Source organism: Eurosta solidaginis, chromosome 3 (genome assembly GCF_040869045.1).
Source record: "Eurosta solidaginis isolate ZX-2024a chromosome 3, ASM4086904v1, whole genome shotgun sequence".
NCBI classification, from domain to species: Eukaryota; Metazoa; Arthropoda; class Insecta; order Diptera; family Tephritidae; genus Eurosta; species Eurosta solidaginis.
Genome location: NC_090321.1, coordinates 86,614,111 through 86,671,927, shown reverse-complemented (window position 1 = coordinate 86,671,927; position 57,817 = coordinate 86,614,111). Strand labels below are relative to the sequence as shown.

Sequence of the window (57,817 nt, the reverse complement as noted above, 5' to 3'; positions counted from 1 at the left end):
ATGTATTCCGGCCTTTTACAATATCAAAAATTAAATTGGAAAAAGTTGATGTTTCCATAAGCATGCATGCAAAATGGTCAACGGCAACAGTGCTTATCTGTAAACAATACACACACAAATATGTTATGTACATGTACACAGACGCACACATTGATTCCTACGGGCTTGAGAGTTCGGTCAAACGTGCTTCGTACGACAAACGTTCTTACGTACGGCACACGTCGGTGGGTAACTGCCACATAAGTCAACACACTTGTACTTGTACACTATGATCAGTAAACGCACGAAGACTGCGATTTATTTCGAACATTCAGTAGAATCTCACAACAAGCTAATATAAGTGTGTTAAATATGAGAGAGCAAATACGTAGATCATAGTTAGCTGTGAAATACATTTTCTCGCCGTGACGTCACGCTTTTGACAACATGCTTCATTGCTGACGCCATAGTGTACCTATACAAGTGTGCCAGCTAAGCGATAAACGTCAAAACTACCAACAGCCTCGCTCACCTGATGCAAATCTCAGGTCTAGAGTTGCATTTTTTGTACGCAAGGGTACTTCAAGCTGAGTTGCATTTGATAGTTTAATAAAACTTTGTAGTACTTACAGATATAATAGCCTGCAACAATGCGGAAACATACGGAAAGCAAAATTTATTTAAATTGGAGTCAAAATATAAAGTGCCACACGTGTAACATAGAAAATTTTCACTTTTAAGGCTGTTTACACAAATGCATAAGGGCAAAATTATATAAACGCTTTGGTCGCTTCAAGGAAAAGGTAACGTACGGCGTTTTATTGTTTTTCGTCTGGCGTTGTCAAAGCGTAGGCACGCAACCAAAGCATTTATATAAATTTTTCGATACTTCGCCCGACAGATGAATTAATGAATGCAACACAACCAAAGCGTCTGTGTAAATCCGCCTTAAATTTTGTAGCTGTGAAAGTCTCTTGCAAATAAAATGGTGCTGTAAGTGCAAGCAAATCAAACTCCTTTATTTTCTATGTATTTTTCTTATATTTTCTCCTATATTTTTTTCGAGGGAGCCAATAAGGTTTCAGTACTGCTGTAAATGTGTGAACTATATTTAAAAAAAACTAACGAAATACAAGAATAATAAAACGTAGTTCATTAAAAACAAACAAGCCAGTTTGTATTTCGATAGGGTTTTTTAACATTAGGCTGTTTTTATAAATTTTTTCTGACAAATGAAAATTTTTTTTTTAGTTTCAAAATTTTGCGCATAAAAACACAACTAAATTCAAAGTGTAAATTGTGTGTGCAAATGAGTTTTCAATAAGTGTACATTTTTCAGTTTTTCATAGTTAAGGAATTGACCTCCAGATTCTTGTGTTACACAAATATAGTGAACTTAGGTATAGAAATTCAAATTAAAAAGTTTTTTCACAATAATTTGAAAAACTCTACGTTGTCCCTTGTTAAAATGCTGTGGAACAGGAGCAACACTTTTGTGACTACATAAACCCTGTTTCAATCTTTTACGTCTCTGCACAGAACCCTAATTGACCGTTTCCAACAGAAACAGCAATGGCAACCCAGATTTTCCCGTTATGCTCACTTAAGCGAGCGCCTGTCAGAAAGAAGTCAACACACTCGTACTTATACACTATGATTATTTGGGTCGAGTGGAAAACTAAATAATATTACTATCTAATATCTTTTGGTTGAAGTTTTCATTGTAGACGCATGAAAAGCTCATTGTTTACAAGTGACGATTGGATGAAATTTCTTTTTGACGTTCGTTCTTAAGACATGTTTGTTGACATTTTACTTACAGTTTTTAGAAGGAATAAAATGTAAGCAAAAATGTGTCTAGGCGCGATCCGTAAGTCCCGCCAACATATAGCACTTCTAGAAGTTTTATATAACAAGTAAGGAAGGCTAAGTTCGGGTGTAACCGAACATTACATACTCAGCTGAGAGCTTTGGAGACAAAATGAGGGAAAATCACCATGTAGGAAAATCAACGTATGGGTAAACCTGGAAAGTGTTTGTATGACATGGGTATCAAAGGTATTAAAGAGTATTTTAAAAGGGAGTAGGCCATAGTTCTATAGGTGGACGCCATTTCGTGATATCGCCATAAAGGTGGACCAGGGGTGACTCTAGAATGTGTTTGTACGATATGGGTATGAAATGAATGGTGTTAATGAGTACTTTAAAAGGGAGTGGGCCTTATTTCTATAGGTGGACGCCTTTTCGAGATATCGCCATAAAGGTGGACCAGGGGTGACTCTAGAATGCGTTTGTACGATATGGGTATCAAATGAAAGGTGTTGATGAGTATTTTAAAAGGGAGTGGGCCTAAATTCTATAGGTGGATGCCTTTTCAAGATATCTATTTTACAGTTTTTTCTAAAGTTATATTTTGCGTCAATAAACCAATCCAATTACCGTGTTTCATCCCTTTTTTCGTATTTGGTATATAATTATGGCATTTTTTCATTTTTCATCATTTTCGATATCGAAAAAGTGGGCGTGGTCATAGTCGGATTTCGACCATTTTTTATACCAAGATAAAGTGAGTTCAGGTAAGTACGTGAACTAAGTTTAGTAGATATATCGATTTTTGCTCAAATTATTGTGTTAACGGCCGAGCGGAAGGACAGACGGTCGACTGCGTATAAAAACTGGGCGTGGCTTCAACCGATTTCGCCCATTTTCACAGAAAACAGTTATCGTCACAGAATCTATGCCCCTACCAAAATTCACAAGGATTGGTAAATTTTTGTTCAACTTATGGCATTAAAAGTATTCTAGACACATTAAATGAAAAAGGGCGGAGCCACGCCCATTTTGAAATTTTCTTTTATTTTTGTATTTTGTTGCACCATATCATTACTGGAGTTGAATGTTGACATAATTTACTTATATACTGTAAAGATATTCAATTTTTTGTTAAAATTTTACTTAAACTATTTTTTTTTAAAGTGGGCGTGTTCTTCATCCGAAATTTTTTTTCAATACTGATGATTTTGATATATGGAAGTCTATATCTATCTCGATTCCTTTATACCTGTACAACCAACCGTTATCCAATCAATGTTAATATACTCTGTGAGCTCTGCTCAACTGAGTATAAAAATGAAGTATGTACGTTGAGTCACTAGTGGTAGAGAGTGGTGTTTTTATTTTATTTTTTTTTTTTTTAATTAAAGGATCTTTAAAAAACAAAAATGCTTGATTTTTCTCAAAAACTTACATCATCATTGTCATTAATGGAGCTTAACCGCCATAGCGATTTTGGCCATTTTGTAACAAGTGAATTCAGCTATCCCTGTTTCGCGTTAACAGTCGCCTATTAGGAGCACCAAGCGAGGTTAAATCTTCCTCCAACTGCCTCTCCCAACTCAGCGGAGGTCTTCCCCTTTCTCTACTTCCAAACTGCGGTTACTTTTTCTTGGTAGGTACGTATTCGTCCATTCACATAACATGAGCCAGCTAGCGAAGCTTTCTGTTTTTATTCGCTGCACTATCGTCATATATGCGCAAAGCTCATACAGTTCATCATTATACCTCCTTCGATACTCGCTGTCGACATCACGGACAGGACTATAAATCTTCCGGAGAACTTTTCTCTCGAACACCCCAAGAGCCATCTCATCTTCTGTCAACACCGTCCATGATTCCGAGCCCTGATGTATGGCTGGTATGATGAGCGACTTGTAGAGCGAGATTTTTGTTCGTCGAGAGAGGAATTTACCTTTCAATTGCCTAAAGAAGCACTTGTTGACAAGAGTTATTCTCAGTTTGATTTCTTAGCCGAATTTGTGTTTGCTGTTATGCTGGTTCCCAAATAGGCGAAATCCTTCACAGTCTCGAATTTATAACCGTCAACAGTGACGTGACTGTAAAGGCCGCGATGACGGCAAGGCCACGTTGACTGTTAACTACGATCCTGTATATCTTTTCTAAAATAATAATAATAATATTTTTTCGAGCGAAATATCCGGGGAGATAGAGCCCACTTTTCTTCCAGAATGTGGTGTGCTGTTTTTCATCGTTCCCATTAATTTGTCATCCTACACGGTTTTGCCCGACTCCAAACGCATCTGATATGGCAGATAACTTTTCTGCCGAGAAACATTTCATGGCAGAGACACAATCGAAGGGTTTGCCAAGCCACCAAATTAATTTGAAAAAAGAAAAATATACTCCGAAAATTAAACTCTAACTCCGGCGTTGTCCGTTACTCGGGTAACAGTTCTAAATACTCCGGACACTGGTAGCGAAATATGAGAAAAATGTACTTAATAAATCGGAAAATTTCAAAAGCGCTACGTCATCAGACTTTTTTTGTTTCAAATTCGATTACAAATACAATTCCGAAATGCATGATCTGGGCTCATTTGTTTGTGGTCAATTTAATTAAGTTCTTTCGAAAACAAAAAATTTTTTTTTAATAAATTGTTTTTACCGGACACGTGTGAAATTCAGTTTTTCAAAATTCGATTTTCCTTTTTACTATATACTATAGCGTAGCATGCTTCGCCTACCACACCGAAAATCTTGGGTTCAAGTCCAGGGCAAAGCAACATTAAAAATTTAGAAACAAGTTTTCTCAATTATAAAACTTTTTCTAAGCGGGTCGCCCCTCGGCAGTGATTTTTAGAGTGTATTTCTGCCATGGAAAGTTTCTCAGTGAAAATTCATCTGCCTTGCAAATGTCGTGCGGAGTTGGCGTAAAACATGTAGGTCCAGTCCCTCCAATTTGTAGGAAACCTTAAGAGGAGCACTTATGGGGATTCAAGGGGTTGTGTAGCGCAATATATAGCTTCTCCAACCCAATTGTCAACCTCACCTTCGAGCGGCGAATCCCGTTTCACTAACAGACGAGGCTCTGGCGACCCCAAGCTCCTCATGGAACTTGGGGGTGGGGAGGGAGGGATGGCCTGAAGGTTTAATGTGGCCATATAAATCGTTCCCGAGATGGTCGGGCCAGCACCTTAATGGTGCTGTGTTACCGGAGCGTATCGGATCTGTATCCGACAAAGGACCATCACATCGATAACACTCCCCAAAGCCTTCGGGGAGTAACCTAATCGCTACAACAACAACGACAACAACAACAGGAGCACTTATGTTCATATACATAGTATATTTTCAGAAATGAATATTCTGCATTTTTTCAGCTAATTAATATGAAGGAATAAAAAAATATTTGCTATTTTTGGAATTTTTGAGTTATTTGATTTAAAAAATTGTTTTTTCTTTTTTGCTACACCAATTTTTTTTGTTTTTCAAGCTGATACTAGTTTTAAATCCTTTCTCCTTGGCAGATTGAGGTGTGATATATTTAAAATATATTGACATTGAAAATTTAGAACTGGATCCGCCACTAAAGTACATGTAACGAAATAAAAACTCAGTAAGATTATTCGAAATATAATGAATAATACCGTGTTTTGAAACATTCATGTAACAAAAAACGTTTCATTTTTTTATTGTAATTAAATGTAAAGGTGAGACATTTTAGGTTTTTTTTTAGACACTATTCACAAAAATTCTTTTTGACTAAAACATCAAACAATATAATGTATCAAGTAGTGCAGCAAATTCAATTAGGATGTTTATCCTTATTATAAGGCAAATGTATTTAAGATGATTGCAAATGATTCTTTATGATTTGCTTAGTATTTTTCGTATTATATTCTACTTTTTTAATACTAATATTACATACTAGCTCACTGAATTAATTTACATATTTACATACATAAATAAAAAAAAAAAAAAAAAGCAAATTTCTTAGCTAATACATACATATATGTATAGTACATACAAATTGTGTTACTACCACTTAGTTCTTATACACTTAGCTGAATGTTTTCAGAATTCATTGAAGTTATTTTAAAATTTTAGTTTTAAACTTTTTTCATTCTTTTCAAAGTTTAATTATTAGATATTGTAATTTCATTGAATTGGTTATAATTTACCATACAAATAAATATATGTACACTAACAGAAAAAGTATTGGCACCAGGCCTTTTTGCAGTTTTTACCTAGTTTTGCTTTAGCAAATTTTTTTATGAAAACATGCACTAATACATACATAATAACGAATAATTCGAATTCAAAACACAAATTTTTACTAATAATTTTTAAATTTTTCTGAGTGTGCAGTTTTGTAGATCATTGAATTTTAGTGCAATAAAGAGATAATTCTAAAAAAAATTTCCAATTTTTTTGCCAGCTGCGTTGAGAATTTTCTTCTTTATAAAAAAATTACGTTCAAAAGGAAGAAATTGCTCAAAAAATTTACTGAAGATTCATCTTTCGAAATCGAATATTCCGCGAATTTTGCGTACCTACATGTTTGTATTCTTGACCGTTTTTGTTTGCTTTAATCAAAAAATTTCGAAAATAATTTTGCTTAACTCTTCTGTTACGTTAAGAAAAACTTACACACGTGTTGTTAAGGTCACGAAATGACCAGCTCTATGTTTTCTATGTATATCGGCTTAAATGTTAAATGTTTAGATGCCCTTTTCAACATTTATAAATTTTATTGATTATTCTTAGGTTTATAGACAAAGTTTAGGTTTATTTTCATATATATGAACTCCTACAATACATGCTAAATTTTATGCTCAAGACTGTATTGCGTAATATTGTGGTCACATACGTATTTCTTGTTGCTATTTGTAATTCTTAACGGTAAAAATTTTGATAATTTCTGATGGATTGGTAAGATTTATTGTTTTATTTGGTTATATATCAGTATTCTTGCGATATGGTGGACGTGGTATATACATACGTAGGATGCCGGCCTACTATACCGAAGGTCTTTAGTTCAGCCAATGGAAGAATTAACGTCAACACACTTTCAAAAATTGGTATAGAAAATATATCTTGGCCTCCATAAATCTTTATGAAAAAATAGCCTCGTATCAATAATTGAAAAAACTTCGCCAAAATGTTCTAAAAGATCTATGGTATCACATTAATACAAAATGAATTACATTTGTACATTATTGTTACCCTTGCTATTCTTTTTTTGTATAAGCATCGACGTTTTTCCGTTCATGGACGCTTCTCGACATTTTTAATGTGACCGCAAAGCTGTCACGGTCTGTCCAGGTGAGTTGAACTATATATGACCCCAATAAGCGCTGACGATGCCTAATAAATAGGTCATATACATAGGTGTCAGATAATCAGAGTTTCTTAGAGTTAAAAATGACGCCGGAGAGTTCCAGTTAAGTATAATATGAGCTGTTTAAACGCCTTTTAAGCTTTATGTCGGACTCATATTTAGGCTCAAATGATATACGTTAATAGGCTCATATAGGACGACCATTGCAAGAAGGAAATACATTGGTTTCGGCCTCCCATATGATCACATACTAACTGTAAACTTTCCAGCTCTTTTTTGACTTAAAATGTTTACTGGGTAAACTTAAATTTTTGCAACGGCATGCATTATTGGCTAAATATTTTTGAAAAACGCTGTATTATAGATTAAAACTAATTCAACCGATAGCGTAATGGATAACTACCCACCAATAGAGGATAAATTGGGTACATTTTGGATTGAATTTGTGTGTTTGTTTCCCATATTTTCTAAAAGATTATTTTTACCCTTCTTTTGGGTAAATATTTGGGTATTTACCCATTTTTACCATACATAACCAATTTACCGGATATTTACCATTTGGGTATTTACCCCTTTCCCATCTCTATGCATAACATGTATGACGCACTCACTTCATAAAGCCAGAGTTTGTGCATTAAATAAACAAATAAGGCGCGGAACTTAGTAGTAACATCAAAATAAAATTGAAAAATCTATATAAAAAAATGTAAGACGCGATAACCTCCGAAGATGTGATACATTTATATTTGTAACAGGATTACCCTCGCGTAGGTCAGGTTGACAATTGGGTTTCGGAAGCTCTGAAGCTATAAGATTGGTATTACGCGTATCAACCCCTTTGAATCCCACATCCCTAGTGTCCATCTCATTATTTATTATTATTATTTCTTGAGTAACGACCCTGTATGGACACAGTCGGCTAAATACCTGGGATAAAAGTGACTGTATTTAAAAGTTTTTTGAATCCAAGTTTCAATTCTGTTGTGGTAAAGTGAACTTTTTCCTTTTGATGAAATTGTGACTAGGCGTGTACAAATAAACTTAATGCTGCTTATAACAACAATGCTAGATACGTATTTGGTCATGTTTCATATCACGCTGAGAGGTTGCTTAATACTCCTTTTGACAGTCTTTTAAAAGTTAGAACTCTATCCTTCACAAAATTATATAACTATACAAAGGAACCTGATTATTTATATCGGAGGCTTACTTTTCTTCATTCATCGAGATCAGCGCTTCTTCTCACGCACATAAGATACCGTTTGTTAACCTCTGGACGGACGTTCTTCGTTAGTCCTATACGCCTTTGGAGCTCTCTTCTCGCAAGATTAAGACAAATAGAAAATGCTCTGCACTTCAAGAATGGGCTAACCACTTTTTACAATAATTTGTAAGCAGTGCTGCTCACAATTTTTTATATGGAAGTGCAAATCACAATCAGACTGTTAAATTTGAATCATAAATTAATTAGATGCCTATTTTAACGGCCAATGATTATTTCAATTGTTTTCCGCAAAAAGCAATTACTAATTGATTACCATTAGAAAAATAATCAAAAGTAATCAAAATCAAATCAAAATGATTACTTTTGACTATGTTTGATTTTTTCAATTATTATTATAAGTTTTTTTTTTTTTTTGATTATTTTTTGTTTGTTTAATTTTTTTTGATTTTTTCCGCTTTGTTGAAAGAAAAATTCTCGTTTGTTGCATGCACCGGATAATTTCTACATACAAGTACATTTCAGGATGCAATAGTGAGCGCTTACAGAGGCGAATATATATGTACATGCAACATATAGGGCGAATATATAAAATAATGTGGGATCGAAAACGGCGGTTTTTCTTTTTGCCCAGACAATGTAAAAAAATGTTTGGTTTCATAGGTTGGCGTCCAAAAGCTTTCATTTAGCAAGGATCCTTTTTGGTTTCAGTCTTAAGTCTAGCCAATTTTGTTATATCCAAAATAAATATATCCCCTATTTTGGATTACGTTATGGCTATGTACTCATTAACATTGGTGGATGTAACGGTATATCGTGAGCGCTTATCTTGCCATATGGGTACATACATATCCACCTAAAAACTATCGTGTCTATAGATGTATCCGACGAATACCTTGCGTGGGAGTGCGTATTGTTTTACGACAAAACAATATGCTCAAACAATATGTGTGAGTAATACTACTTGGTTGATAGTTTCACTTCCAGCTGGAGCGATTCTCTAAGTTGTCATTCGTCATCATGATCAGTTGTCTAACCAAAAGTTGTTATAACCCAGATAAATTTAGTAATATATGTCCATGTACATTAGATTAAAACTTCTTTTTATTTCCTTATGATTACGTCTAGAATCTATAAAATTTTCGGTTTTGTATAGTGATGCATATTTTTATTACTAACAATGTAAATTCCAAACACATTTGTTTGCCTATCATACATCATTTTTTCGACATGGTTGAATATTTTCCAAGAATATATATAAGTATATACTCGTATACATTTTAAAAGTCTATAACAGCGGTCTACTGCTAATACGTGTCATAAAAGACTTGGCTTGACCTCAGCATTAATAACCCAAGACGGAAAACAAAAATTTTGAGTCGTTCAAAAGATACTAACGAAAAAAAAAATGCTTAATTATGATAGAGCTCTCTAAATGAGGCGAAGAACACTCACATAGTGGCGATGATATGAAACCAATACTACTAAAATAAAGCGAACAATATGATAAACTTTGATTACAAAACAATCAGTGCATAGTCATAACTTAATCCAAAATAGCGGATATATTAATTTTGGATACAAAACAAAATTTGCTTGACTTAAGGATGTATTATTTTATATAATGAGTGCATCAAATTAGGCCTGAGAATATGTTTAGATCAACGCTCATATACCATTCGCCCTATATGTTGCATGTACATATATATTCGCCTCGATAAGCGCTTAAGACTTACTATTGCATCCTAAAATGTACTTGTGTGTAGAAATTATCCCGTGCATGTAACAAACGAGAATTTTTCTTTCAACAAAGCGGAAAAATAAAAAAATTAGGAAAAAATCAAAAAAAAAATAAAAAGTATAAAATAATCAATTACTTTTGATTATTTTTGATTTTTGATAGTTTTTGATTATTTTCAATAATCGTAAAAAATCATGATTTTTCTTGATTATTTTTTTAATAAATTTAAAAGTAATAATTAAAAATAGAATATAATGGCAAGTAATCATTAAATGGCGTTTAAAGAAAATAGTCAATGGAACGGCTAATCATTACCATTAGTAATCATTATTTAACAGGTCTGATCAGTGATCGCAATACATGTGCAAAATTGTATGTGCACTGAAATTTTTTTGTATTTAAAAAAAAATTTTAATTGTTTGAAGTCGGGAAAAGTTGAAGATTTGGTTTTAAGTTACAAAAATTTGCTTAAAATATTACGTAAATAGTTATATCGTCATATATGTAATACTTCTATATTGCTACAAAAAGCTAAGTACATTCCCCAAAATCAGAGTGCCGATATATTGTTGCTGTTTACATGTTTTTGTTTTTGTATTCAAGAATCGAATGTACCAAAATTTAAGTTTTTCCTTGTCACACTTATGCTGCTACAATCACAAAAATTTTATAGGCTGTCTTGCTTTGATTTCGCATCCAAAACACATTGCGAGCATTTTCTATTAACAATATAGGAGTATTACATATACATATGTATATCGTCAACATTCTAGAGCCAATAAATTTAATCCTGAAAGTTGCGAAAAATTACATTGGCCTATAGCCTCAGTTTTTGTAGTAACATATTTTATATATATGGTCGGAATTTGGTTTTCAATAATCATACTAAAAGTGAATGTGGATATTTCCGCGAATGTTGCATTAGAAATTGAGTTTGATAACTTTCGAAATGCTTAATTAGAGGGTTCCGCGCGGTTTGTTTTAAATTTGTGTTCAAATTTACATATATTAGCAACAGAGATTACTGAGGTTCTGAAATACCACCTGAATTTAATAAAATCTTTAACAAGTAAATGATAGGCAGGGTTGCTTCCCACTTTCAGTCAAAAAATGTCTCATAACCACGAAAAATAATATACCGAAATAAAATACAAAATCACAGAAACTACGCTGTAAGAAAATCTCTAGTTCGAAACTAGTGCACTTCTACTGCATTCTGAACCACCAATAGTTCGCCATCTATCTCTTTTATGTGCTTTCAACATTGCGATGTTCTAGGTGATGGAAATTGTCCCCGCAACTTTATACAAATTTCCACTTTAGAACTAGTTCTTTAATGGCACTTTTTGGATAGTTACGAAATAGTTTAAAATTTTACAGCTGATATCTAGTTCTTTCTAATATTTCGTTGGCCCCGCACCGGAGCGAAATTCTACATGTTGCTTCTAGTATGATATTATCGCATTTTTCGATAGTTATAGTTAGTTAAATAAATAAATGAATGAATTAATAAATAAATACGAAATATAAAAATTCAAACTGTCGATTTTATAATTGCAAATATAGCTACTAATAAAATAGTACCTATTTGGCACTCTAGGTCTAGTTCTGAACCAGAATTTTGTATCATTAGTTACTGACTTCACTTGAGGGTAATTAACTAATATCATATGAAGTTAGAAGAGGCCCCTCTTCTTTTGGTACAGTTTTGCTTATATTCTTTGGTCATATGCCCCATATATTTCAGCTTTGCGGTCAGTTATCTATTTTAATTTTATTTATGAATCAATTTTGATTACACATTTTTTTCAGTGGTATCATATTTTTGAATAATTTTTAGTCGTCAAATTGTTAGTGTAAATTTTTTTCATCATACACAAGTGCCTGAACTTCATACGGGAGTCCTTTTTCTTGGCACTTTCATATGAAATTCGAGCATTTTCATATGATTCGAAACTATATGTGAGCATGATACAAATATTGATACAAATATTACAAGGTAAAACCGGTGAGAGGAAAATGACATCTAAAAAGATTTTAAAATTCTCACTGCGCTCTCATAAAAAACAAAATAAACAAAATGTTGTTTTAATTTGTTTCGTTTTATTCCAATAAACGTTTTCATATGAAATTTAAAATTTTTAATGCAGAACAGAATTGCAATAAGGGTCATGCTCGACCCTAACTCTTCCGGCCTCATCCTGCATTAAAGGAAAAACAAGTAATTAACGTTGTGGAAGGGTACCAAGAGAATAAACATATAAAGCAATTGGCTACGCAATCTTGTACTATGATTTGCCAATATGGGCTCCTGATCATGAAAACACGGTAGGGGGCGTTAGTATATTATGTTGAACTGCGTATTAATAGGCTGGGAAAACAGTTTCTACTAAATTGTTATAAGCCGACGCAACCCAGCAGAACTGATTGGGGTTACAAATTAGATGGGGTTACACTGAAATGACAATCCTTGGTCGGGAAAAATCCCGAGTCGCTCCGGTACATAGAACCGACTGCCTTGGGAAGGGGAGGAAAAAAAAGTACTGCTACAAGAACAACAACAACAACAGCAGAACTGCTTGATGCAACCTCGCCTCCAAAAAGATAGGTGGGCATCCCCGTAACCACTATCAGCTCCGGTTATTTGTAGCACTGCCGTATGATATCGAGGCATAGAGGCGACGAATTCTTTCAAAGAATCACGCTCGATGAACCCCATTATTTAAACCGTATTTCCAGACTGTGTGGAACAAGAAACCTCACTTCGAGAAAGATGAGGACACTATCCCTCTAGCGCCAAATCACAAGAAGTGGAAGACATTTCATGCCATATTCACCAGAGAAGTTAATGAAACCATTATCCATCCACAAAATAAACAAAAATACAATAAAATCAAACTGATTGTTTGGCATTCGAAAAAGTCAAACATACAAAAAATATTTTTCTGTTTCCTTTGGTTTGGCATTTCCCACAAAGTTTGAGAGAGTGAAATTTTTTTAATAATCAAAAAACCATTATGGCCACCAAGAAGAGTAAATGGTTTTACCTGGTAATATTTATACCATGTGTATTATTACATCATGAATAAAACCAAACTGATTGTTTGGCATTCGAAAAAGTCAAACATACAAAAAATATTTTTTTCTTTCCTTTGGTTTGGCATTTCCCATAAAGTTTGGGAGAGTGATTTTAAAATCTTTTTAAAAATCTAAAAAACAATTATGGTCGCCAAAAAGAGAGAAAGGTTTTACCTTCTAATAGTTTTATTCTGTATGGGAGTGCTATGAACATTTTTTTTTTATATTTGAAGTGTGAATTTGTATCTGTGCCCATGATTCAATTACTACAGGTTTGTTCTCCAATGATGGCAGAGCTTTGACACTCCCAAGTTTAAAAATCTGGACGAAGTAAGGAAAAAGGGGAATAATTCAATCCCCATCAGCGAAAATTTTAGTAGAAAAGTACCTATAGTAGTATATTAGTAGTGATAATAAATTTGTAAATGCCAACAGGTTTTGGGGAAATAATTAATTTTCTACTAAATATTTCGCGAATTGATATAGTTATGTTGGTTTGGTCATTCTTTCAGAATTTGTTTGAAGGACGCCGTGCGTCAGAATTTTATTCAAATACACACTATCTCAAAATTTGTTTCAAGAACTCCCTATCTGAACATAAGTTCCATACATTTTCTCATTTTGACATAAGAGGGAGTTAAAGAAAATCATTCTGAGAGTAGGCGTTCTTCAACCTAATTCGGATATAGAGCGTTTTTGTGACAAATCCTGAAATGGAGAATTTTTGAAAAGTATTTTGAGATAGGGCGATTTCGAATTGGCAGTCTGCATGGGGTGATACTCTACTCAGCAGCCGCAATGAACTGACAAAAACAAAAAAATTTAAGAAAATAGCGTACTGACTTAGAACTTTATATTACGGCTTTGACTTTGGCAGAAGGGTTAAGCTTTTGTGCGGTCCTGCTACATAGGGAGTATTTACCGTTTTATTCTTTTTAAGTATTCATGGAAGTTTTCCGAATAAACCGTTAATTTAGAGTATTGGAAACACGTTCGTTTAATACTACCTTACGAAATCCGTGTATTCCAAATAAGTATATATTCCAAGTATAAAACGACTCCACAAATTCTTAAATGCAGACGAATGTTCCGAACATACGGAATAAATAAGTTAACACGCTCAATGAATACATTTCGTTATGGCATCTCCATTATTTACTAATTACATTTTTATGTGAATCGATTTACTAGTCTAGTTTTTGACGTTGAACGATGAATTTTAAATTGGTTCAGGCTTCGTATATTGTTAGGTTGACGAAATTGCACGATTTCTTGGCATCCACACTTTTCATAAAATTACCTAGGTTTAGCCACACTAATTGATCATGGCATGGTTTATAAATTCATCATAAAATTTAAAAAAATTGTCTAAGGAATTATGCAGTTCAGTACTTATAGGGTATTTGTAAACTGATTTCTTGTTATTTCTACTACTAATATTTTTCGGAAAATCGCAAAGAAACAACACAGTTAACGGATGTCAATTCGATCTGGGAGCAAAATGGTTGAAATAGTCAAAAAATTTGTCAGCCGAGCAAACATCTTGTGATTGAATCATGATCTGTGCCTATGATTCAGGGCAAAACCAAAAACAAAAGTGCATAGGGGTTGAGCAGCCCTGTTTGTAAGCCAGATCTTTTTTCTGTATTCAAACTAATAAAAATGTATTATCTTGTTAAATGATTCGTTCTTATTCTTATTTTTGTTTCCGTTTGTCCTTCCCCATATACTTTACCAGCTAAATACTACTTGGTGAATGTCATAACCATATTTGTAGACGTATTATTTTTATTATTATTATAGTTTTATTTTAACTTTGTTAATTCTATTTTCATATTATTTTATTTTAAATTTATCTATTTACAATTTCTGACTAGCAATGTTAAATAATTTACCAAATTGTGCTAGGAAAATATTTAAATAAATAAATAGTTAATACTAAATGGTATTTTTTTTTTACTTAAGCGCATTTTCCATTCGCATATGCTAATTTTGACAAATTTTCTTCTGATGCATTGCCGAGTCTAATATTTGTGTATTGCAGGGATGGGACGCCACTGCTATTTCAAGCAAAAGCAAAGAGGAGTAGATTACTAAGAGGCGTCAGTTCGTACTTTTTACGAAATCAGTTGTAATGTACCAACTTGGCGGATATTAGAAAATAAGATTCTACACATTTTTCAGAAGTTTATACTAAAATATATTGCGATTGTTGGAAAGAGGATGGATGATAATTTAATTAAACAATCCCTTAAACAAGCCCAAACACCCCATGAAAATGTGTAGAAGCAATTTTAAACTACCCCGCAAGTGGCACATTACGCATGAATATCACAAAGAGCACAAACTGACGCCTCTTGTTAACCTACTCCTCTTTGGCAAAAGAAAGAGCACACAATGTGGATACCGCGCTTTGAGGCGTGGTTAATTTTCAAATTGAAGAAACGCGGCAAGCGTTAAGGTATTTCAGGCTAAAAAGTTCGAGTGAAATCATATTACGCCCGACAGAGCAAACATTTATTTATATTTAATGGACATCTTAATATGTGACCTGGAATCATGAAACGACCCTATAATATCGTTCTTCACTTTTCGAGTGATTCTTATAGGAAATTTAAATCTCTTTCCAATGGAATAACCCGCAGTTTCCTAACTTTCTTAGTTTTTTTCACAAATCGCATTTAAAGCAAATCCAACCACAAATACGATTTTTTGAAATATTTCGATGTATGCGCCATCTATCGGAGTTTTTTTCTCATTATTGCATTGTCATCGGGCTCTGAACTGTATTCCAAGTTTCAAGCTTGTAGCGTAGCTTTTCGGGAAGTTAATTAAATTTTAAGTACAAAATTCGTTCACAACGGCCAGACGCTACACAGAGTCAAGCTAAACAAAACTGTGCGTTTTCTCGAAAACTTGTTTTCGCACAATAGGGTCGTTTCATGATTCCAGGTCACATATATACCTTTGTATTTTTATTTTTTTTTTCTTAGTAAGCTTACGTCAAAGAAAATAGGGTGGACATTTTTTTTCTTTTAATATAGAAGGGATTAAAACAAGTTTTGTGTTACTTACAAACAATGATTAATTGTACCAGCATCCAATCTCGGACCGACATGTTTATTATGTAGGCTATATACGAGAAATCTATTTAAAACTTGTTTTCGCACAATAGGGTCGTTTCATGATTCCAGGTCACATATATACTTTGTATTTTTTTGTTTTTCTTAGTAAGCTTACGTCAAAGAAAATAGGGTGGACATTTTTTTACTTTTAATATAGAAGGGATTAAAACAAGTTTTGTGTTACTTACAATGATTAATTGTACCAGCATCCAATCTCGGACCGGCATGCTTATTATGTAGGCTATATACGAGAAATCTATTTTTAACTTATGACGCAGTGACTTGAAAATTTAGTTTGTTCCAATAGTCAGGAATAAAATTGATTTTGTTAAATGAAAATTATTTTGGTACACCACAACAAAAATAAACCGACCGTATTAACTGAAATATATACCATGAAACGCTCTCAGTGAAAACTCTGCCCTGCAGATTGTGATGTGTGCTATGTTTGAATCCTATGCAGGTTTAATAATTTTTACCTCCACTGTACATAAAAGGCATTCCTGTCATATAATTAGTTATATGTCATGGAAGGCGAACACATTTAGAGCATTACAGCAAAATAAGAACGAATTGCATACAATTTTAAAAGTGACGCCTGATTAACGTTTGCTTAGACTCGTCCATTTTGTTCGAAGTCGTGCCAAAGAACACATCTCAGTGTAAGAAGTTTCAATGAATAATATATTCTAAAGTGGAAAGTTTTTAAAGTGCACAAGTAAAATTTTTTTAAATTGTTTGCAAGCAAACAAACGCTATATATATTCCAAAAAGGAAGTACAAATAAGTTGGCGTTAAGTAATTTTCAGCCGAATATGGCCAACTCCCTTATGAGGGTGGTTCGCTGAAGAAGGTGCTCCAATTCAGCCAAATTTAGTGGCTTCACCTACCATATATGTACTTTTTCCTCACAATAACTCGTGTATTGTACAATACCTTCTTGGTACGTATATCTATATATTACTATATAAGGAACTCCCTGTGCAAAGTTCTAAATTGCGACCTATTTTCTCTATAGGATTATCTACAAGTTACCTCAGCTGAATACTTAGCTTTACAACTATACACATCTGCATCAGTTTAAACCATAGCAATACCTAACTTACAATACGGATTTCCGAAATTATTCACGTATTTGTTTACAGCTATATTGACTACCAATTTACAACCAGACATACAACATAAATCTCCGGCATTTCATCATACTTATATTTCTATATTTCTTCATTTTTATAAAATTACGTACATAGTATAAACGTAGATACATATGTATATGTACATATATCTATTTCTGTAAGAATTAATCTTTTTAAAATAATTGTTTTTATGTTCGTAATGTAAAAACGCCTTTGCGTAATTTTTTTTTGGAATAAGCTCAAAAAAATTTCGAGTTCGGCTCTTTAGTCTTTTTTTTTTGTTTGTTTTAAATTCTTGAATATTTTTGCCTAAAAAGTACATAAGTATATTCACAATTGTCATGGTGTAAAGCGGGAATATAGCGTATACATAACAAAATTCCACCAAATTTCCAGTGAGGACCTGCTGTTTGCGCAAACAACGTGGGATCATCAAGGGTTAATAAAGGTACGTACATAAGGGTTATAAGACTGGTTGTGGTGTATGTGTGTTGTGCAAAATACAAAATCTCTTTGCTGAGTTTTCATTGCTTCTATCGTATCGCTGATATTTGGCGTGCTTGTTTTTGTTGTCGTTTGTTCCTTTTGGTAAGTGAACTGATTGATTTTGCACATCCATACATATACTTCAATAAAATTGTTCGAAAGTGTTATAAACGGTTTTATTCTCGCTTGCTCTTCGGTAATTTTCCTGTATTTAATTTGCATGTGTAAGTTCGTTACACATATGTGTTCGAGTTCGTTAAATGTTTGAATTCGTTTTGCTTAAGTGTTAGTGCATTGAGAGAGAATATTAAACGATTCCTCTCACTGCAAACAATATACTTTGTTATGTAACGATAATGAATTTTAATTAAAATGAATAAAGTGTAAGTGGTATAAAACTATGTGATCTCAGGCGCTGATTCTTATATTAGGTTGGGACGGGAGAGATGGTGTACTCTCGTAGAATGGTTGGGAAGGGAGAGAGCGGAGACTGAATAACATCTGAGTCTCCATGATGCAGTTCCATTCTTGTCGTTCTGTTGTCGTCTTGTTTCGCTACAATTTACGTTCCCCGTAGGAAACAATTTTCCATGCGTCCGTCCGCTTATCTGGTATTTTGTGTTGTCTGGGATTATTGTCCGATGTGTAATTTGCTGTTGTTTATATTAGGATTTTATATTAAAAGAAAATCAAGTGCATGAAAATTATGTTTATGTATGTATGCAGTGTGAATAGTTTATACAAGTATCCACCCCAGCCGAAGAGCTTAGACCAGGTCCAACTAGCATGCACGCCCGTATAACATTGCACTGCCGCTGTAACATCTGGCGATCCGACATGGTACATTACATAAAAATGGCGCCCAACGTGGGGCCCTCGCTTTCGCGGGTACCCGAATAAAATTTTATCTGGTTATCAGTGTCAGGGGTGACAGAGTGTTGGAATTAGGTTAAAATGCGGAGGCCGTTTTCTTAACCACATTCAGTCATATTTTGACGAACAATTTCTCACTGGGGTGATTGACCTCATTTGCTTTTCTTTTGGAATAGAGTTAAAGTAATATGTTTGTTACACTCTACCATTGAATTGCTTCTGAATTTCAATCTCCTCAAACTGTTATACTTTTGTAAACATATGGTCGGCTTTGGATAAGTTGAGTGTTTGCAAATAATAGCAGTTAGCAAAGATCTGGCACACAATTGTTTTATTTTCATTCGCGAAGCAGACGAGAAGAAGGGAACACGGCGGCCACTGGAAGTCAGCGTGGGATCACATAGAAATTACCGAGATTTTTTTATTTGGATTAAATTTTTGCTGAAAGAATTCATATTTAGCAGTAAAAGCACTTATATATAATTTTAACTACAAATTTTAACAAATACTTTATAAATCGAAAATAATAAAGATATTCATAATTTAATCGGATTGTAGTAACAATAATACTTCAAAGATTTAACAAGGAAATAATTTTCGGTGAATGTGAGCTTTGTCGAAGAATCTTCGGTATTTTTTTTTTATCTTTAGTTTGATTAACAATTTTTTTTTGCGATTGTAACAAAATGCCTGTTCATCGCAGTGATGAAAATTTAGAAGTAGAGGATGTACAAGATTCATTGTGTACCATTTGCAATGAAACTTTGTTAGATTCTGACATGGTAATTACTTCTTGTCAGCACAGATTTCATGGAGAATGTATAGCAAGGTGGGTATATAGTAGCAATTCTTGTCCACTTTGTCGCAGACAAATTGATAGTAATTTTATGACCAATCACGGTGGACAAAATATATCTCTAGAACCCATATCAGAACCCATTTCTATGGGGGGACGAATCACTCATAGACGTTTAGCAGTGTCAGATACGGCTTCACTAGAACATGGTGAAGTAAATAACACAGGGGATTCGAGCATATCGCGTCGACAAAATCGTAATTCTCGCATTAACCGATTGAACCAAAATAGACTGACCCAACAGAATGATCTTGACCGTATAGAAGAAGTAGTAGAAACTGTAGTGCGTCGACAACAAGAATTAGTAACACGCGATATTCAAAATACCATTGAAAGGTTATTAACAAATTCTTTAGAAGGTAATTTTTCAGCGATGAACCTAAATCAGTCACGACCTCGCGATGATTTACCCAGTCAGGGCAGGACAGCTGTTAATTTACAAAATAGTAGGTTAGGACAATCTTCCGCTGATCCGACACCTTACTACACAGAAGCTACGCGTACGCGTTCTGCTCGATCGCAAAGCGCAGAAACGTTTTTATCAGCAGGTGGAATCGCTAAGATAATTTCAAATTGGAAATTAGTTTTTGATGGTTCTTCTCAGGGCATATCTGTTAGCGAATTTATTTATAGGGTGAACGCATTAACAACGTCATCATTACGTGGCGACTTTGATGCCCTTTGCCAAAACGCACATATTTTGTTTGAGGGTAAGGCCAAAAATTGGTTTTGGCGATACCATCGCGCTAATGGAGTATTTGAATGGTTTTCATTCTGTGATGCTCTGAAAAGAAACTTTAGGGATATTCGTACAGATTTTGACATTAAAGAAACTATTCGCAACAGGAAACAAAAACCGAATGAGCCTTTTGAAAAATTTCTAGAAGGTGTATTATGTCTGTGTGATTCACTAAGCACTCCGTTGTCTGAAAGAGAGCTCGTGGAAACTTTAATACAAAATCTCAAACCTGATGTGCGATTAGAATTATTACATTTCGACATTACATCTCTCAACGATTTACGTCGTGCTTGCCTAAGACGCGAAAATTTCTTTGACACTGTGCAAGGTGCACAAAAAGTTCCTTTTAAGCAATTTCGAGTTCCAGGCAGACAAATTTCGGAAGTCAAACACGTGGATATTAATGAGGAAGTTAACAACGCTTCCGATGAAATATCAGCAGTATCAGATTTAGCCAATAGGAAGTGTTGGAATTGTGACGAGGCGGGACACAATTACAAACAATGCATTAAGCCGCGGCGTGTGTTTTGTTATGGGTGCGGGTTAATAGCATTCTTTTTACCAACTTGTCCAAATTGTAACAAGTCGGGAAACGCGCTACGGGATGTTTGCAACGACAACCGCAAACATCCGAAACCTCTGCAAGCGCAGAGCCAGAATTAGTACAAGTTTTAAGACCACCAAATGTGACAAAGGATTTATTGGATTTACCACGAGTACATCCTATCAAACCTTTTCATGAACGTCTTAAGGAATATAAAACTAGGCGCGAACATATTTTTAAGCATACGCGTTCAGCAGTTAGAGCTAAAGAATTTTGGAAAGAGATAGGTGTTAAACGTAACCAATTATTATCGAGCATCATTTGTAAGCCAGGAGATGTTAGACCATATGCAGCTATTCGTATTATGAACTTCGACATGCTTGGGTTATTAGACTCGGGGGCTTCAATAAGTTGTATAGGGGGAAAATTAGCTGAGGAAATAATAAATAAGAAATATGAATTGGCATTTAAACCACTGAAAACTTTTGCACGAACCGCAGACGGTACAAGGCAAAATGTAGAAGGTGTTGTTGAGTTAATGACTACTTACAAGCAAGATACAAAACCCGTAGAATTCTATATCATATCCAGTTTGTCACAAGACGTATACTTAGGAGTAAATTTTTGGCAAACGTTCCAGCTAGCTCCTCATATAATAAGCGAAACTTTATTACCAACTGTTAATGAAAACCATCACGATCTGACAGTTGAACAACAACGTAAACTCAATGCGGCCATTAGTTGCTTTCCATCCTACGAGGAGAATGGTTTAGGTAAGACTACATTGCTTGAACATGAGATAGACGTAGGAACTGCTAAGCCAATCAAGCAAAGACATTTTCCTGTCTCACCAGCCATTGAAAAATTGATGGGAGTAGAAATTGAGCGCATGTTAAAACTAGGAGTAATTGAAGAGTCAAGCAGTGCTTGGTCATCGCCGGTAGTGCTTGTGAGAAAACCAGGAAAGGTTAGATTATGCTTGGACAGTCGTAAAGTTAACGAAATAACACGTAAAGACGCGTATCCATTACCTCATATAGACGGTATTTTGAGCCGGTTACCTCGTGCGGAATTTATTACTAGCTTGGATCTAAAAGACGCATTCTGGCAGATTCCACTAGAGGCCAAGTCGCGCGAAATGACAGCTTTTACAGTTCCCAATCGTCCTCTTTATCAATTTAAAGTGATGCCGTTTGGGTTGTGCAACGCTCCTCAAACGATGTGTCGCTTGATGGATAAGGTAATTCCATACAACCTGAAAGAACGGGTATTTGTGTATTTGGACGATCTTCTAATAGTCTCAGAAGATTTTGCATCGCATGTTGAGTTACTACAAGAAGTTGCATTATTGATACGTAAGGCAGGGCTTACTATAAATGTCGGCAAGAGTAAATTTTGTTTAAAAGAAGTAAAATATCTGGGATACCTTGTGGGTAATGGAACACTTAAAGTAGACCCATCAAAAGTTTCGGCTATAGTAGATTTTCCACAACCTCAATCAGTGCGACGCAAGCCAAAACGGAGTAGGAGCAGTACTCGCACAGTTAAATGAGAATGAAGACGAAGTTCCCATCGCTTATATGTCTCAAAAATTGAACAAGGCCCAGCGGAACTATTCTGTCACTGAGCAAGAATGTTTGGCAGCAGTTTTAGCTGTGAAGAAATTTCGGTCTTACGTGGAAGGACAAGAGTTCAAAATAATAACAGATCATGCGAGTTTACGATGGCTGATGAATCAATCAGATCTAAGCGGTCGTTTAGCACGATGGGCTCTCAAGCTGCAAGCGTTCAAGTTTAGGATTGAACACCGTAAAGGTACTAACAATGTAGTACCAGATGCTCTTTCGCGAGCGTTCGAAGTCAACATAGCCGATTTAAATGCAGACTATGTACCTATCATTGACCTTTCTTCCACAGCTTTTAGTGAGTCGAACTACGCAGATCTTCGGAACAAGATCTTGGTAAATAAAGATAAGTACCCTGATTTTGAAGTTCGGGAAAACTTCATATATCACCGTACGGAATACTACACAGGAGATGTAGAACAGCAAGAGTCGTCTTGGAAGCTCGTTGTACCTGAAAGCTTGAGAGATGATATTTTACGAGGTGCACACGACCACCCCACGAGCTCACATGGTGGCATAGCGAAGACCGTTGAGCGTGTTAGACGATTTTTCTTTTGGCCAGGGCTTTTGCGCTCTGTGCGTGATTACGTAGGAAAATGTGTCACGTGTAAGACTACAAAGCATCCGACAAAAACACTGAGACCTCTGATGGGAAAATTTGTATCGACGGAACGCATTTTCCAAAGACTTTTTATAGATTTGATCGGCCCTTTTCCGAGGTCCAAGAACGGAAATATAGGGATTTTGATAGTTCTTGACCAATTATCCAAATTTACTTTCCTTTGCCCCTTGAAAAAGTTCACAACGACACCTATTGTCAACTTTCTTAAGGAACATGTGTTTGACGTATTTGGCGTACCGGAAGTTCTGGTAAGCGATAATGGCAGCCAGTTCAAATCTGGTGAATTTGAAACCTTTTTGACAAAATGTGGCATTAAGCATGTGTGTACCGCTGCGTACTCTCCGCAAAGTAACAGTTCGGAGCGCGTCAATCGCTCCATAAATGCAGCACTTCGCGCCTACATCAAAGGTGATCAGCGTGAATGGGACCAGCACTTGAGTAGCATCAACTGCTCTTTGCGGAATTCCATTCATCAGTCGACATTAACAAACCCATATTTTGCTGTCTTTGGTCAACACATGATGACACACGGTAACAATTATGAGTTACTTCGTAATCTTGGTATGTTGGAAGAAGGCCGCGTACAAAGTATTGAACAAAGACATAATACCCTTTCATTAATTCGGGATACCGTGCGTACCAATATACAAAAATCTTACAAGACAAACGAGAGAATTTACAATTTACGGGCAAGACCAATTTCTTTCAAGGAGGGTCAGATGGTTTTGCGTAGAAACTTCTCACAGAGTAACCAAAGCAAGAACTTCAATAGCAAGTTAGCTCCTACGTTTCTCAAGGCGCGGGTTCGAAGTAAACAAGGTACGGCGTACTATGTATTGGAAGGCGAAGACGGAAAGTTACTCGGAACATTTCACTGTAAAGATATACAACCACTGTGAAACCACAGAATAAATCTTAACCTAGAAGTTCGTTGGGTTAGTTCGTACTATTACAGTTTTTTTTTACATATATAGCACTCATATTTTCAAATTCCAAACGGTAGACAAGCTTTTGGTTAGAATTTGTGTTTGTGATGTGTGCTATGTTTGAATCCTATGCAGGTTTAATAATTTTTACCTCCACTGTACATAAAAGGCATTCCTGTCATATAATTAGTTATATGTCATGGAAGGCGAACACATTTAGAGCATTACAGCAAAATAAGAACGAATTGCATACAATTTTAAAAGTGACGCCTGATTAACGTTTGCTTAGACTCGTCCATTTTGTTCGAAGTCGTGCCAAAGAACACATCTCAGTGTAAGAAGTTTCAATGAATAATATATTCTAAAGTGGAAAGTTTTTAAAGTGCACAAGTAAAATTTTTTTAAATTGTTTGCAAGCAAACAAACGCTATATATATTCCAAAAAGGAAGTACAAATAAGTTGGCGTTAAGTAATTTTCAGCCGAATATGGCCAACTCCCTTATGAGGGTGGTTCGCTGAAGAAGGTGCTCCAATTCAGCCAAATTTAGTGGCTTCACCTACCATATATGTACTTTTTCCTCACAATAACTCGTGTATTGTACAATACCTTCTTGGTACGTATATCTATATATTACTATATAAGGAACTCCCTGTGCAAAGTTCTAAATTGCGACCTATTTTCTCTATAGGATTATCTACAAGTTACCTCAGCTGAATACTTAGCTTTACAACTATACACATCTGCATCAGTTTAAACCATAGCAATACCTAACTTACAATACGGATTTCCGAAATTATTCACGTATTTGTTTACAGCTATATTGACTACCAATTTACAACCAGACATACAACATAAATCTCCGGCATTTCATCATACTTATATTTCTATATTTCTTCATTTTTATAAAATTACGTACATAGTATAAACGTAGATACATATGTATATGTACATATATCTATTTCTGTAAGAATTAATCTTTTTAAAATAATTGTTTTTATGTTCGTAATGTAAAAACGCCTTTGCGTAATTTTTTTTTGGAATAAGCTCAAAAAAATTTCGAGTTCGGCTCTTTAGTCTTTTTTTTTTGTTTGTTTTAAATTCTTGAATATTTTTGCCTAAAAAGTACATAAGTATATTCACAATTGTCATGGTGTAAAGCGGGAATATAGCGTATACATAACAAAATTCCACCAAATTTCCAGTGAGGACCTGCTGTTTGCGCAAACAACGTGGGATCATCAAGGGTTAATAAAGGTACGTACATAAGGGTTATAAGACTGGTTGTGGTGTATGTGTGTTGTGCAAAATACAAAATCTCTTTGCTGAGTTTTCATTGCTTCTATCGTATCGCTGATATTTGGCGTGCTTGTTTTTGTTGTCGTTTGTTCCTTTTGGTAAGTGAACTGATTGATTTTGCACATCCATACATATACTTCAATAAAATTGTTCGAAAGTGTTATAAACGGTTTTATTCTCGCTTGCTCTTCGGTAATTTTCCTGTATTTAATTTGCATGTGTAAGTTCGTTACACATATGTGTTCGAGTTCGTTAAATGTTTGAATTCGTTTTGCTTAAGTGTTAGTGCATTGAGAGAGAATATTAAACGATTCCTCTCACTGCAAACAATATACTTTGTTATGTAACGATAATGAATTTTAATTAAAATGAATAAAGTGTAAGTGGTATAAAACTATGTGATCTCAGGCGCTGATTCTTATATTAGGTTGGGACGGGAGAGATGGTGTACTCTCGTAGAATGGTTGGGAAGGGAGAGAGCGGAGACTGAATAACATCTGAGTCTCCATGATGCAGTTCCATTCTTGTCGTTCTGTTGTCGTCTTGTTTCGCTACAATTTACGTTCCCCGTAGGAAACAATTTTCCATGCGTCCGTCCGCTTATCTGGTATTTTGTGTTGTCTGGGATTATTGTCCGATGTGTAATTTGCTGTTGTTTATATTAGGATTTTATATTAAAAGAAAATCAAGTGCATGAAAATTATGTTTATGTATGTATGCAGTGTGAATAGTTTATACAAGTATCCACCCCAGCCGAAGAGCTTAGACCAGGTCCAACTAGCATGCACGCCCGTATAACATTGCACTGCCGCTGTAACATCTGGCGATCCGACATGGTACATTACAAGATGCCGTTCGGAGTCGTCATAAAACAAGTAGGTCCCATCCCGCCCATTTGTAAGAAAAGTTAAAAGGGGCACGACGCAAATTGGAAGAGCAGCTCGGCCTAAAATCTATTCGGAGGTTATCGCGCCTTACATTTATTTATTTATTACTTTAGCGAAGAAATAAAATATACGCTGGATGCACTCAAACACACTCACATTGTTTTACAAATTTAACAACTTCATAAAATCTTTGTACCATTAAGTAGTTTTTTTGGCTCACATGGTTGTTTTGGTAAACTGTATGTAGAAAAGAAACATGTCTGCATTATTGCCATGAGAAGTTGCTTCTCATTATTTAAATACTATTTACAGCTACAACAATTTGGATTTCTCTCATTCTCAAATTCTATAACACCAATACGACGTCGATATGGCTTATGACCAGGTAATTCTAAAGGTCTTTTCGATGGCATACACGGTAAGTGCATATTTAGGATTTTGACAGTGTACTTTGTACCTTGTTTTCTTTTTGTATAATCATCTTCATCTAAAGTATACAAAGATGATGCAAACGTTTCCTTACTTTGAATGTGTATAAGCTTCTTTTCAGATTCATTGTTGTGTTCCGTTTTCATATGCTGATAGAGTTTAGTCTGACTTAGATATTCACATTTACATTTAGTACATGCATGATTTATGTGCTTTGTATGCAATATTAAATGTGAATCTAATTGGTGCTGAAACATGAACTGTTCATTACATTTGTAACAAATATAGCGTCCACCATTTTGACGGTCCAAGTGATAGTCCAAGAAAACTCTGCAAGGAAATTAAAATCAAATTTAAAATGCAATTGGAATTGAAATGTAAACAAAATCTCACTAACTTGCTCGTGAAAACACTGCCGCATTTACGACAGTAAAACCAAGAGGCCTTAAAATGATGTACATAGTCATGTAGCATTAAGTTTAACAGCGAATCGGCAAAGAAGCCACAGTTTTCAACCAAGCATGTAAATTCTTGCGCTTTGACTTGGGTTTTTAACCTTTCTAACAGGATAAGGTCTGAAATTTTCAAATATTAAATTAATAAATTATATTTATTTTCAAACAATGCCTATTATATATATTTTGAGACCTAAAGACGCTAAAATAAAGTAGGCCGCACATATTTTATTTTACAAGAGAAAATGTTTCCTCCCTTAGCTCACATATTGAAAATATCTTTAGCAAAAATGAGGCGTTATGGCCTATAATTCATTATTCATAAGTTTAACCATTTCTTCTTCTTAATGAACTCTTTTTTTATTTCAAGACAATGGCCCTTCCATAAAACGTAAGTGACTCCTGGCATAAACATGTTTAAAAAAAATTATGGGAGGCTATAAAAAATAATGTCTGTGTGTAACCCTTTTACGTCCAATAAAATGTTTTTACGTGCGCAAACTTAGCACGGACCCCCCAGTTATATTTTGATTTAAAAAAGAACCAAACAGTTGAAAATAAGAGCAGTTGTAAGTACTGTCTAAAAATAAGTGTGTAATTATGTCATTCGTAATGACACTGTGTTAGTGTTGAAACGTGAACTTAAAAAATAGTAATATGCACAAAAAATGAGTAAAGGTAGAAAACTTTCTTCCATTTCATATAATTTCAATATATGAAAATGTACTATACATTTAGAAAATGTTTTAAATACTACAACACGAATGATATAGCACCGCAAATGTTTCACACACGTTAATCTCAAAACATATATTTCAAAGAAGTTTCCATTTCACACCGTCGTGGTGTGGTGGTAGCGTGCTCCGCCTACACACCGAAGGTCGGGGTTCATGTCCCGGGTAAAGTAACTTCGAAAATTTAGTAACAAGTTTTTTCTATTAGAAGAGATTTTTCTAAGTCCCAGAAGTGATTTGGCAAACACTCTGTGTGTATTCCTGTCATGAAAAGCTTTTCAGTGAAAATTCATCTGCCTCGCAGATGCCGTTCGTAGTAAGCCTAAATCATGTAGATCCTGTCCTACCAATTTGTGTAAAAAATTAAAAGGAGTACGGCCCAATTTGGAAGAGAAGCTGGGCCTAAATCTCATTGGCGGTAAATCGCGCCAAGATGTTATTTATTTTTTATTTCCGTTTTGCACGCAACTCCTCAATTGTAAATTTCAAAATTTATTTCATAATTTATTGGAGCTAGGAGTAATTTTTAGCAAGTTTTGACATAAAACGTACACTTTACTTTTAGAACTATGCAGAACTGGGCCCGTATTACGTGTTACGATCCATGATCGAAACTCATTTTTTAAATCACAATAGCTCTGAAATGGTGGATCAGATTAATGGCTTATGCGAGCTAGCGACAAATAGTACTCTTAGATCCATAACCTATTATAATTTTTAGAAATAGTTTCACAGTGGCATAGTTATCGCTTGAGTGAAAATGGGTTTCAGTCATTGATCGTAACACGTAATACGGGCCCTGGTTGTTGTTGTTGTTGTAGCAGTGCTTCGCCCCATCTAATAGGTGCGGCCGATCACAGATTGTCCGGGAGTCCAAGGAAACTTGCTGTTTCAACAGGGGTGGACCATAATGAGAGGGGTCTTAGAGGCGTTGGTTCCACATTACAATTAAAGAGATGGTTGGTGTCATGTGGGGACACATTGCAAGCGGGGCATATATTTTGCATGTCGGGGTCGATTCTGGATAGGTAAGAGTTTAACCTGTTCCCTAGGGACTGTGCGTTCCTCTTCCGCAAGTTTTGAGTACTGGATTCACCGGGCAATCCCATTAAATTTATTACGGGCCCTGGTCTCCCGTTTCATTAATAGCAAAAAGTCGTTTTGAGTGAAAAGTAGAGTTAGCAGCTTTATCGCCCCGTCGTCGATTTGCTGGTGTGAAAAAAAACAACTATTTCCGAATTACTTAAGATTTTTTAAGAATTACGAAATTATTTCCATTTTTCTCCATAATAGGCAATGGAGAAGTTTGCTGAAATTTTGCTCATACAATTTTCGGTATGTTAATACTGATATCCAGTCCCTGGTGACGGAATAAACGTGTCGCTACGACATTATTGACGGCTATCAATTCGAGATTGTGAAGATCTTGAAGAGAGGTAGAAACCGACATAAGCTGTTCCCTATTAATACTGCTACAACAACAACATCTAGGTGTAACCTAAAGTTTAAGCCCTACCGTAGTAAATGAATATGGATATAGGCCGTAGGTCATTGACAAAAGAAGCATTTTAATAGACACGGATTCTTCATTTACATATACATACCGTATTCTTTCCCAATGTTGGTTTGCTTTGCTGGAGTTTCATACACCTCATTAGTATAACGTTTTTCTAACCAATCATCAGTATAAATTCGCCGTCTTGCATCCATAGAATCCGCAACCGACACATCATCATCGTTATCATCATCATTACTGCTATCACTATAATTAGCTGATATATATTTGGAGACGCTGGTTAAAACTGTCATTCGGCGCTTAGATATCCTAGATAGCATTGCTTTTGTTGTTGTTGGTTTTGGAGTTTTGATCACCTGAGTTCGAACTCGACTTTGTGCACGTGTTATACGCCGTGTAAATATCGATCTTTCAGACTTCGCAACTGATTTGTTGTCACAATTCAATGCTGTTTCCTTTTGAAATCGCGCTTCTTCTTGTACCTCTAAACGGACTTGATTTTCTGCCAAACAAATAGTACGATGAAAATCATATTCGTATAAAGTTGTAAGGTCCTTTTTACACATATTGCATTTATATTGGCGCATATGTGTTATTCGATGTTTTCGCAATTCTGTTACATTATCCATAATTGCTGAACATTCGCTACAATGAAATTTACGCGTTCGTTTCTTTTGAGGCTCCTCAATTTGTGTGATGGGCATCGTGCAATGGTTACCTATGCCATTGGTTCGAATTCGTTTGGCATTAAATTGTTTGGTATTCTCTGCATTAGAGGCAGTTGTTGGTGGTAAACTGTGTGCAGATTTATGTCGGCAGCGCCTAACATGTTTATTGTAGTGGTCTTTGCGTATGTAACTATTACCGCAATATTGACACAACCTCTGTGTTTGTGGCCCTTTCTTGCTCTGATAGTTATTAATCTTTCCGCCAGATTCCGTTACTAAAACTGATTCAGGACGTTCACGTATAACTTGTAACATGGAATGACTTAAACCATTTTGAGAATGTGTAGAGTTCGAACATGATGATACCATAGAGCTTGAAATTGGCAAAAAATCTGTTTTATGTGATGACAATAAAGCTGTATTAATAGATTCTACATGTTGTATTCTTGGGTAGTCTCCTGTTATATCCGTTAGACTATAATTCTTATAATCCAATTGAATAATACTTTTATGTTCAACGGGAAACAGTGGAATTTCGGAGTTACTACCTTCAACACCCCTCATTCTAGCTGGTGAATAATTATTCACTTCAAAAACGCCATTCACTCTATTAGGCCTATGGTTCACATCGGAATTGATTTCAGTGAATTCTTCCTTTCCGAAACTTTTTTCTTCCGCATCTAGTCTTTCAGAAGATTGTTCTCCTCCATAATTATATTCGATTTTCGCATTGCTATGATTGTTTTTTATTGCATGACCATTACTAAAATCTTTCAATCGCAATTTACATTTATTTTGAAAATCTTTTACTGCTCTCGATTTGAATACACATGTTATACAAACAGACGATAGACAATTATCAAGATCCTAGAAAAATTATAAATTTAGGTATCTCTATTATATTTCGTTAGCTTAGTTCACAAAGAACCCCCAGCGGGTTATGGGGTTTAGAATATACCCGCGGCAGGCATGCTTATCGTAAGAGGCGACTAAAGTACCACATTTTCGGTACAATTGCGGCTGCATGCTCACCAAAATGTAGATCCTGATCGAACGTCACACCCAAGATTTTGGGGTGTAAGACAGTCGGTAGCGTACGTGGATGTTCAAAATTGTCGACATTTGGGTCGTCCATGTTGTAAATAAGGTCGCCGATGATTTAGTTGTTGTTGTTGTTGTAGCAGTGCTCCGCCCCATAAAATAGGTGCGACCGATTACAAATTGTCATCAATATCCTCTAACGGGAGTCCAAGGAAACTTGCTGTTTCAACAGGGGTGGACCGTTATGAGAGGGGCGTTAGAGGCGTTGGTTCCACATTACATTTTGTATGTCAGGGTTGATTCTGGATAGGTAAGAATTTAACCTGTTACAGTATCCAGATCGAAGTTGAGCTAGAGTGACTCGTGTTTCCCTCGGGAGTGTGCGTTCCTCTTCCGCAAGTTTTGGGTAGTGTTCTTAGAGTACTGGATTCAACGGGCAATTCCCGGCATAAAGGCCCGACGCCTATTTGTGAAGTTCACTGAGGACCTGCTTGTGTTTTTTGGCTTCATACGGCTGAGTTCTCAGGTGCCGTATTTCCTCAAAATGCTTACGGAGATGACTCCTTAAGCTCCTAGGCGGTGCTGGTCCATCAATCAGATGTCTGTTGGGATGCCCACATTTCTGGGTATTCAACAGGAACTGTTTGGTTAGCATCTCATTGCTCTCCCTGATGGGGAGTATTCTCGCCTCATTATGTAGATGGTGCTCTGGGGACATAAGAAGACAGCCCGTGGCGATTCTGAGAGCAGTATGATTTAGTCGGTGATAATGACAGGTTTCGCGAGGTGAAAAAACTGGGGAGATCAGGGAGGTAGCCGTTTATTTTGTTGCAAAGCTCTTCGATCTGTGGGCCTGGGCCTGTGGCCATTATTGTGCAGTCATCGGCATAGGGAACGATAGTAACTCCTTCTGGTGGCGAAGGTAGCTTTTATATGTAGAAGTTAAACAAAAGTGGGGATAGGACTTGTTTAATTCTTCTGGGTTTTGATGTTGCGTTTCTATATTGCACCCATGCCTGCCGGCCACCCAGATAATTGGCGTTCCACCTTTTAAGACTTGAGGAGAGGGTAGACCCTTCCAAGTCTTGCAGTAACGTGCCATGGGTGACCGTATCAAAAGCTTTTGATAGGCCTAGCGCAACGAGTACTGTTCTATGGTGGGGATTTTGATTTAAATCTGGGTGCTGATGGCATTTAGCGCGGTGGTTTGGTTATGAAGTTTTCTAAAGCCATGCTGATGACAGGCTAGTTGCAAATTTGCTTTGAAATAGGGGATCAAAATGGCTTCAAGCGTCTTGGCTACTGGCGATAGGTGAGATATCGGGCGATATGAATCGCCTATGTTAGCTGGTTTCCCAGGCTTTAGTGGCGAGGTCACCTTGGCCATTTTCCATTTTTCGGGAATGACAAAGGTGGAAGGAAACAGGTTGAAGACATGTGCTTAATATTTGAAACCCTCTTCTCCAAACCCAATTGTCAACCTCACCTATCCGCGGCGAATCCTGTTTCATCTGGCGACCACAAGATCCTCATGGAACTTGGGGGTGGGGAGGGAGGGATGGCCTGAAGGCTTAATTTGGCCATATAAATCGTTCCCGAGATGTTCGGGCTAGCACCTTAATGGTACTGTGTTACCAGAGCGTACCGGATCTGTATCCGGCAAAGGACCATCACATCGATAACACCCAAAGCCTTCGGGGAGAAACCTTATCGCTACAACAACAACAACAGGCGGATTCAATGACCTTGCTGAAAGCACGCTCCCCTCAGTCGGGATAGGGAGGGCAGCAAAGCGGCAGTCTGTAAAGGATTTGTATTCACCTTACTTTCCTTTTTTAAAGTTTATGAAAGTGCGTTTTTCAGAGACGATGAAGTCGGCGCTACGCTCGAGCGAAATAAGTATTGGCAAGTGGTCGGATGCCAATGTTACTATCGGCTGCCAGTTGACGCAGTTTACAAGTCCTGCGCTCACAATTGATATATCTGGCGAACTGTGACAGCTTCCTACCATACGTGTGGGGGCGTCTCCGTTTATTGTGCAGAACGTCGTTTCTTCTCACCCCTGCTGTTCGCCTGCAAGTTTGAATGCCATAGGTCGTGATGGGCATTGAAATCGCCTTAGATAATGTGATTATCGCCAGTGAGTAAGGCGCTAATATTAGGGCGGTATCCATTGGGGCAGCAGGTGGCAGGAGGCATGTAGATGTTGATGATTTCTAGGTTTATGTCGCCTGACCGGACAGATAAGCCGTGACGTTCTAGGACATTGTCCCTGCGGCCGATGTCGGGATCAAATATATGATATTGCACTGAGTGGTGTATGATAAACGCGAGACCGCCTCCATTTCCGCTCTTGCGATCTTTTCTGTGGACATTATACCCAGAACAGGTCTGCAGAGCATATCTTTCCGTGAGTTTAGTCTCTTGAATCGCAGCAATGTGGATGTTGTGCCGCTTCATGAAATCGACTATCTCCGTGATCTTGCCAGTTAATCCATTACAGTTTAACTGCAGAATTCTGAAGTGCAGTGGGGGAGACGTCGTCACTCTAGGAGTAAGTGACGGGTGACTACGCCTGGGTTGTGAAAGGCTAGGACGTGATTGCTGTTGTGGCCCTGGGACTGGGTGTCCCTGGGTAAGCATTGGGGTACCCGGTGTATTTAGGTTTTCGGCCTGGCAAAATGGCGCAATGAAGCCCGTTGGGGAGTTTCCGTCTCGGAGACCAGAACATCTAGGAAAGTGGCCCCGTCCAAGGCAGGAGCTGCATTGGAAGGATGTCGCAAACATATATATTCTGTGCAAAGGTGGTAGGGACTAAGAGTCTGTTTCCCTGACCTACACGATTGCTGCCAGAGGAGGAGGAAGACAGTGGCTGATGCTCGGCATTGCTACCCATTATACTACGGAGATTGTAGTTATGAGTGGGAGCGGCCGCATGAGCTGGTGGCGTTGTAGGGCGTGAGCAGCAGCGGGTACTTGTTGTGGCTTGCTGAGCAGCAGAGCTGATGGAAGGTAGTGGGGGCGCTAAGGCGCAGACTACGGGACGCCCTTGGGCGTGAACAGCAAGTAGCCACAAAAGATTTATAAAGGTTACGAGGACGTCCGGTTCTGGGATCTAGCCCAGAACAACCTGTCCGATGCAACGCAACAAAACCATTTGTCAGGACCGGGGTCAAGAGACGGATTGGGTTCAATACCTTCCCGGAGCAGGAGAGTATGGCGCCGTCCCGCTGCGAGGAGCTGCTGGGAGGATGACAATGGGAGGGACATTACAAATTAAATGGGGTTACACTGAAATGACAGTCCTTGGTCGGGAAAAATCCCGACTCGCTCCGGTACATAGAACCGACTGCTGTTGTTGTTGTTGTTGTAGCGATAAGGTTGCTCCCCGAAGGCTTTGGGGAGTGTTATCGATGTGATGGTCCTTTGCCGGGAACGATTTATGTGGCCACATTAAACCTTCAGGCCATCCCCTCCCTGCCCAACCCCAAGTTCCATGAGGAGCTTAGGGTCGCCAGAGCCTCGTCTGTTAGTGAAACAGGATTCACCGCGGATAGGTGGGATTGACAATTGGGTTTGGAGAAGCTATATATTGCGCTGGCAACCTGCAGGGTTGCGCTACACAGCCCCTTGAATCTGGTATTTTAGTCGCCTCTTACGACAGGCATACCTACCGCGGGTATATTCTGACCCCCTAACCCGCTGGGGGATAGAACCGACTGCCTTGGGAATCGGTGCAGCTCCTGTCTTGGACGGTGCCACTTTCCTAGATATTCTGGTCTCCGCAACGGTAACCCCCAGACGGGTTTCATTGCGCCGTGCTGCCAGGCCGCAAACCTGTCTACACCGGGAACCCCAATGCTTACCCAGGGACGTCTAGTCCCAGAGCCACAACAGCAATTGCGTCCTGGCTTCCCTCAACTCAGGCGCAGTCACCCGCCACTTACACATAGAGTGACGACGTCTCCCCCCTTGCAATTCAGAATTCTGCAGTTAAACTGTAACAGATTAACTGGGAAGATCACGGAGATAGTCGATTTCATGAAGCAGCATAAGATCCGCATTGCTGCGATTCAAAAGACCAAACTCACAGCAAGATCTGCTCTGCAGACCTGCTCTGGGTATAACGTCCACAGAAAAGATCGCGATAGCGGAAATGGAGGCGGTCTTGCATTTATCATAAACCACTCAGTGCAATACAATATATTTGATCCCGATATAGACCGCAGGGGCAGTATCCTAGAATATTACGGCATATCTGTCCGGTCAGGCGATGACCTAGAAATCATCAACATCTACATCCCTCCTTTCACCTGTTGCTCCAGTGGATACCGCTCTGATAGAGCATTACTCATTGGCGATAATCGCATTATCTTAGGCGATTTCAATGCCCATTACGACCTATGGCATTCTAACCTACAGGCGGACAGCAGGGGTGAGATGTCATAGAATAACGAAGTTCTGCACAATAAACGGAGACGCTCCACTCGTCGCTTCCCAAGGCAGTCGGTTCTATGTACCGGAGCGACTCGGGATTTTTCCCGACCAAGGACTGTCATTTCAGTGTGACCCCATCTAATTTGTTTCGTCCCTCCCACAAATTGTCATCCTCCCAGCAGCTCCTTGCAGCAGGACTGCTCCATATTCTCTTACTCCGGGAAGGCATCGAATCCAATCCGGGTCCGTCTCCTGACCGCGGTCCTGAGAAATGGTTTTGCTGCATCTGCCGGAAAAGAATCTTTTTAGGACGGTCATACTCTGTTCAGTGTGTCTCGTGCAAGGGATGGTTGCATCGGACAGGTTGTTCTGGGCTTGATCCCAAAACCCGACGTCCACGTAACTTTTATAAATCTTTTGTTGCTCCTTGCTGTTCACGCCCAAGGGCGTCCCGTAGTCTACGTCTAAGCGCCCCCCCCCCCCCCCCCCCCCTCTACCTGCCATCAGCCCCGCTGCTCAGCAAGCCACAACAAGTACCCGCTGCTGCTCGCGTCCCACGGCGCCAACAACTCAAGCAGCTGCTACCACTCATAACTACAATCTTCGTAGTAGAGTCGGAAGCAATGCTGAGCAACAGCCCCTGCCTCCGTCTTCTCCCCCCTCTTTTCCGGCAGCAATCGTGTAGGTCAGGGAAACAGACTCTTAGTCCCTACCTCCGTTTGCACCGTTTGCCAGCACAGAATATATATGTTTGCGACATCCGCCCAATGCAGCTCCTGCCTTGGGTGCTGCCACTTCCCTAGATGTTCTGGTCTCCGCGACGGCAACCCCCCGACGGGTTTCATCGCGCCATGTTGCCAGGTCGCAAACCCAAATCATCCGGGTACCCCAATGCTTGCCCAACGACGCCCAGTCCTAGGGCCACAACAGCAATTGCGTCCTGGCCTTCCCCAACCCAGGCGTAGTCACCCGTCACTTACCCCCAGAGTGCCGACGTCTCCCCTTATGCACTTCAGAATTCTGCAGTTAAACTGTAATGGACTAACTGGGAAGATTACGGAGATAGTCGATTTCATGAAGCGGCACAACATCCGCATTGCTGCGATTCAAGAGACTAAACTCACAGCAAGATCTGCATTGCAGACCTGCTCTGGGTATAACGTCCACAGGAAAGACCGCGAGAGCGGAAATGGAGGCGGTCTCGCGTTTATCATACACCACTCTGTGCAATATTATATATTTGATCCTGGCATCGACCGCAGGGACAATGTCTTAGAACGTCAAGGCCTATCTGTCCGGTCAGGCGATGCAAACCTAGAAATCATCAACATCTACATCCCTCCTGCCACCTGTTGCCCCAGTGGATACCGCCCTAATATCAGGGCCTTACTCACTGGCAACAATCGCATTATCTTAGGCGATTTCAATGCCCATCATGATCTATGGCATTCAAACTTGCGGGCGGACAGTAGGGGTGAGATGTTGGCGGATCAAATAGAAGAAACGACGTTCTGCACAATAAACGGAGACGCCCCCACACGTATGGTAGGAAGCTGTCACAGCTCGCCAGATATCTCAATCGTGAGCGCAGAACTCGTAAACTGCGTCAACTGGCAGCCGATGGTAACATTGGCATCCGACCACGTGCCCATACTTATTTCGCTTGAGCGTAACGCCGACTTCATCGTCACTGAAAAACGCACTTTCATAAACTTCAAAAAAGGAAAGTGGGAAGAATATAAATTCTTTACAGACAGCCGCCTAGCTGCCCTCCCTATCCCGACTGATGCCCGCCAAGGGGAGCGTGCCTTCCGTAAGGTCATTAAATCCGCCTCGGCATATTTCATTCCCGCCGGGAGAATTCCCGAAATCCGGCCCACTTCGCGGCGGAGGCCGCAAATTTAGCGAGAGAACGTGACCTTATAAGACAGCTTGATCCAGGCGACCCCCAAATAAGGGATATAAACCAACGCATCAGATTGCTTGTAGATGAACACAAGCGGTGCTATGCAATAAAATAAACGGCTACCTCCTTGATCTCTCCAGTTTTTTCGCCTCGCGAAACCTGGCATTATCACCGACTAAATCTTCCGCGACCTTATTTACAACATGGACGCCCCAAATGTCGACCATTTTGAACATCCACGTCGATGGCACTACGCTACCTACTGTCCTACACCCCAAAATCTTGGGTGTGACGTTTGATCAGGATCTACATTTTGGTGAGCACGCAGCCGCAATTGTTCCGAGAATTCAGAGCCGTAACAAAATCCTCAAATCCCTCGCTGGCAGTACTTGGGGAAAAGATAAAGAAACGCTCATGACTACATACAAAGCAATTAGCCAGCCGATTACGTGCTACGCGTCACCCATATGGTCGCCAAGCCTAAAAATCACCCACTGGAAGAAACTACAGGCCTGCCAAAATACTGCTCTCAGAATCGCCACGGGCTGTCTTCTTATGTCCCCAGAACACCATTTGCATAATGAGGCGAGAATACTCCCCATCAGGGAGAGAAATGAGATGCTGACCAAACAGTTCTTGTTGAATACCCAGAAACCTGGGCATCCCAACAGACATCTGATTGATGAACCAGCACCGCCTAGGGGCTTAAGGAGTCATCTCCGTAAGCATTTTGAGGAAATACGGCACCTGAGAACCCAGCCGTATGAAGTGAAAAAACACAAGCAGGTCCTTGGTGAACTCCATAAACAGGCGTCGGACCTTTATGCCGGGAATTGCCCGGTGAATCCAGTACTTAACGAAAATTATCCAAAACTTGCGGAAGAGGAACGCATACTCCCCAGGGAAACGCGTGTCACTCTTGCTCAACTTCGTTCTGGATACTGTAACAGGTTAAACTCTTACCTATCCAGAATCAACCCCGACATACAAAATGTATGCCCCGCTTGCAATGTGTCCCCACATGACACCAACCATCTCTTCAATTGTAATGTGGAACCAACGCCTCTAACACCCCTTTCCTTATGGTCCACCCCTGTTGAAACGGCAAGTTTCCTTGGACTCCCGTTAGAGGATATTGATGACAATTTGTGATCGGTCGTGGCTATTAGGTGGGGCGAGCATTGCTACAACAACAACAACAACGCTCCACTCGTATGGTAGAAAGCTGTCACAGTTCTCCAGATATCTCAATCGTGAGCGCAGGACTCGTAAACTGCGTCAACTGGCAGCCGATGGTAACACTAACTTAAAAAAAGGAAAGTGTGATGAGTAAAAATCCTTTACAGTCACTTTGCTGCCCTCCCTATCCCGACTGATGCTCGCCAAGGGGAACGTGCTTTCCGCAAGGTCATTGAATCCGCCGAACGTGACCTTATAAGACAGCACGACCCCGGCGATCCCCAAATAAGGGATATAAACTAACGCATCAGATTGCTTGTGGATGAACACAAGCGGGCGATATGGGAGGAGCATTTAAATAATTGTAACCTCTCTGCCGGCGTGGGTAAGCTTTGGTACACCGTAAAGTCCCTATCGAATCCGTCTAAGCACAATGACAAAATTTCCATCGCCTTTGGCAATAAAGTGCTGTCGGTTGCGAAAAAATGCGCACGCAAACATAAATACAGCGCGTCCCCAATTACCATCACCGCCAAAGAGGTTGAGGATGCCATCGTTCATGCTAAACCATCTAAAGCAGTGGGCCCAGACGGCATAGCTATGCAGATGCTTAAAGATCTAGGCAAAGAGGGATTTAATTATCTAGCACATATCTTCAACTTGTCCCTTTCCACCTTTGTCATCCCCGAAAAATGGAAAATGGCCAAGGCGGTCCCGCTATTAAAGCCTGGGAAGTCAGCTAACATAGGAGATTCTTATCGTCCGATATCTCTCCTATCGTCAGTAGCCAAGACATTTGAAGCCATTCTGCTTCCCTATTTCAGTGCAAATTTGCGTCTTGCCAATCATCAGCATGGCTTTCGAACACTACATAGCGCAACAACCGTGCTAAACGCCATTAACACGCAAATAAATTACGGATTAAATCAAACTACCCGCGGTAGTTTTGCCTGTCGTAAGAGGCGACGAAAATATCAGATTCAAGGGGCTGTGTAGCGCAACCCTTCAGGTCGCCAGCGCAATATATAGCTTCTCCAAACCCAATTGTCAACCTCATCTATCCGCGGCGAATCCTGTTTGACTAAGACGAGGCTCTGGAGACCCCAAGATCCTCATGGAACTTGGAGGTGGGGAGGGAGGGATGGCCTGAAGGTTTATTTTGGCCATATAAACCTTTCCCGAGATGGTCGGGCCGGCACCTTAATGGTGCTGTGTTACCGGAGCGTACCGGATCTGTATCCGGCAAAGCACCATTACATCGATAACACTCCCCAAAGCCTTCGGGCAGTAACAAGTTAAACTCTTACCTATCCAGAATCAACCCCGACATACAAAATGTATGCCCTGCTTGCAATGTGTCCCCACATGACACCAACCATCTCTTCAATTGTAAGTTGGAATCAACGCCTCTAACACCCCTCACATTATACCCCTGTTGAAACAGCAAGTTGTCCTGGACTACCGTTAGAGGATATTGATGACAATTTGTGATCGGTCGAAATTTTGGGTTTAGCTTCGTGACTTTTTTCTAGCCTTTTTTACTCCGAATGTATTTTTAATAATTTCTAAAATAAAGTAATTTCAATAGTTCCTGTGAACACCTAATACCTAATAATATGAGTTCTCTACAAGGGTTTAATTCTTTTTCTGCTGAAAATTCGTTGAAAGTTTCAAAGCCAGATGTATTTTCTTACTTTGAAAAAGAGAAGTATAGTTATTCTTCAAGTCAAATAGCATTAATAGAGCTGCAGTGGCGAAAACTTATAACTATACAATGGAAAAATGTACACTCCACCATGAAATTTTGGTCGGAAGTCCGGGAACATAAAACTGCATTAAACGAACCTCCTTTTTTAGAACTTGTCGAATTCATATTTAGTTTTTTAGTATTACCACTCAGTAACGCGGAGGTTGAAAGCATTTTTAGTGGCATGAAAATTCTGAAAACTAAATTAAGGAACAAACTAAAAATTAAAATGCTTAATGCGCTGCTTAATATTAGATGCTCGTTAAAACGCTTATCTAAATGTTGTAATGATTTTGAAATTACCGATGATCTCATATCTATGGTAAATAGACAAACTTTATACGCAGACTTAAGCTCTTCTGATTCTTCAGACGGGGAATATTTTATATAAATAATTAGTTTGTAATATTTTTTTTATGTATATACACATATGCAATCATTTAAAGTAATTCCATGTGCTAGTCAAGGAAAATGTGCCTGATATGTTTTGAAACAAGAAGTTATGTTTAAGTTATGTTTATAAGTTTTTATTTACAAATGTGTAAACTAAAATATAAAAAAAATTTTAAAAATTAACCAAACAGGTGTCTGGCCTTTTTTTAGCTTCTTTTTTTTCTAATTTTAGCCTTTTCTAACCTTTTCTTTTGCCAATCTAGCTTCTTTTTTTTCATCAACTGGCAACACTGCATATATATGACACAGCAGGTTTTTGCGCTGTTTAAGTTAGTTCTGTTAGTTGATCCAGTTATGTATATATCGGTCTTTTGTAAAGTACTCTTTTTTTAATAAAAGCGAATGAATACTGCAATTCTTACTTGGCTAAATTAATTTATGCGACATTGGAAATCCTTGGATTAATTCAACAGGTTATGGGCCAAGGAAATTTTTCCAATAAGCTTTAACAACAAAAAAGAAATTTAGCCACCTCAAGAATAAATTGCAACAACCACAGTCGTCTTGTCATAGCGTATTGGTCAAGCATTCAATATGGATTCATTCGGCGACAGAAAAGACGAGAACAATTTCACAGGTCACATATTAAGAAATTCTTCTAATTATCGTTTATGGAAATTCCAAGTTGTAGCCTACATGAAAGCACGTGCATTAACTGATAATATAGAAGGCAGAGTGCCAGCCACATCTGCAACTCAAGAAGTGAAGAATACTTTTGAGCGAAACGAGGGAAAAGCCATGAATGCTATTATCCAGTTGTTGGATGCTGAGCATGGAAATCTTGTTTTAACATATAAAACTTCAAAAGAAATGATGGAAAAGCTCGGAAGCATTTATGAAAAGAATTCCGATATCCGAGCAATGACTTTATACGAAGAATTTTTTACAGTGAAAATGCGAGATGATGAATCGGTAGCAGGTTATGTAGCTCGAGTTAATCAACTAGCGTCAGAAATCGAACAGCAAAATGAAAAACTATCCGATAGATTAAAGATGGCACGTATCATTACTGGTTTAAAGTAAAATTTTAATAATTATAAAACAGTGTGGTACAACACTAAAGAAAATCGAACGATTAATGCATTGATGTCATCTTTACAGTTGGAAATGGAGAAGAAACAGCTGGTGTTAGCGTAACGTTTTCAGCAAAAACTAAGCCGAAACTATATAATCGAAAAGATTCAAATCCGAAATCAAAAATTGATAATTTGAAGCAAAAAACGAGGGGTAATGCGTGCGGGCAGAAAGGCCATTGGGCTAGAGATAAAGGCTGTCCAAAATATGAAAGAAAATCTACAGGCAAAACCAGCAAAGAAGGTGGTGAAATGGCATGGTGTTCCATACAGCAAACAATGGAATTACCAGGTAAGGAATCTGATAGTTGGTACGTCGATTCTGCAGCAACAAAACATATGATATTTCATCGAGAATGGTTTTCTACGCTACGAAAGCACACAAACGGACTTTCAAATCGAAGGAATAGGAACAATTCTAATTGATGTAAAAGTAGACAATCAGTGGAAGCCAGTTCGTCTAGAAAATGTACTGTACGTTCCGGAACTCAGCGAAAATATGCTATCAACAAGCATGATAACAGATAAAGGTATCACAGTGATAATCGACAAAAAAGGTTGCAAATTTGTCGACCAAATGAACAAAGTTGTTGCCGTAGGAAAACGCAACGAACTGAATCAAATTAAAATAAGTTTTCGATTACATATTTCATTTCATTTTCATCGTTTGGGACATGTGCATGCTGACGCTATCAAGCAAATGGGTAAGAATGGTCTAGTGTCAGTTTGTCTGATAATTAAAGTTTTTTTTGCAAAGATTGCGTATATGGTAAAATTACCAGAGCAACACACAAAACGTCTGTTAAGCGAGCATCAGCAAGAGGCGAATATATGCATGTAGACTTGTGCGGCCCGAGTGAAATTAATGGAGTAGGTAGTATTCGCCACTTTATGTTAGTGAAAGATGAAGCCACTAGTTTTCGTTTTGTGTTTTTACTAAAGTCAAAAGATGAGGCTTATAGTCACTTGAAGTCATTAGTACCACTTGTTAAAAATATGAATGGTGCACAAATCAAGCATTTTCGATTCGATAATGGAAAAGAATTTATCAATCGAAAAGTATTGACAAACTTATTAAGAAATGTATTCAGCTTGAAGGCATCGCGCCGTACACTCCCGAAGAAAATGGTCGCATCGAACGTGACAATCGTACTGTCCAAGAAAGTGCGAGAACGATGGTCATTGCAAGTGGTCTGCTGAAATCACTATGGCCAGAAGCAGTACGCACAGCAACATATTTATTGAATCGCACAACAAACAGCAATTGCGTTGGAAGCACGCCATATGAAAAATGGTTTGATCGCAAACCACATTTGGGTCATGTAAAAATTTTCGGAACCGAATGCTTTGTACAGATTCCGAAACAAACGGGTCGTAAGAAATGGGACCCAAAAGCAAAAAAGGTTTATTTAATTGGTTTCGAGTCCACAAATAAAAATTTCCTGTTGTATGATCCATGTAGCGAAAAGGTTTTTACGAGTTGCAACACTCGATTCAACGAGAAGCAACCTGTCAAGTATGTGATTCACGGAGAATCAGAAATTGAAGATAGCGAGGTCAGCAACAATTGTGAGCAAGAGTGTGAACATAAAGATGAAATCACTTCCCAAGAAGAAAAGGTTTTGACAAATGATGAGGAGTCGTGTGATGATCATGAATCGCGACAAAACGAGCGATATAATTTTCGACCAAAAGTTAATACACCAAGTCGACTGATCGAATCAGTTTATTCGGCGTTAATGTGTGAACCAATACCATATGAGGAGGCAATTAATTCAAAAGAAGTGCAACAGTGGAAGCATGCGATGGACGAAGAATATGAATCCCTCATGCTTAATGGCACTTGGAAACTAGTTGATGCTCCGAAAGATCAAAAGGTAATTGACAACCGTTGGGTGTTCAAAGTGAAGCAAACCCCAGATGGCACGATAGAACGATTCAAAGCGCGTTTAGTTGTTCGTGGTTTCACACAACAGTATGGCGTCGATTATGAAGAAACTTTTAGTCCAGTAGTGAAATATACGTCGGTTCGATTAATTTTGGCTTTGGCAGCGAGTCACAAAATGAAGCTAATTCAATTCGACATTAAAACAGCTTTTTTGTACGGTGAACTAAAGGAAAATGTATATATGAAACAACCAGTTGGTTATGAAGACAAGAGTGGGCGCGTATGCAAATTAATCAAAAGCTTATATGGACTTAAGCAAGCTTCGCGATGCTGGAACCAAAAATTTACGTTTTCCATTCGCAAATTCGATTTCAGGCCTAGCAGTTCAGAGCCATGTGTGTTTGTTCGTAAGAAGGACAATGAAATAACCATTATCGCCATCTATGTGGATGATGGATTGTTAGCAACAAACGAAGAGAGCGAAATTGATATGATCGTTTCATACTTACGATAACATTTTGAAGTAAAAGTATTTGAAGCCAAATATTTTCTCGGGTTTGAAATTGAAAAGTTATCCGATAATTCAATCCATATACACCAAAAAGCATATGCCATGAACGTTTTAAATCGTTTTAACATGATGGATTGTAAAGCAGTATCAGCTCCGATTGACTGCAATCAAAAGCTTAGTGATTTTGTAAACGACGAGCACGAAAAATCATTTCCATATCGAGAAGCCGTTGGCAGTCTGATGTATTTGGCAATCGGAACAAGGCCAGATATCAGTTATGCTATAGATATTACAAAGTCAACCATATTGGTTCGGGTGTTATTAGTTGGGCGTCAATCAGGCAAGTCAGTATCAACTTCCTCAACAGAATCGGAGTATGTAGCCGCCTGTCAAGCAGTTAAAGAGCTAGTTTGGTTAAATTTACTTGTGGCCGATCTGTCGGGGAAAAACGATTTCAAGGTCAAGCTATACGTGGATAATGTAAGCGCAAACCGACTAATCAAGAACCCGGTATTCCACAAACGAACAAGCATATTGATGTCCAAAATCACTTCATAAGGGAAACATTTGAAGAAGGCTATTTCGACTTGGAATATATTTGTACCGAAGAACAAATTGCAGATATATTTACAAAGCCATTAAATAAGAATCGGCACATACTTTTATGCCAATATATGAATTTAACATTTAATTAACAAGGAGTTTTAAAATATAGCTGAAATTGTATTAGACAATGAGTGGAAGTGTTGAGTTATACTGTCAAATACCATAACATTTATGGCAACCCTTTTTTATACATATATATATATATATGACACAGCAGGTTTTTGCGCTGTTTAAGTTAGTTCAGTTAGTTGATCCAGTTATGTATATATCGGTCTTTTGTAAAGTACTCTTTTTTTAATAAAAGCGAATGAATACGGCAATTCCTATTTGGCTAAATTAATTTATGCGACATTGCAAATCCTTGGATTAATTCAACAGGTCGCACCTATTGGATGGGGCGAAGCACTGCTACAACAACAACAACAACAACAACAACCTTATAGCTACAACAACAACAACAACCGACAGTCTTACAACCCAAAATGTTGGGTGTGACGTTTGATCAACACCTACATTTTGGTGAGTATGCAGCCGCAATTGTACCGAAAATCCTGAGCCGCAATAAAATCCTCAAATCTCTTGCTGCCAGTACTTGGGGTAAAGATAAAGAAACGCTCATTACCACTTACAAATCATCAACATCTACATCCCTCCTTTCACCTGTTGACCCAGTGGATACCGCTCTGATATCAGAGCATTACTCACTGGCGATAATCGCGTTCCCAAGGCCATCGGTTCTATGTACCGGAGCGACTCGGGATTTTTCCCGACCAAGGACTGCCATTTCAGTGTAACCCCATTTAATTTGTTGTGTCCCTCCCACAAATTGTCATCCTCCCAGCAGCTCATTGCAGCGGCACTGTTCGATATTCTCTTGCTCCGGGGAGGTATCGAACCCAATCCGAGTCCGTCTCCTGACCCCGGTCCTGAGAAATGGTTTGCTGCATCTGCCGGAAAATAATCTTTTTAGGACGGTCATACTCTTGTCAGTGTGTCTCGTGTAAGGGATGGTTGCATCGGACAGGTTGTTCTGGGCTAGACCCCAAAACCAGACGTCCACGTACCTTCTATAAATCTTTTTTCTCCTTGCTGTTCACGTCCTAGGACGTCCCGTAGTCTGCGCCTTAGCCCCCGCCCCCCCCCTCCTCCTCCCGCTACCATCCCGCAGCCCGCTGCTCAGCAAGGCACAACAAGTAGCCGCTGTTGATTGCGCCCCACGGCGCCACCAACTCACACGGCTGCTCCCACTCATACCTACAATCTCCTTAGTAGAGTCGGAAGCAATGCCGAGGATCAGCCCCTGCCCCCATCTTCTTCCTCCCTCTTTTCCGGCAGCAATTGTGTAGGTCAGGGAAATAGACTCTTAGTCCCTACCTCCCTTTTCCAGCACAGAATATATACGTTTGCGACATCCGCCCAATGCAATGTTCTGGTCTCCGCGACGGCAACCCCCCGACGGGTCTCATTGCGCCATGTTGCCAGGCCGCATATCCAAATACACTGGGTACCCCAATGCCTACCCAAGGACGTCTAATCCCAGGGCCTCGACAGTAATCGCGTTCTGGCCTTCCACAACCCAGGCGTAGTCACCCGTCACTTACTCCCAGAGTGACGACGTATCCCCCAATGCACTTCAGAATTCTGCAGTTAAACTGTAATGGATTAACTGGGAAGATCACGGAGATAGTCGACTTCATGAAGCGGCACAACATCCGCATTGCTGCGATTCAAGAGACTAAACTCACAGCAAGATCTGCATTGCAGACCTGTTCTGGGTATAATGTCCACAGAAAAGATCGCGAAAAGCGGAAATGGTGCGGCCTCGCGTTTATCATACACCACACTGTGCAATATCGTATATTTGATCCCGACATCGACCGCAGGGACAGTGTCTTAGAACGGCAAGGATTATCTGTCAGAATATATCCGCGGTAGGTATGCTTGTCGTAAGAGGCGACTAAAATACCAGATTCAAGGGGCTGTGTAGCGCAACCCTTCAGGTTGCCAGCGCAATATATAGCTTCTCCAAACCCAATTGTCAACCTCACCTATCCGCGGCGAATCCTGTTTCACTAACAGACGAGGCTCTGGCGACCCCAAGCTCCTCATGGAACTTGGGGGTGGGGAGGGAGGGAATGGCCTGAAGGTTTAATGTGGATACATAAATCGTCGGGCTAGCACCTTAATGGTGCTGTGGTACCGGAGCGTACCGGATCTGTATCCGGCAAAAGACCATTAAATCGATAACACTCCCCAAAGCCTTCGGGGAGCAACCTTATCGCAACAACAAATTCCACTTACAAAGCAATTGCCCAGCCGGTTGCATGCTACGCGTCCCCGATATGGTCGCAAGCCTAAAGACTACTCACTGGAAAAAGCTTTAGGCCTGACAAATTACTGCCCTCAGAACCGCCATGGGCTGTCTTCTTATGTCTCCAGAACATCATCTACATAATGAGGCGAGAATACTCCCCATTAGGGAGAGAAATGAAATACTGTTTGGTTCTGTTCAATACCCAGAAACGGGATTCAAGTGGTTGTGTAGCGCAATATATAGCTTCTCCAACCCAATTGTCAACCTCAACCTTCGAGCGGCGAATCCCGTTTCACTAACAGACGAGGCTCTGGAGACTCCAAGCTTCTTATGAAACTTGGGGTGGGGTAGGAGGGATGGCCTGAAGGTTTAATGTGGCCATATAAATTGCTACTAATCGCTACATAAATGCTACTACAACAACAACAATAGCGGGATGGTCTAGAAAGTTTCATATGGTTATACTAAATCGCTCCCGAGATGGTCGGGCTAGTACTTTACTGGTGCTTGTTACCGAAAGCACTGCTACAACAACCGGATCTGCATCCAGAACAGAGCCATCAACATCGACAGAACTCCTCAAAACCTTCGGCGAGTGTCCTTATCGCTACAACAACATATTACCTTTGATAAAAAATAGATTATGCTGTCTTATAAAGCGTTACCTTATCTTTAACTGAAGTTTAAACTAACCTAGAAACACGGGGCCGAATAAAGATTTGTTTAAGTACAGTCAATTTGGTAATGGTCTAGTTGAGGGGTCGACTGCTAATACGCTACCAAAAATATCGAGAGAGGGGTCAAACGACGTGTCTTAACATCAGTATTAATAAGCCGAAGGCGGAAAATAAAAATTTTAACTCGTTCAAAAGATATTAACGAAAAATGGAAAAAAGACCCGTGGGTACCTCCGAAACCGGGGTGGGATCCATAGTATTTTTGCGCAGAACACCTTTCTGCGTTGGCGGCCTTTGGCCGCGCTTATAAAAATAACTCTGGGCTACGCCATGCCAAGTTTTTGTTATTGTTGTAGCAATGCTAGCCCCACCTAATGGCCGCGACCAATCACAAATTGTCATCAATATCCTCTAACGGGAGTTCAAGGAAACTTGCCGTTTCAACAGGGGTGGACCATAAGGAAGGGGTGTTAGAGGCGTTGGTTCCACATTACAATTGAAGAGATGGTTGGTGTCATGTGGGGACACGTTGCAAGCGGGGCATACATTTTGTATGTCGGGGTTGATTCTGGATAGGTAAGAGTTTAACCTGTTACAGTATCCAGAACGAAGTTGAGCAAGAGTGACACGCGTTTCCCTGGGGAGTATGCGTTCCTCTTCCGCAAGTTTTGGATAATTTTCGTTAACCACTGGTTATTTTGGCAGGCCTGTAGTTTCTTCCAGTGGGTGATTTTCAGGCTTGGCGACCATATGGGTGACGCGTAGCACGTAATCGGCTGGCTAATTGCTTTGTATGTAGTCATGAGCGTTTCTTTATCTTTTCCCCAAGTACTGCCAGCGAGGGATTTGAGGATTTTGTTACGGCTCTGAATTCTCGGAACAATTGCGGCTGAGTGCTCACCAAAATTTAGACCCTGATCAAACGTCACACCCAAGATTTTGGGGTGTAGGTCAGTCGGTAGCGTAGTGCCATCGACGTGGATGTTCAAGATGGTCGACATTTGGGGCGTCCATGTTGTAAATAAGGTCGCGGAAGATTTAGTCGGTGATAATGCCAGGTTTCGCGAGGCGAAAAAACTGGAGAGATCAGGGAGGTAGCCGTTTATTTTATTGCATAGCGCATCGATCTTTGGGCCTGGGCCTGTGGCCATTATTGTGCAGTCATCGGCGTAGGAAACGATTGTGACTCCTTCCGGTGGTGAAGGTAGCTTAGATATGTAGAAATTAAACAAAAGTGGGGATAGGACACCATCCTGTGGCACCCCTTGTTTAATTCTCCTTCGTTTCTAAATTGCACCGATGCCTGCCGACCACCCAGATAATTTGCGGTCCACCTTTTAAGACATGGGGGAAGGGTAGACCCTGCCAGGTCCTGCAGTAACGAGCCATGGTTGACCGTATCGAAAGCTTTTGATAGGTCTAGCGCTATGAGTACTGTTCTATGGTGGGGGTATTGATTTAAACCGCAATTTATCTGGGTGCTAATGGCATTTAGCGCGGTGGTAGTGCTATGGAGTTTTCTGAAGCCATGCTGATGAGGGGTTAGCTACAAATTTGCTTGGAAATAAGGGAGCAAAATGGCTTCAAGCGTCTTTGCCACTGGCGATAGGAGAGATATCGGACGATACGACTCACCTATGTTAGCTGGTTTCCCAGGCTTTAGTAGCGGGACCACCTTGGCCATTTTCCATTTCTCAGGTATGACAAAGGTGGAAAGAGACAGATTGAAGACATGCGCCAAATATTTGAAACCCTCTTTCCCTAGGCTTTTAAGCATCGGCATGTCTATGCCGTCTGGGCCACTGCTTTGGATGGTTTAGCACGACCAATGGCGTCCTCAACCTATTTAGCGGTGATGGTGATTGGTGACGCGCTGAATTTGTGTTTATGTGCGTGTCTATTGGCTCTCCGTCTATCTTTGTCGACCGTAGGATGCATTATATATTGTCGGCAGAAAGCGTTCGCGCATTTTTTCGCGTCCGACAGCACTTTGTCGCCAAAGGCGATGGAAACTTTGTCTTTGTGCTTAGTCGGATTCGATAGGGACTGTACGGTGGACCAAAGTTTACCCACACCGGTAGAGAGGTTACAACCTCTTAGGTGCTCCTCCCATTTCGCCCGCTTGTGTTCATCCACAAGCAGTCTGATGCGTTGGTTTATATCCCTTATTTGGGGGTCGCCTGGATCAAGCTGTCTTATAAGGTCACGTTCTCTCGCTAAGTTTGCGGCCTCCGCCGGGAAGTGGGGCCGGATTTCGGGAATTCTCCCGGCGAGAATGAAATGTGCCGAGGCGGATTTAATGACCTTACGGAAGGCACGCTCCCCTTGGCGGGCATCAGTCGGGATAGGGAGGGCAGCAAAGCGGCTGTCTGTAAAGGATTTATATTCTTCCCACTTTCCTTTTTTGAAGTTTATGAAAGTGCGTTTTTCAGTGACGATGAAGTCGGCGGTACGCTCAAGCGAAATAAGTATGGGCAGGTGGTCGGATGCCAACGTTACCATCGGCTGCCAGTTGACGCAGTTTACAAGTTCTGCGCTCACGATTGAGATATCTGGCGAGCTGTGACAGCTTCCTACCATGCGTGTGGGGGCGTCTCCGTTTATTGTGCAGAACGTCGTTTGTTCTATTTGATCCGCCAACATCTCACCCCTGCTGTCCGCCCGCAAGTTTGAATGCCATAGATCATGATGGGCATTGAAATCACCTAAGATATGCGATTGTTGCCAGTGAGTAAGGCCCTGATATTAGGGCGGTATCTACTGGGGCATCAGGTGGCAGGACGGATGTAGATGTTGATGATTTCTAGGTTTGCATCGCCTGACCGGACAGATAGGCCTTGACGTTCTAAGACATTGTCCCTGCGGTCGATGCCAGGATCAAATATATAATATTGCACAGAGTGGTGTATGATAAACGCGAGAGCGCCTCCATTTCCGCCCTCGCGGTCTTTCCTGTGGACGTTATACCCAGAGCAGGTCTGCAATGCAGATCTTGCTGTGAGTTTAGTCTCTTGAATCGCAGCAATGCGGATGTTGTGCCGCTTCATGAAATCGACTATCTCCGTAATCTTCCCAGTTAGTCCATTACAGTTTAACTGCAGGATTCTGAAGTGCATAAGGGGAGACGTCGCCACTCTGGGGGTAAGTGACGGGTGACTACGCCTGGGTTGTGGAAGGCCGGACGCAATTGCTGTTGTGGCCCTGGGACTGGGCGTCCTTGGGCAAGCATTGGGGTACCCGGATGATTTGGGTTTGCGACCTGGCAACATGGCGCGATGAAACCCGTCGGGGGGTTGCCGTCGCGGAGACCAGAACATCTGGGAAAGTGGCACCACCCAAGGCAGGAGCTGCATTGGCCGGATGTCGCAAACCTATATATTCTGTGCTGGCAGACGGTGCAAACGGAGGTAGGGACTAAGAGTCTGTTTCCCTGACCTGCACGATTGCTGCCGGAAAAGAGGGGGGGGGGGGGGGGAGACGGGAGCAGGGGCTGATGCTCAGCATTGCTACCAACTCTACTACGAAGGTAGTAGTTATGAGTGGTATCAGCTGTTTGAGTTGTTGGCGCCGTGGGGCGCGAGCAGCAGCGGGTACTTGTTGTGGCTTGCTGAGCAGCGGGGCTGCTGGATGGTAGGGGGGGGGGGGGGGGGGCGCTAAGGCGTAGACTACGGGACGCCTTTGGGCGTGAACAGCAAGGAGCCACAAAAGATTTATAAAAGTTACGTAGACGTCGGGTTTTGGGATCAAGCCTTGAAAAACCTGTCCGATGCAACATTCCCTTGCACGAGACACACTGAACAGAGTATGACCGTCCTAAAAAGATTATTTTCCGGCAGATGCAGCAAAACCATTTCCCAGGACCGGGGTCAGGAGACGGACCCGGATTGGATTCGATGCCTTCCCGGAGTAAGAGAATATTGAGCAGTCCTGCTGCAAGGAGCTGCTGGGAGGATGACAATTTGTGGGAGGGACGAAACAAATTAGATGGGGTCACACTGAAATGACAGTCCTTGGTCGGGAAAAATCCCGAGTCGCTCCGGTACATAGAACCGACTGCCTTGGGAAGCGACCATGCCAAATCCTGGTGTGTTGTATAACCGTGGCTACCGCCACGGTGATGCACAATTTTTTTTTTGGGTACGCGCACAACACAACCACATGAAAATCGCCAAATTCAACTGCAAATATCTCCGGACTGAGATAAAATTTTTCTTTTCCGCCTTCGGATTAGTGCTCTCGAGACTAATACGCGTCTTTTGATACCTCTCTCTCGATATTTATGGTAGCGTATTAGCAGTCGACCCCTCAACTAGACTTTTACACTGTTGTTCGAACCGAATAAGAGCATCGTTATCTACAAATATATTACTGCACTCACCACATCATCTCCGCAGTAGGAGGACATCGTCTCCTTCATTATAGGATTCGCAGATAAGTCAACAACTTCATTGCTATTGCCGCATATAACGCAAACTTTTATGCAACGCAGGATACGTTCACCCACTGTAATATCATCTTCAGCACGCCGCTTCAGCTTCTTTTGCCTTGCGAGGTTTTTCGATGCGCTCCTTGGAGGCGTTGATTTGTTTCCATTTATTGCTAAAAGTAAGATGTAAATATTACTTTCACTGAGCAATAATTATTGTTCTTACGACTGCTTTGATTATCGCCATCAGGGCCATTATGTACAACAGCGGCATTGTTCTTGGCGTGCGAAATCCGAATTCTTTTGGTTTGCTCCATCTTTTTTTGCCCGCCCCAAACGCGATTATTACTTTCTTATACGATTTTCTGTAACTAAATTACGATATTCAGCCAATTATATTTGCAGTACAACCAATCTACTTTCGCATTTTCCATGGTTCAATTATGTACAGGTTGGCTCATCTCATCAGCTGATTTTATTTATGTCATTGCATGATCGAAGGGATTGTCAAAAGGAGATGGCAAACACAAAATGAAACCAACACATTGGCAAAATTTTACTTACACATACAAAATCTGCTAAGTTTTATGTTTCCATTCCATACCATTCGCACCAACACCAATACACAGATTTTGACAATTTGAACAGACATATTTTGTTGCTTTACAGATAAGCCAACCTGTATATAGTTGAACCATGGCATTTTCCAACCTGTATGAGCCAACCTGTATATAGCTGAACCATGGCATTTTTCCATGCAAAGCAACAAAATATGTCTGTTCAAATTGTCAAAATCTGTGTATTGGTGTTGGTGCGAATGGTATGGAATGGATACATAAAACTTAGCAGTTTTTGTATGTGTAAGTAAAATGTTGCCAATGTGTTGGTTTCATTTTGAGTTTGCCATCTCCTTTTGACAATCCCTTCGACCATGCAATGACATAAATAAAATCAGCTGATGAGATGAGCCAACCTGTACATAATTGAGCCATGGCATTTTCTAAGAATTTTCTTCTTCTTTTAAGCTTCTTTCGTACTTATTATGTGCTGCCATATTATCCAAAAGATAGAAAGCAATCATGATTAATGCGGCAGTTACCCACGAACGTACGTAGAAAAAACGTGTCAGCTGACACGACCTATCTTATGAGTGTACAATGTAAACGAAAACTCACCGACGTGCAACGCCCGTACGTACGTAGCCCGGAACGTAGAAATCAAAACAATTTTGATTTTTTCCGTAAGAACGTGTCAGCTGATCGCTCTCTCACTAGACAGAGTTGCCTAGTAAACTTTTGTGCACTAATTTTTGACCGTTTGCAATTTTATGCAAAAATGCCTAATTAAAGTTTGAAAAATTGTGGAAATAATTCGAAATAATTATGTAAAAGTGCTGATTATAAATATTTTATCTATTTATACTTATTTAATATGTATTCCGGCCTTTTACAATATCAAAAATTAAATTGGAAAAAGTTGATGTTTCCATAAGCATACATGCAAAATGGTCAGTGGCAACAGTGCTTATCTGTAAACAATACACACACAAATATGTTATGTACATGTACACGGACGCACACATTGATTCCTACGGGCTTGAGAGTTCGGTCAAAAGTGCTTCGTACGACAAACGTCCTTACGTACGGCACACGTCGGTGGGTAACTGCCGCATAAAGTACGCGCAGATTAGATTGCGTAATGCAGCAGTTACTCACGAACGTACGTACCAAAAACGTGTCAGCTGACTCGACATATCTTATGAGTGTGCAATGTAAACGAAAACTCACCGACGTGCAACGCCCGTACGTACGTAGCCCGGAACGTAGAAATCAAAACAATTTTGATTTTTTCCGTAAGAACGTGTCAGCTGATCGCTCTCTCACTAGACAGAGTTGCCTAGTAAACTTTTGTGCGCTAATTTTTGACCGTTTGCACTTTTATGCAAAAACACCTAATTAAAGTTTGAATAGTTGTGAAAATAATTCGAAATAATTATGTAAAAGTGCTGATTATAAATATTTAATCTATTTATACTTATTTAAAATGTATTCCGGTCTTTTACAATGTCAAAAATTAAATTGGAAAAAGTTGATGTTTCCATAAGCATACATGCAAAATGGTCAATGGCAACAGTGCTTCTCTGTAAACAATACACACACAAATATGTTATGTACATGTACACAGACGTACACATTACTGCGGCAGTTACCCACCGACGTGTGCCGTACGTAAGGACGTTTGTCGTACGAAGCACGTTTGATCGAACTCTCAAGCCCGTAGGAATCAATGTGTGCGTCTGTGTACATATACATAACATATTTGTGTGTGTATTGTTTACAGATAAGCACTGTTGCCATTGACCATTTTGCATGCATGCTTATGCAAACATCAACTTTTGGAATTACAATTTTTCATGGTGCAAATGGCAGAAACATATACTGAATAAGAATTTCTAGTTCATTTATTTGTAGCCTCCAATTTTATGTAATAATTTTACGATATTTCAACAAAATTATAAACAATGTTTAGGCCTTTTTGTATAATAACTGCAAACGGTCAAAAATTAGCGCACAAAAGTTTGCAACTCTGTCTAGTGAGAGAGCGATCAGCTGACACGTTCTTACGAAAAAAATCAAAATTGTTTTGATTTCTACGTTCCGGGCTACGTACGTACGGGCGTTGCACGTCGGTGAGTTTTCGTTTACATTGCACACTCATAAGATAAGTCGTGTCAGCTGACACGTTTTTTCTACGTACGTTCGTGGGTAACTGCCGCTTAACTGCCGCATAACATGTAGCGGCAGCGGCACTTCGCAGTACCACATATTTTGTTAATTCATATTAAGCGGCAATCCAGCGTCCCATTGCGGCAAAAGTTATTGTTTATTTTTGTTTGCAAAATGGACGACAGTTTTTGGGAAGAACAGGAAAGGAGAAGAAAAGTGTCATTAATAACGGCTATAGATAATGGCATTCCTCCCCTTACCCTTATTGCTTTAAATGTATGAAAACATTTATTTGAAGCAATTTATAATTTATTTAATAATTTGGGAAAAATTTAAACAACGTGACATCAGGACAGACAAGGCGGCAGCTGTTTCGATTATATCTTTTTTAAATCTCTTCAAAGCCTTTTCTCCCGGGAGTGGGATTCGAACCTGCACTCCTACGATTGTTGAAGTGTTATAAACGCATTCAGCCACATCAAAATGTATAGCGATCACAAATTGATCACATTGGGGATCGAAATATGATTGGGTAAAAGATTTTTGTCTGCTTTCATTGCTTTTAACATAATTTTTCAAAGAAATCAAGTCTTGAAGAATTGCACTTCAATTTATAAAGTTAATATCGGCCGCATTATAAATTAAATCGCGCGTGGTGCTAACATAATAAAATACGGAAGTAAATTTACTGGTGTAGGAGAGGCAATGTCAGCTAAGCATTTGAACGGTTGGCTAAAAAGCAAGCCGTTAATTTACTAGCTGTAGAAAATAAAAGATTGCATTCTGCAGACAGTATCGAGCAGCTTGTGGCATTAGACCAACCTTCAATTGAGAGTAGTTTCAATGATGTAAATCCGAGTAATTAAAGTGACATATAAGTATTACTCTGATAGTGAAAGCGATGAAAATGAATTCAATTTGTGTGACGAACTTGCGAAATGGGCTATTCAATTTCAAATAAGTTTTTGTGCAATTAACACACTTTTATTGTTGTTGCTAAGATGCAACATTAACGTACCAAAAGATAGCAGAACCATTTTGAAAACCCCAATTAGTATAATTTTGTGTTAGCATCCTCAATAATGTGCAAGTTTTTTGTATAGAGGTTGAACAGACAGGGGGAAAGGCAGCTTCCTTATGGGAGCCCATCGTTTGTTATTATTGTTTCTTTTCCTAGTTGAAGGTTTCTGGAGTCTAGGAAGTTTGTGATCCATCTGACGTAGTGTTCCTCTAAATCCGTATGTTCTAAAATGCTTTTGAATCGCTTTATGCTAACACAATTATACGCGTTACTGATGTCCGTAGAGCAGATAAGGACTTCGAGGTCCTGGTCTTTGAAAACTGCAGATTCATGTAGAAGGTAATTAATGCATACTGTTGCTGATTTTTTTCCCTATAGACGAAGGAGCGTTTGAGAAGTATATGATTTTCTTCTATGAAATTGGAAATTCTATTTTTGATGCATAAATTTATGATGCATTTGATAAACACTTGAATGAGTGATATGGGTCTGAAGTTGTTTAGATCACTTAGATCCTTTCCTTTCTTTGGGATGGGGACTATCTTCGTTGTTCTTCATTTTTCGGGGATTTGATTTGTTAGAAAGGCGTTATTTAAGGCAGTTCTTATGTTATTAAGCATAGGGTCAGATAGGGCTTTTAGCATCGCATACGTAATGCCATTTACACCTCCCGAAGACTTCTTCCTTTTGCTAGTCAAGATATTTTTAAGTTCTTCAAAACTAATTGCGAGAGAGTTTGATGGAACTGTTTCAATGTTAATCGGGAGAGTTTCGAATGCGGGGACTTGATCTTTTAGAATCTGAAGGTAGTCCGGGGACCATTCCAACTTGTTAGTTTTTAAAGTCGCCCCTCATAGCTTTGATGGATTCCTTCGAGGGTGCATCTGAATTAATTAATTAATTTTTAATTCAGAGCGTTTGGTTAGAAAAACAAATCTAACTTCCTTTTTCCAGTCTTTTTTGGTATCCTGAAGAACATGTAGGTTTTCTGGTGAGGGTGGGTTTTACTTTTTTGAAAAGCGATTCTAAGGAATCGATATTTTTTGGCGATTTCCTCGTCCCACCATACTTTGGGAGAGTAGCTTTCTTTGACCACGTGGATAGCGGTTTTTATTTCTTGGCTAAACTTTAGGTGAATGCCGTCAATGTCAGGTTCAAAGTCAATGTGGTTGAGATTTTGTTTTGTGTTTTTGTAGAGCGGAACTTTGTACCTAACATTGCGATTGAAGTAGTTTCCATGACAATCGGAAGGTGGTGACTACCACCAAGCCTGGTACTATCCACCTTCCATGAAAATGGAATGTTGCAGTTTGAAAAGGATAGGTCTAGTACCGAACCCGTGCTGTGCGTTACGTCAGGTATAAAAGTGGGTGAGCCATTGTTTAGGCACGCGAAGTTGAATTCCTCAATTGTACTTTGGAGGTTATTTGCTCTGCAAGTTTGGACAGATTCCCCAGATTCTAGCTTTCGCATTGAAGTCTCCCAGTATAAGAACACTGTTTGAATTTGAAATTTGAAAAAATTTATTTTCTTTTTTAGAAAAATCGCAACACCACCATAGCCGTCATTTCTATTCTTCTCCAGAATTTTGTAGTTTATAATGTTTCTAAGTTTTTGTTCCTGATTGGAGAAGACCTCATTCATTCCGATTTAGATGGTATTCTACTGTGTTTATGTTGGTTTTAAGAGATTGGCAGTTATATTGTAGGATTTTCAGAGCGCCTTTGGTGGGGAT

The 57,817-nt window shown here is 39.3% G+C and overlaps 1 protein-coding gene across 3 annotated transcripts; it reads right to left on the bottom strand.

Moving 5' to 3' along the window:
• Positions 1-5,766: 5,766 nt before the first annotated feature.
• Positions 5,767-52,796, bottom strand: LOC137244096 (zinc finger protein 888). Of its 3 annotated transcripts, none has more exons than XM_067772642.1 (6): positions 52,562-52,763; positions 52,288-52,508; positions 29,498-30,944; positions 27,102-27,279; positions 26,799-27,034; positions 5,767-7,143 (listed from the first exon to the last, which is right to left on the bottom strand). In XM_067772642.1, exons 1-6 carry the CDS (start codon positions 52,650-52,652, stop codon positions 7,112-7,114), a joined length of 2,205 nt encoding a protein of 734 aa, XP_067628743.1. In that variant the 5' UTR covers positions 52,653-52,763; the 3' UTR covers positions 5,767-7,111. The 3 variants fall into 3 exon arrangements, with proteins under 3 accessions (XP_067628743.1, XP_067628742.1, XP_067628741.1); XM_067772641.1 differs by lacking the exon at positions 5,767-7,143 and having other exon boundaries at positions 25,658-27,034; positions 52,562-52,706; positions 52,755-52,796; XM_067772640.1 differs by lacking the exon at positions 5,767-7,143 and having other exon boundaries at positions 25,658-27,034.
• Between the last annotated feature and the right edge of the window lie 5,021 nt (positions 52,797-57,817).

Excerpts from the sequence above, each read along its gene's own strand:
- LOC137244096 (XM_067772641.1), bottom strand. The coding sequence starts at position 52,652 with ATGGAGCAAACCAAAAGAATTCGGATTTCGCACGCCAAGAACAATGCC. Across the intron at positions 27,280-29,497 it reads CAACATTGGGAAAGAATACG|ACCTTATCCTGTTAGAAAGG; the intron begins GTATGTATATGT and ends TGAAAATTTCAG. Across the intron at positions 27,035-27,101 it reads GGCAGTGTTTTCACGAGCAA|AGTTTTCTTGGACTATCACT; the intron begins GTTAGTGAGATT and ends ATTTCCTTGCAG.